The sequence below is a fragment of the Rutidosis leptorrhynchoides genome, chromosome 3, assembly GCF_046630445.1.
Source record: "Rutidosis leptorrhynchoides isolate AG116_Rl617_1_P2 chromosome 3, CSIRO_AGI_Rlap_v1, whole genome shotgun sequence".
Classification (NCBI taxonomy): Eukaryota; Viridiplantae; Streptophyta; class Magnoliopsida; order Asterales; family Asteraceae; genus Rutidosis; species Rutidosis leptorrhynchoides.
The window spans coordinates 43,405,265-43,477,353 of NC_092335.1; the positions used below are offsets into that span (position 1 = coordinate 43,405,265).

Sequence of the window (72,089 nt, forward strand, 5' to 3'; positions counted from 1 at the left end):
TTATCGTCTCCGTTGCGTCTACGTACCTTTCCTGCAATATTGAATCTCAATATTGATACGTAAGTACTCGTAAATAAAATTTTACATATTTATAGTGTATCCCTGGCTAGTGCTCGAGTATATAGGATTATGCATGCTTGCACTTTTGATATTGCCCTTAGATAAAATATGTTGAAACTTGAGTTAGTTACACCTGCGGTTGAGATAAGGTATAAGATATGCATGTCGTTGGAAAGCTAGTGAAAAATTAAGAACTTTTCATTTAGATGTCGAATGGTTTCGACGAACGGATTAGAAGTTATAGTCAATTGAATTTTTGTAAAAATGATTATTATTATCGTCGTTATTATCGTCGTTCTAGTTTTTATCAAATTATTATTATTATTATTATTATTATTATTATTATTATTATTATTATCAATAAAAAGTATTATCATTAAAAATTGTTATTTTTATATTTATTACTATCGTTATTATCGTTAAAGCTATAATTAGTATTATTATTATTATTATCATTAAATTAGTTATTAGTATTATCCTTATCATAATATTTATTATTGTTAGTATTATTATAATTAAAATTCATATTAGTAACATTTAATTATTATGATTATTATTATTAAAATGAACGCGATATAAAAGACGATTTAAAAGCTACTAACAAATTGATTATGAAATAATGAGTATGGGTATCATGATGAAATTTAAAATATTGTAAGATGTTAATTTAGATAAAATTATCATTTTTCATTATTCTTATCACTATTATTATTAAAAGTATTATTAATATTAAAAATATCATTTTTACAAAAATTATTATTTTTAAGAGGAATATCATTGTTAATATAAAATTTCATTATTATTATGAATTAGAACTATCATTTTATCATAATATCATTTTTAATAATTATAAAAATTAATATTTTTATTAATAGAATAATAAAAATTATTATTACAAAATAATACAACTTTTACTTATTATTATTACCAATATTATTTTATCAAATAAATATGTAACACAAATAATATAATTTCCTTAATAAAAACTATGATAATATTTTATGATATTAAATGAACTTTATAAATTTTATTACTTAAGATATATAAAAGTATATTTTTATAAAACTTTATTTATTAATAAATAAATTATATTATTTACTTTAATAAATCTTTTAAAAATATTCAAAAATATAAAACGATGATATTTAAAATATATAATAATCATGTATAAATTTTAAAAATTAATTTTTGAGTCCAATTGATTTATGTTGACTTTTACATATTAGTCTCGAGCATTAGGATTGTGGCACACTATGACCTGACCTAATTGTTAGACAAATATTGACCAACATATAAATATATATATATACTTAATTTAGGTTCGTGAATCCGAGGCCAACCTTGCACTTGTTCAATGACGTTATATGTATTTTTACTACGAAATACAATAGGTGAGTTTCATTTGCCTTTTTTACCCTTTATATTTTTGGGCTGAGAATACATGCGAAATTTTTATAAATGTTTTATGAAATAGACACAAATAATCGAAACTACATTATATGGTTGAATGATCGAAGCCGAATATGCCCCTTTTTGCTTGGTAACCTAAGAATTAGTAAACCGATCTACTAATTGACGTGAATCCTAAAGATAGATCTATTGGGCCTTACGAACCCCATCCAAAGTACCGGATGCTTTAGTACTTCGATGTTGTTTTATCATGTCCGAAGGATTTCCCATAATGATAGGGGATATTCTTATATACATCTTGTTAATGTCGGTTACCAGGTTTTCACCATATGAATGATTTTTTGTCTCTATGCATGGGACGTATATTTATGAGAACTGGAAATGAAATTCTTGTGGTCTATTAAAATAATGGAAATGAATGTTTATGTTAAACTAATGAACTCACCAACCTTTTGGTTGACACTTTAAAGCATGTTTATTCTCAGGTGTTAAAGAAATCTTCCGCTGTGCATTTGCTCATTTTAAAGATATTACTTGGATTCATTCATGGCATATTTCAAAAGACGTTGCATTCAAGTCGTTAAGTTCAATAGAGATTATTATTAAGTAAATGACAGATTAGGTCATTTATAGTTGAATCTTATGAAATGGTATGCATGCCTGTCAATTTTTGATGTAAAGAAAGTTTGTCTTTTAAAGACGAATGCAATGTTTGTAAAATGTATCATATAGAGGTCAAATACCTCGCGATGTAATCAACTATTGTGAATCGTTTATAATGTATATGAACGGGTCCTTTCAAGTGTTTATGAGTATATGTGTACTAACAGAAAAAAATAATAGAAATAATAAACAAAGTTCAACATCCCCTTCGAGACTTTAGGTGTGGAAATTCGGTGGGGTGCAAAGGAACTTCGGTTTTGAAGGTTCCAATGTGGAACTTTCAAAGTTTCCAATGTGGAACTTTGATAGAATTTTCGTTTTCAGGAGTAAAGTGTTAGTAAATTTTAAAATTCATGTCAGTAAATCATTTTTTCTTCTCGCTTACAAATTTAAAGACATCACTAAATAACACTTTGTTTGTAGTGTTATGATTAACGAGGGAGGATGGGCCCGAACGATGTTTTGAAGAAGTTGTGCGCTTGTTAGGATCGTCTTTTGTTCCAATTTTTATAGTAGAACAGCTTGTTATTGAATATAATGGTTGTTGATACATATTTGTGTGAGCGTCGCTAGGCATATAGATTAGGAATGTTTATCATTATGTTATACATCTAGAAAGTAATAATGCGTGAAACTGATAAGTTATAGGAACATATGTGACTTTTGGGCCATTTTATGAGGCTCATTCGTGTGAATCACTGGTGCAATCAATAAATAAAGATCATGTGTTTCATTAGGGTTACGAGTTGTATATGTAAACCCTGACTTGGGAGATCTATTTTTGGTGATTCCATGTCTAAGAGGAGATCATGACTGATACCCCTTGGTCAACCGATGTTTCATTGATTAAAGCGATTATAATCTTAACATTTATTTATATAATAATATCGACTAATTTTGATTCATCATGTAAAACGATTTGTATATTAGGTCCTACAAATGGATATCAGAGTCGGAACAACCAAGCTCTTAATTCGGATCGAAGACGTTAAAATAAAGAATGGTTAAAATGATCAGAGGTTTTGGAGATGCTGCGGAATAAAATTCGTAATGGGTTTGTTAACCATTGAATCACCTTGATATTTAGACTATCGATGCCACACACAGATTTAATAGGGGTCAAACATTGATAGTGATCGGACCGTTCAATCTGAAGATATGATTTGTTAGCCATTCTGGAAGGCTTTTGTAATGAGAATTTTTCGACCAAATTATACTTATGAGATTAATATTTACATAAATTAAACCATACCAACATAATAAGCAATCCAAATTGTTGAGACTTGTGTTTTTGAAAAGAGTTTTACACAACGTTTGACCGTCCAATATGACCGATGATATCACGAACTATATAACATACGATAATTATACGTTTGTGTATATATATGTATTTATATATATTTAACATGATCTAAGGATGGTTTAACATCTCATTGTGTACTAATGACAATGAGTTATAAGTATATTTTGAAACTACTAACTCAAGTTTTCAAAACGATAACTATACGTAACATTCTTTGATATATATACTTATAATCTATAATGCTTATACATGTATCGTATATATAATGTATTTAATCACTTTTTAAGGACTTAAATACATAAAACAATATAAGTATATTCACAAAAGATAGCTATATTTGAATTCTCGTTCCGTTTCCTCAAGATTTCTATACGTATATCTAGGGTATATGTACCTGTATCATACCCAGCTTCTATACGTATTTACTATTGGTATATACACATTAAATCAACATCCTAATCAACATTATTACTGCCCTAGATATGAGGTAACTAGAATTTGTCAAGTAGTATGAATTATTAGTAAGAAAACAAAATTAGGAATCCTTTTCTTTCTTTATAAACTAAAAACGTTTTTATAAATGAACACCATTTCTTCACTCCATTTTCTCATACCTACACCCTCATTTCTCTCTCAAAATACTCGTAACTTCATACTTGATCATCTCCAAGCATTTTCCCCATCATTTAGCTTCAATTACAAGCCTTAAACACCATAAGAAAACTCTTTCAAGAACATATCAAAATAACCACCCATTTGAAGAAGTTTACTTCCAACCTTTTGATCTAACTCCACCATTCTTTGATTCTAAGATTATTTCTTATTTTTTGCAGTAACTTTGTCCAAGTAACTTGAGGTAGTAACCTTGTTCATAATCTTATTCAATTCATATTCATATAGCTATCTTATTTTGTGGTATAAAATTTTAACAACAAGAACATAGTTGGAATGATTTCAAACTTGTTCGCAAACTAAATAGATCGTTCTATCTTGACTTTTAAAACACTTCAAGACCTGTAATATATCATAATGATATGCTAACCTAACAAGATATAACTTGGTTTTATAAAGAACATCTTAAAAACTGAATCTACGTAGTCGGAGTGCAACCGGGGGCTGTTTTGGGTTGGAGAATTAAAAACCATCTTGAACTTTGAATTGGAAGTTCATGTTCTGGAAAAATGATATTTCTTATGAATATGTTAACACATAAAAATTTCATAGTTTAACTCAAAGTGTAAGTATTTTTAGAAAAATGATCATTAAATGTTGTTTTTATGATGGAAAATGATCACTTTCATAAGTTTCACCAAAGTTTGAACTATAACCTATGATTTAGAATACAAACTAAGGTATTTTCAGTTCATATTCTTAAATTTTGACTCGATCCAAGGAAGTGGCAAGTTGAACCAACAAAAACGGAGTTGTAATGAAGAAACTATGACTAAAACAAGATTGGGTATCCGAAGCTAGTTTAGCTACGAAAATATTTGGAGAAAAAGTAAATTAATCATATCTTTTCTAATTAATATGATATTTTATATATAATTACTTATGATTTGATTTTATATATTTCAGGACTACCCGTAAACAACACGAGAAGATTAATCATAAGACCTCATGATTGTACGCAACACGTCATTTGACAACACGGTACTTTATGTACGCAACACGTCATTTGACAACATGGTACCATGGGTCGAGATTAATCCTGATCAATACGAATACGATGGGGTCTTTATTTATTTTATTTAAGCAACTAATTGTGGACTACTAACATCGGACTGCTAACTACGGACTAAGAAAATATTAAAAGTATATATATATATGTAACGATTACTTAAAAAGAAAATATGTTGATATATTATATATATATGATTAGGTTCGTGATATCTATCGGAGACCAAGTCAAATTAAATACCTTCAAGGAAAAAGTGAGTTTCATTTGCTCCCTTTTTAATTGCTTTTGCAATATATATTTTTGGGCTGAGAATACATGCGCTGCTTTTATACATGTTTACAAAATAGACACAAGTACTTAAAAATATATTCTACGTTGAGTTGTACCACTGGCATATTTCCCTGTAGCTTGGTAACTACTATTTACATGGGTATTGTAAGCGCGAGTCCTGTTGATAGATCTATCGGGCCTGACAACCCAAAACGGACTGGACGACCAGTATTCAACGGTTGCACAGTACTTCGTTTTGGTGACTACACTTGGTACGGTGTAGTAAGATTTCATAATAAAGGGAATATGCGACGTTGATTAAATGTTAAGTATGGTTACCAAGTGCTCAACCACTTAGAATGCTTTACATACACTTGCGAGTGTATTATGTTTATGATTAAGAAATCTTGTGGTCAATTAACATATTAAAATGATTGTTATGATAAACCTATGAACTCACCAACCTTTTGGTTGACACTTTAAAGCATGTTTATTCTCAGGTACGAATTAAGTCTTCCGCTGTGCATTTGCTCAATATAAGGACATTACTTGGAGCCGATCATCGCAATGGGACCAAATGTTGATGACTTCGTCCAGGTGGATTAGGACGGGTCCTTTCAGTTGGTATCAGAGCGATGGTCGTAGCGAACCAGGTCTTGCATTAGTGTGTCTAACTAGTAGTTGTTAGGATGCATTAATGAGTCTGGGCTTCGACCGTGTCTACATGTCAAAAGTTTTACCTATCATTTCTAGTCGGAAATCATCTGCTTATCATCCTTAGGAAATTACCTGCTTATCATTCATAAGTCTAGACACGTTTTACTGCATTTACTGCATTGATAGTGTATAGACGAATTCTTATCTTAGCATATATGTTATTGCGAACTTTGACTGATATCTTTTCAAAGATTCTCTGTAATTTACGGGATTTTGGTATTATATATACATATGTAAATTATGTATTGAAGAGTACCAAATCTAACTCCTATAATCTATTCCATACCAAAAATTCATTTTCCCCATTATACAAGATGGATTCTGTAGTGACCCGAACTTTTCCATGTTTATATATATTAATTGAGATTGATATTTACATGATTAAATGTTTCCAACATGTTAAGCAATCAAACTTGTTAAGACTTGATTAATTGAAATATGTTTCATATAGACAATTGACCACCCAAGTTGACCGACGATTCACGAACGTTAAAACTTGTAAAAATGACATGACGATATATATAGGGATATACATATGGTTAACATGAGATTATGATAAGTAAGTATCTCCATAAGTATATTAACAATGAGTTATATACATATAAACAAGACTACTAACTTAAGGATTTCGAAACGAGACATATATGTAACGATTATCGTTGTAACGACATTTAAATGTATATATATCATATTAAGATATATTAATATATCATAATATCATGATAATATAATAATTTAACATCTCATTAGATATAATAAACAATGGGTTAACAACATTAATTGAGATCGTTAACTTAAAGGTTTCAAAACAACACTTACATGTAACGACTAACGATGACTTAACGACTCAGTTAAAATGTATATACATGTAGTGTATTTAGATGTATTAAAATACTTTTGGAAGATTTCAAGACATATATCAAAACACTCATACTTAACGAAAATGGTTACAGTTACTTTCCCATTCTTTTCTTTCATCAAGAATTCTAGTCGTATTCTTACCCGTATTATACACAGCTTCAAAACGTACTTACTATGGGTATATACCAATAGGAACTAGTATGGGATTCCACTCTTGATTATGTCATGTATGACTAATCAATTTTAACTTCTACCATGAGCTAGTCAACTAACTAGAACTCCTTTTAACCCCACTCACCACTCACCAATTACCACTCATCATTCACTCCATTTCACTTCCAATTCTCTTTCTAATTCTCTCTCAACACACACACACACTATTATGAACGTATTTTTCCAGTAGTTAATCATCATCTTCATCAAAAATCACTTCAAGAATCAAGCTATAATCATCATAGGAAGAACACTTCAAGAACACTTCAAAAATCCCTTCAAGTTTACTAATTTACTTCCAAGCTTTCTAATCCATTCCAAGTAATCGTCTAGGATCAAGAAACCTTTGTTATATATAGTAGGTTATCTTTCTTATTCAAGGTAATATTCATATTCAAACTTTGATTCAATTTCTATAACTATAAACTATCTTAATTCGAGCAAAAATCTTACTTAAACTTGTTTTTGTGTCATGATCCTACTTCAAGAACTTTAAAGCCATCCAAGATCCTTTGAAGCTAGACCATTTCTTGTCACTTCCAGTAGGTTTACCTACTAAACTTGAGGTAGTAATGATGTTCATAACATCATTCGATTCATATATATAAAACTATCTTATTCGAAGGTTTAAACTTGTAATCACTAGAACATAGTTTAGTTAATTCTAAACTTGTTCGCAAACAAAAGTTAATCCTTCTAACTTGACTTTTAAAATCAACTAAACACATTTTCTATATCTATATGATATTCTAACTTAATGATTTAAAACCTGGAGACACGAAAAACACCGTAAAATCGGATTTACGCCGTCGTAGTAACACCGCGGGCTGTTTTGGGTTAGTTAATTAAAAACTATGATAAACTTTGATTTAAAAGTTGTTATTCTGAGAAAATGATTTTTATTATGAACATGAAACTATATCCAAAAATTATGGTTAAACTCAAAGTGGAAGTATGTTTTCTAAAATGGTCATCTAGACGTCGTTCTTTCTACTGAAATGACTACCTTTACAAAAACGACTTGTAACTTATTTTTCCGACTATAAACCTATACTTTTTCTGTTTAGATTCATAAAATAGAGTTCAATATGAAACCATAGCAATTTGATTCACTCAAAACGGATTTAAAATGAAGAAGTTATGGGTAAAACAAGATTGGATAATTTTTCTCATTTTAGCTACGTGAAAATTGGTAACAAATCTATTCCAACCATAACTTACTCAACTTGTATTGTATATTATGTAATCTTGAGATACCATAGACACGTATACAATGTTTTGACCTATCATGTCGACACATCTATATATATTTCGGAACAACCATAGACACTCTATATGTGAATGTTGGAGTTAGCTATACAGGGTTGAGGTTGATTCCAAAATATATATAGTTTGAGTTGTGATCAATACTGAGATACGTATACACTGGGTCGTGGATTGATTCAAGATAATATTTATCGATTTATTTCTGTATATCTAACTGTGGACAACTAGTTGTAGGTTACTAACGAGGACAGCTGACTTAATAAACTTAAAACATCAAAATATATTAAAAGTGTTGTAAATATATTTTGAACATACTTTGATATATATGTATATATTGTTATAGGTTCGTGAATCAACCAGTGGCCAAGTCTTACTTCCCGACGAAGTAAAAATCTGTGAAAGTGAGTTATAGTCCCACTTTTAAAATCTAATATTTTTGGGATGAGAATACATGCAGGTTTTATAAATGATTTACAAAATAGACACAAGTACGTGAAACTACATTCTATGGTTGAATTATCGAAATCGAATATGCCCCTTTTTATTAAGTCTGGTAATCTAAGAATTAGGGAACAGACACCCTAATTGACGCGAATCCTAAAGATAGATCTATTGGGCCTAACAAACCCCATCCAAAGTACCGGATGCTTTAGTACTTCGAAATTTATATCATATCCGAAGGGTGTCCCGGAATGATGGGGATATTCTTATATATGCATCTTGTTAATGTCGGTTACCAGGTGTTCACCATATGAATGATTTTTATCTCTATGTATGGGATGTGTATTGAAATATAAAATCTTATGGTCTATTGTTACGTTTTGATATATATAGGTTAAACCTATAACTCACCAACATTTTTGTTGACGTTTAAAGCATGTTTATTCTCAGGTGAATACTAAGAGCTTCCGCTGTTGCATACTAAAATAAGGACAAGATTTGGAGTCCATGTTTGTATGATACTGTGTAAAAACTGCATTCAAGAAACTGATTTCGATGTAACATATTTGTATTGTAAACCATTATGTAATGGTCGTGTGTAAACAGGATATTTTAGATTATCATTATTTGATAATCTACGTAAAGCTTTTTAAACCTTTATTTATGAAATAAAGGTTATGGTTTGTTTTAAAAATGAATGCAGTCTTTGAAAAACGTCTCATATAGAGGTCAAAACCTCGCAACGAAATCAATTAATATGGAACGTTTTTAATCAATAAGAACGGGACATTTCAGATTCCGCATCTAGTTCGAATTCTTCAGATTCCGACAGTTATACCGATATGGATTTCCATTCGGGCTCCGAAAGCAGCGTCACCGGAATGATCAACCAATTTCTCATCATCGATTCTGGATGAATTGGGGATGGGTTCGTAATATACTAAATCACTGGAGACAAGAAGAAGGTGATCCATTCCATCCACCAAATTGCCCTCTTGGCAATGAACCTGAAGCACTTACCGGTGAACCTATTCGAAACACCATTTTCTCTCTCATTTCTAGAGTATCTCGTCACGATTATATACTATCCCTTATTACAAATCTTGTTCATTCGCTCGCTCCAACCGCCAATCATCCCGGTGTACTAGCAGAAGTTAACGAACTCCGCGCTCGCGTGACGACTTTGGAGAACATGGTGCGAAGGTTGCAAACACCAGCAGTAGCACCAGCAGCATAATCAGCACTACCATCAATAACATCAACAATACCATCATCACCACTAACAAACAACATCCGCATCACACGTCTCGACATCATAATCTGTCCCACAAACATCAACATCATACGCACCATAGATACTAAGGAGTACCAACAATAATGAACGATGAAGTATTGATCCATAACTTCATTGATATTCTGCGAAGAATATGTGATTTCAAAAAGTTTTAGAGATTTCTTATTCTAACTCAAACCGAAAAGCAAATTAGATTAATATCATATTAACTCATTAAATTCATGATTTCATCTGAAGAAAATATATATGTTTTCATAAAGATTGTAATTAAAAGTTCTTTTGTACAAAATATTAATGGTGAAATTTTTTTTTAACGGGTAGGTAATACCTGAGGAATAATTAGATTTCATCTTAATAAGTTACATTGTACATTCGTCGAAGCTGATTCAATAGTCATTTACTATCCTACTTACAACCACCGATATACGTATCTGTTCACCGCAGAATAACCATTTTCATTCAATTTCATATTTGGATTTTGACTTCCCAGAATCCAACAAGTGGCATATGAAGAAAACATATGACAAAATAAAATCTGTTAGAAACAAACAAATTAACTATGAAAAATTTTGTTAAGAATCCACGCTAACTGTTCCAGCTAACTGTTCCTAGCTAACTGATTACATTTTATTTATCGTAGTTTATTTATCGCAATTTAATTATCGCACTTTTATTTATCGTCATTTAATTTCTGTAATTATTTTACGCACTTTAAATATCGAGACACGTATACAATGTTTTGACATATCATATCGACGCATCTATATATATTATTTGGAATCACCATAGACACTCTATATGCAGTAATGATCGAGTTCTCTATACAGGGTTGAGGTTGATTCTACAATAATATATATAGTTTGAGTTGTGATCGAGTCTGAGAGGTATACGGGTCACGACACGTATTAATTAATTCGTATATTATATATTAAACTATATATAAATTATTGGACTGTTACTGTAGACTATCGACTGTGGACTAATGACATTGGACAATTAAAATGAATTAAAATATTGATTATAACATATGAAACTAAACATTTCTTCAAGATTGCCACTTGATTTCATCTTAAACCTCATTGTATCTCGACGATTACAATCAGCGTTCAAATCTATCATGATTCTTAAAAACACCTCAATCGAGAGGATAAACCAACCGCACTTCATCTATGGAAGAAAAGATTGATGTATATAGTTATGCACCTGAAAAACCCTCAGAAACTGAGTAAACATTGACACGTATCTGTTCTAGTTCCTTTGACATTATTATTACCGAAGATCGTTTTGCAATCCCTTTCCAAAGTAGCTAATTTTGTCACAGCTCCAGCAAGTCAACTCCGACTTTTCATCCGAAACAACTTTATTATAACCGCGATATATATGCGTACTCTTTATTGTTACTGGGGAACCTTTTATATTCCACAATATTACCATCAGCGATTAATCATTCTAAAAACACAATTCTCCTGAAACTACCTCGGTTTGATAACCGATGACCCAGATCAGTTAACTTTGAAAATGCTGACGAAGCAGCATGTTGTAGATGATCTTAATGGCCAAAAGTTTGATGATAAAGAAAGGAGTGTTAGGAACGATCGATAGAAAATTTAGTACCGAAAAGCGGATTATGTGAAACTATGAAGAAAGCCGTGGACAAATCACAAAGAATAAGTTTGCCTTCAAAGAATCCAAATGATTCTGTGCCTGCTGAAATCGTTATCAAACATCTTATTTCTCATTCTAAACCTTCACAGACAAATCTTCTTCATCATCCATTGATATGAGAAATTCTAAGATATTCTCGTATGTTCTATTATAAATATCCTCCATATTTCTGGCGATATTTTCACAACTATTCTTATCTGAGATCATTTATCTCTCCGTAATATCTGTAACATAAAAGAAACTGTGTTAGTTTCTAAATTCTGAAACCTTCGATTTTAAAATATGAATGTTTTGAAGTAGTGTTGGGAACTGAAGCATGGATTAGCATAATATAATGACACTTGATCAACGTCATTATATTACAGTAAGTCATGTTGAGTTTCTAATGAAGCATGATGATTCACAGTACTGTCATCATGTGCCATTTACACGACTCTTACATTCTATCTAATCTCTAAACATATCAAGAGAATAATTTTCTGGATGACTCGGTCTTCTCCAGGGTATTCTGGTAAATTAACAAATCAAAATCGTTCTATTACCATTTTCTTCTTAGAGCATTAGCTATGTTCATTCTGAATTTCATATCTACGAATTTCGAACCATTACTCGCTTGACTCGAAGTCGGGAAGAGAAAACGAAAGCATGAAGCTCCGAAAAATAATGAAGAATATAAACTTCGATAATAACCCCGAAATTATAAAATCGTGTATATCGATGCAGATAGCCATATAGAGACACGGGAGAATTAGAAACACTATAAACACAAGAGTATAGTAGAAGTAAATAAATTCTTCTGGTGGTAGATGAAAAAGAAGAATGACAGATATAAAAGTTAGGAGTATATCAAGAATCAGGACTGGATGGAGCATATTGATGAATGCTTTAAAGTAAGAATCAAGAGAGAAAGAATAGAAGGTGTGAGTCGTGGAAAATAAGGAAACGAAGGGGTGAATTTATAGTGAAATATCCGACAGAGCAATCGAAACAGATTATTGCATATAATCAAAGAAGATCCTGATTTCCTTAATCACCAAAGAACCAAATCTTATTACGTAAGATTCTCTTTAAATCCCTTAAATCCCAGAAATCAATCATAACTACGTCATCGGTTAAGACGAATATATTTTACTCATCTCACTCTTTTACGATAGTCTCATTTATATTCTTCGCATAATCGAATCGTTTTATCTACATTACTCAATAATGATAAAACTCCATTATCACCTTATATTTGTCATAAAAACCTTCTTATTGTTATCCATAACAACCTCTATCAAATTTCGGGGACGAAATTTCTTTAACGGGTAGGTACTGTAATGACCCAGAATTTTCGACCAAATTATACTTATGAGATTAATATTTACATAAATTAAACCATACCAACATGATAAATAATCCAAATTGTTGAGACTTGTGTTTTTGAAAAGAGTTTTACACAACGTTTGACCGTCCAATATGACCGATGATATCACGAACTATATAACATACGATAATTATACATTTGTGTATATATATATGTATTTATATATATTTAACATGATCTAAGGATGGTTTAACATCTCATTTTGTACTAATGACAATGAGTTATAAGTATATTTTGAAACTACTAACTCAAGTTTTCAAAACGATAACTATACGTAACATTCTTTGATATATATACTTATAATCTATAATGCTTATACATGTATCGTATATATAATGTATTTAATCACTTTTTAAGGATTTAAATACATAAAACAATATAAGTATATTCACAAAAGATAGCTATATTTGAATTCTCGTCCTGTTTCCTCAAGATTTCTATACGTATATCTAGGGTATATGTACCTGTATCATACCCAGCTTCTATACGTATTTACTATTGGTATATACACATCAAATCAACATCCTAATCAATATTATTACTGCCCTAGATATGAGGTAACTAGAATTTGTCAAGTAGTATGAATTATTAGTAAGAAAATAAAATTAGGAATCCTTTTCTTTCTTTATAAACTAAAAACGTTTTTATAAATGAACACCATTTCTTCACTCCATTTTCTCATACCTACACCCTCATTTCTCTCTCAAAATACTCGTAACTTCATACTTGATCATCTCCAAGCATTTTCCTCATCATTTAGCTTCAATTACAAGCCTTACACACCATAAGAAAACTCTTTCAAGAACATATTAAAATAACCACCCATTTGAAGAAGTTTACTTCCAACCTTTTGATCTAACTCCACCACTCTTTGATTCCAAGATTATTTCTTATCTTTTGCAGTAACTTTGTCTAAGTAACTTGAGGTAGTAACCTTGTTCATAATCTTATTCAATTCATATTCATATAGCTATCTTATTTTGTGGTATAAAATTTTAACAACAAGAACATAGTATGAATGATTTCAAACTTGTTCGCAAATTAAATAGATCCTACTAACTTGACTTTTAAAACACTTCAAGACCTGTAATATATCATAATGATATGCTAACCTAACAAGATATAACTTGGTTTTACAAAGAACATCTTAAAAACTGAATCTACGTCGTCGGAGTGCAACCGGGGGCTGTTTTGGGTTGGAGAATTAAAAACCATCTTGAACTTTGAATTGGAAGTTCATGTTCTGGAAAAATGATATTTCTTATGAATATGTTAACACATAAAAATTTCATGGTTTAACTCAAAGTGTAAGTATTTTTAGAAAAATGATCATTAAATGTTGTTTTTATGATGGAAAATGATCACTTTCATAAGTTTCACCAAAGTTTGACCTATAACCTATGATTTCGAATACAAACTAAGGTATTTTCAGTTCATATTCTTAAATTTTGACTCGATCCAAGGAAGTGGCAAGTTGAACCAACAAAAATGGAGTTGTAATGAAGAAACTACGACTAAACAAGATTGGGTATCCGAAGCTAGTTTAGCTACGAAAATATTTGGAGAAAAAGTAAATTAATCATATCTTTTCTAATTAATATGATATTTTATATATAATTACTTATGATTTGATTTTATATATTTCAGGACCACCCGTAAACAACACGAGAAGATTAATCATAAGACCTCATGATTGTACGCAACACGTCATTTGACAACACGGTACTTTATGTACGCAACACGTCATTTGACAACATGGTACCATGGGTCGAGATTAATTCTGATCAATACGAATACGATGGGGTCTTTATTTATTTTATTTAAGCAACTAATTGTGGACCACTAACATCGGACTGCTAACTACGGACTAAGAAAATATTAAAAGTATTAAAAGTATATATATATATATATATATATATATATATATATATATATATATATATATATATATATATATATATATATATATATATATATATATATATATATATATATATATATATATATGTAACGATTACTTAAAAAGAAAATATGTTGATATATTATATATATATGGTTAGGTTCGTGATATCTATCGGAGACCAAGTCGAATTAAATACCTTCAACGCAAAAGTGAGTTTCATTTGCTCCCTTTTTAATTGCTTTTGCAATATATATTTTTGGGCCGAGAATACATGCGCTGCTTTTATACATGTTTACAAAATAGACACAAGTACTTAAAAATATATTCTACGTTGAGTTGTACCACTGGCATATTTCCCTGTAGCTTGGTAACTACTATTTACATGGGTATTGTAAACGCGAATCCTGTTGATAGATCTATCGGGCCTGACAACCCCAACCGGACTGGACGACCAGTATTCAACGGTTGCACAGTACTTTGTTTTGGTGACTACACTTGGTACGGTGTAGTGAGATTTCATAATAAAGGGAATATGCGACGTTGATTAAATGTTAAGTATGGTTACCAAGTGCTCAACCACTTAGAATGCTTTACATACACTTGCGAGTGTATTATGTTTATGATTAAGAAATCTTGTGGTCTATTAACATATTGAAATGATTGTTATGATAAACCTATGAACTCACCAACCTTTTGGTTGACACTTTAAAGCATGTTTATTCTCAGGTACGAATTAAGTCTTCCGCTGTGCATTTGCTCAATATAAGGACATTACTTGGAGCCGATCATTGCAATGGGACCAAATGTTGATGACTTCGTCCAGGTGGATTAGGACGGGTCCTTTCAGCTTTGATTGCGCCTTTTGTGAGAGAGAAATCGTCGTGGCTTCGTCTACCGTTGGATTGACTTGAAATTTGGATTAGAGATACTTGACATACTGATCTAGGTGTGGTATTTGGTGGTGATCGGACCATTAGATTTTTTGATACTCCCTCCGTCCAAAATCTAGTGTCCTGTTTTGACTTTAAATGTCTTTTTTTTCAACTTTGACTTTAAATTAGTTTTGTATGTGTTACATAAGACTTGATAAACGTTATATTGTTATAAATATATATATTCAAAAACCAATCCAATGATATAAATTTCATCGAATAATATATAATACAAACATTTAAAGTTGAAATTGGAAGAAAAAGACCTTCCAAGTCAAAACAGGACAATAGATTTGGGACGTAAAGAGTATGTATTTTCGCATTTTGTGCAGATTTTAGAAGAACTTTTCGGAAATAAAGGTATTGCTCTTCATATTTAAGTTCAAGAATCTTCAAGATGTTTAGTGAACATATATGAAGAATATGAGTGTGAGATTGATATGTTATTGTGAGATAATCATGAACATCTGATTATTTATGGGTGATAACAAACTTCTCTGGTGATAACAAACTTCTCTAGTGGATATTATTTTCTGCGAAGATTCCGGTTAAATTCTGACGAATAATTGATTTCGATTAATTCTGAACTGAAAACTTAATCGAAATCCTTTCTGCACCTTCGTTGAACAATTCTAGATGAGTTTCAACAATTTTAACACACTTTAATTGCATAGTTAGATCAAAAGCAAAAGATAGCGCCAAAAGTAAACTTTAAAAATGAAGACGAAGATTTAGGAGATTTTAGGTATTGATTATTGAATGAAATGTGTTTGAATGTACTAATTAAGACTCGTTTATCACTTTCAAGTCCTGAAAAACTCTGAATCCATCTAATTGAAAAATAACTCGAAAAACACCAAAACTTTGATCACGAAATTGGTTGATCAAACGGGTGAATTAGAGGCTCAAAATTAGCAGATACGTTCACTAGATGATTTCAAAGAGTTCTACAACTTTACCTTTTCTCATATGTACTTGGATCGACCTGAAGGCTAAAACTGTTTTACTTTTTTGATAAAGTTAAACTGTGATGAACATCTTCTTTGATTCGAATTTGTAGTTGTAAAACACGGATTATGAACTCGGATCGATGTAGACTAGCTACTTAAGCTTCAAAACCAAATGAAAAGCTTAAATTCGTTTGATTCATGTGTATGTATATGTTTGTGAATTTACTACAAGTTTAAAGGTGATGATGATCCTGTTTGATTGATGATGATACTATATAGATCACGATAAGGATGATAATGATGAGGATGAAATGAATCTGAATGTTAACAATCAAGTGCTATAATTTATTCGAGTGTAGGTTGTTACAAGTTTGTTACAAAGGAGAGTGATTTGGTGATGTGTGTTAGTTAAGGTGTAAGTGTTGGTGTAAAAGTGAGGAGAATGTTAATGAATCTAGGTGTGATGATAATATTTATACTTCATCTCATCACCACTTACATCACTAATATAAGCTACAACATATAAGCTACAACATACATCATATTTTTTTGACATAATAATAATAATAATAATAATAATAATAATAATAATAATAATAATAATAATAATAATAATAATAATAATAATAATAATAATAATAATAATATCTAAAAGATGAGGGACAAATTTTTTTATGATTTTTATTAATTTTTTATAATTAATTATTTATTTAAAGAGTAATGAAAATTAAATTTGTCTATTTTCAATATAATAAAATTTGTTATACATATTTATCATTTTTGTAAATTATAGTGTCGATACACGGATACAAAATATAGATTAATTACATTCGATTCAAATTATCACCACCATGTAACCTTTATAACGTACATATCAAGTTATAAGATGCAATTATGTGCTTTTAAACACAAATGTTGTCAAGATCAAAGGTATACAAGATACATTATCATGACAAAGAATTGGAGGACCCGTGGTAATGCGCAACGGGTCGTTCACATAGTTTATACTGTTAAAAATGTAAAATATAAGGATCATATCTTCACCGACTCACAATCCCATTTTTTAAGGCGAAATACTTAGAAGGATTGGATAACGGGGAACCAGCCGAACCACTGACCTTGACAAATAATTTCACAAAATTAGCGTATATTAAAACAATGATCAATTGAAATCACCTATTTACCCCTTATTATCAACAATAGAAAATGGCATATTAGTGTACTTTTTTGTTTTGGCAATAGATGAGATAATTATATCATTAATGGAGAAACTTAACCTTTCATAAAAAATAAAAAGGACTTACAACAGTTACAAAAGAAACAGAAACACTAAACTCAACCTAACAAGACAAAGCGAGAGGATCACATCCAACCTTAACGATTCAAACAGGAGCAAGCTAGACTATCTAAGAAAACACAAACATAACTAAATACTACCACAACAAGCATAGAAACTGGCTAGAAAGCAAGAAGCAAAATTGAGTTACAAAGTACCGGATCGGAGGAGATGGAAACTTCTTTGGTGCTATCAATAAACATCTCAGTCTTCCTCGCAACTCCACTAATCTTCTTTTGCTTAGACGAATGTCTAATTTACCTTCAACTTTATCAAACTTAATAACTTTGATGAGTGTACTTATAAAACTGTCATTCAACTTTCCATCAATAGTATATTTATTACGAGTAATCAACAATTTATAGCCATTAGATGTTATTTAAGGTTAGTTAATTTATATTTTTTGTTTTTAGAACTTGGTTCATGCACCACGTTTGCAAAAGATGAATTATTTTTGGACCGGAAATATTAATTAAAAATTTTAAATAATAGACAACTCATTGCATTCATAAATGAATGTTGGGTTATTGACAAATTTGACATGTATATACTTGCAAGTTGAGGGAAGCCTTGGAGTATTCACTATCACAATATCGATCAAGTACTGGAATTCTAAATTGCCAATTAAACTTAAAAACTGAAACTGGTTGAGGACCAATTACAGGAATAATTAATTCAATTAATTTTTTAACTTTTTTAACTAAATTTTTTTTAGTCACATTAAAAAACATATATGCATTTACATTTATTAATAAAAAAAAGTTTACATCAAAAATACAAAATAAACTTAAAAGATATAGTAGTAAAGATTAAATTACGAATTAAAACATTTTTTTGAATTACAAATATGTTCGGTGAGGTTATTTCGAAGTAAATGAATATCCACATATGTGCAATTTTACACAACACGACATCCGAATTAGTTGGATAATTACTAGCTAGCGATAGTAATTAGCTGTGATTCTAGTTGCAAAATTAAGCTGCAAACACAATATTAGTCTAATTATTTATATACGGAGTATATGGTCAAGCTAGTTAGCATTTCAAAAGTCAAAAAACCAAATACAAGAAATTTCAAAGTCATCATTATTGTGTATTAATTCATCGGTCTTAATCATGAACAATTTTAAAAACCAAGTTGGCCTATTTGATCTCGTACACAACCACACTCCACATTACCGAAAGTGAAAACACCCACACATACAAACATATTATACTATTTACAAATAAGATAGACTACATATTACCGACATAATTTAATTATTGAATCCACAGATAATAGATAATACAGTATAAAACTACAAAATAGTTGAAAAGTAGTACATGGGTGGTGGATGATGAATAACTAATAAATAAATATAAATATAAATATAATACAAACTCAGAATAATGGATTTAATACGTAGTCAAAGATCTTTTGATTATAATAAAATAATAAAATGTTGAAAAATACTGAATCAATAAAAAAAGGGAATATCCTGATAAAAAGGTAGAACTTGGACTTACTTATATCTGACTCGGGAAGCATTGAAGTTCTTTACTGTATATACTTTTACAAAATATATCTCTATTATTGATCTTTTTAACGGCGGTCAGGGGTTGAATATTTTCTACAAATGCTTATATATTATGACGTCACCTTTAGTCTGATCTTAATTTGTTGACCAGCCGCCACTAAAAACAAAAAATGTTTAACCCTCCCTTTGTTGGGCCCACAACGTATAACGACCCGTACATGCCTCATTTTATTAATTTTTCTCTTTATATACCAACACCTTTAAACGTCATATCCAATATCCAAATATTACAATAACAAACACATAATTTAAAAAAAAAAAAAAAAAACATATTCAACTCCTAAAAACATGGATCCCTCTTTTTTCCACCACTTCTCACCTGAAACATCATCTTCTGATTTCTTGTATAACAATCCATTCTTATATAATCAACACTTACCATTTAACGACAACGATTCGCAAGAGATGCTTCTTCTCGGTATCATTTCTGACACGGTGGGCCACCACCAGTCTCCGCGTCAAACACACCATGTTGTAAAAGATGATCAAGAAGTTTGTTTTGGGACCGAAAATGAATGCAGTTACAGAGGGGTTAGAAGACGACCATGGGGTAAGTACGCAGCCGAAATACGAGACTCCACACGAAACGGAGTTAGGGTTTGGTTAGGAACATTTGATACTGCTAAAGAGGCAGCTTTAGCGTACGATCAAGCCGCGTTTGCTGTCCGTGGTTCGAGTGCGGTCCTTAATTTCTCGGCAAATGTTGCGTATGAGTCATTAAAGGAGATGGATTATAAGTATGAGGAAGGTAGTTCGCCAATTTTGGCATTAAAGAATAAATACAAGATCAAGAGGAAATTGTCGATGAAGAAGAATAATAAAAAAGAGATGAAGGTTGAAAACGTTGTCGTATTGGAGGATTTAGGAAGAGACTACTTGGAAGAATTATTAGGGTTCTCAGATCAGAGCTGTAGCAGCAGTAGTTCAAGTGGTTGAAAATGAACGGATCATGCAATATATACGTGGCCTACAACTTTAATTATATGTTTTTGATCACTCACACGCGTACACACATATATATACCTTTTATTCATATATATCTATTTAGAAAGTATTTAAGTTTGGAAAATATAAGAGAAAGAGGAAAGTTGTGACAACTGAAGATAGTAGCATGCTAAACGATGTAATTATATTGTTTAATGAAGACAATAGCAAGGATTAGCTTAAACAATGTAAACATTGTATGCGTTACGAGAGTTGGAAGGGTTGTCGTTAATAAATTCTTTTATAATAATATATAAATAATATAATATAATTAATGCATGTGACTTAACGGTGTCGATCAACGATGTATATATAATTTTTTAACTTTAAGCTTAAGGATGAAATACTTGAAATTATACCGTGTATACTTACAATTTGATGAAACTGAAATCACTAAAGAGGACAAATATGATAGACAGTGGAGAAATGGTGGCTGTCCGAGTTGTTATTTTCATCATATACCGAGGCGGCTGGGTACCAAGGAAAAAGGTGAATGCGTTGAATCCGGATGATAAGATTTTGCTACAAATGGCGGATTATAGGGATCTTAATGAGGCGCTCAACAATATTACTTACCTTTAAAACTAAAGTAATTGATTGAAGTTGATGAGTTATTTTAAGATCTTGCATCATATATATGTGTATCATGAATATCTAACGATATAACCAGCAAAGTCAATGCTCGAGCAAGCTGTTAGGGTTGTTATAAACCAAGTTGTTTGGGTTGTTACAGATAAAGTTAGTTAGATAATTTGTCTTATCATGTTTATATGTAACAAGTTGTTTTATTGACCGAGGACATGACTTCTGATAGGAATGTGTGACGACCCGAAAATTTTCGATCAAATTTAAACTTAATCTTTATATGTTTCCGACACGATAAGCAAAGTCTGTAATATCGATTCTCAAAATTTTTGAACTAATGTTATATATTCAGTTAACATTTGACTATTGACCGACATTTCACGAACATCTATTTTTAAACAGATATATATATATATATATATATATATATATATATATATATATATATATATATATATATATATATATATATACATACAATAAGTTGGAATATTAAGTATTCATAAATAACTTGCAATGCGTATTTAAAAACTGATTTATGTATATTAAATAAAGATATATACATATATATAATTTCAATTTATTTAGTAAACGATAGTACATTCGTTTATTGATTCGATTGATATTTAGATAAGTTAACTAAAACGTTTAAGATGAACAAGTAAAACACTATTTGATACAGTAAAACGCTATTTGTTACAGTAAAATACTATTTGCTACAGTAAAAATGACTTTGCTACAGTAAAACACTATTGGCTACAGTAACAACAACTTTGCTACAGTAAAACACTATTTGCTACAGTAAAAACGGATTGCTACATTAAATACTATTTGCTACAGTAACACACTATTGCTACAGTAAACACTATTTGTTACAGTACACTATTTGCTGCATAGAATAATATGTCGACAAACAAGAAAACAAAACATATTGGGTGCGTACCAGCTGGCCATGCGATCGCATGGCAAATGAGCATGAAACCCATGCGATCGCATGGGGATCAATCTCAGCAAACATCTATAAAGCTCGCACATTTCTGCTTCGACACACACACACACACCTAAATTACTCTGTATTATATTTATATTTAAATTATTATTATTATTATTATTATTATTATTATTATTAAGATTAATATTATTATTAATCTTATTATTATTATCAGTAGTATTAATATTATTATTATTAGTATTATACATAAAATACTACGACGAAGTACTGCTCAAATGATTTCAAACCGAGTTTTCAAATGAGTCAAAGCTAAGGAAACTATGAGTTATAGCTATAGAGGTTATGGGTAATGTTCATGGGTATTGTTCGCAAGTCAAACCTAGTGTTTATCATCTCCGTTGCGTCTACGTACTTTCCTACAATATTGAATCACAATATTGATACGTGAGCATTCATATCTTAACTTTTATACATTAATAGTGTATCCAGGTCTAGTGCTCGAGTATATATGTTTATACATGCTTGTATGCTTTAATTTTATCGTTAGATAGTTTATGATGAATCACGAATTTGATACATATGCTACTGATATAAAGTATATGATATGCATGTCGTTGGAAAGCTATCGAAAAATCAATAACTTTTCACTTAGAAATCGCGTGATTTCGATGAACGGATTAAAAGATATGGTCAACTGAATTATGTTTGACGTTAATTGAAATTGTGTTTGAAACTGTAAACTAATATTTAAACAACTTGTCTATGAGATTGATAAATTGGATTTTTAGATATTACTAATCGAATAAATGAATTTCTATATAAGGCACGTCTCGTTTTGTTGAACAATTGTCAAAATTGACCGTTTTATCATGTTTTAAAGCTTTATAAACACTATAATCTGATTCTACAAGTATTGGAAAAACTATGTGAAATAATAAAATATTTTCGATTGCCATGATAATTCAAATATAATATAACTCCTGAAATAAGTAATATTTTGAGTTTGATAAACTATAAATTCATTCAATTATCAAGACTTATACTATGTTAATAAACATGTATAGATTTAAAGATCATATTGGGTCAGGTTGACTTTTGAAATGACTTTTGTTAACTTTTGCATGTCGGTCTCGAGCATTAGGATTGTGATACACTATGACCTGACCTAGCTTGTTAGACATGTATTGACCAACATATGTTCTCTAGGTTGAGATCTACGGTTATTTTGCATTCCAAGTTTCGGTCATATTTCGGTGAATGACCTTATGTGCTGCTAAGGTGAGTTTCATTTGTTCCCTTTTTAATTGCTTTTGCAATCTATATTTTTAGGCTGAGAATACATGCACTTTATTTTAAACGCAATGGATACAAGTACATACTAAATTCTACACCGAGTTTGAACCGAAAATCCCTTAGCTTTGGTAACTAGTAACTGCCGGTTATAAGAACTGGTAGACGCGAATAGTTGTATATAGATCCATAGGGCTTGACATCCCCGTCTGTTCTAGGTATAGAAACCCTAGCCTAAACTATAAAATAGACGTATGCTATTTGAGTTTAGTACACGTTGGTTTGCGTGTATTGTACATGTTGGTTGCATGTATGTTAAAACAGGGGTACTTATTATATATATGTTAAGTTTGGTTACCAAGGTGCTCAATTTCGTAGAATATTTTGATAAACGTTTCTGGATGAAACAACTAAAATCTTGTGATCCACCTTTATATACAGATTATGCGCAACATTAAAACTATGAACTCACCAACCTTTGTGTTGACACTTTTAAGCATGTTTATTCTCAGGTTCCTAGAAGTCTTCCGCTATTTGCTTATACATTATACAAGCTATGTGCATGGAGTCATACATGCTTTATTCGAGAAAACTTTGCATTCACAAAATCATCACCATGTATCTTATTTTGACTGCATTGTCAACAGATGTAGTATTGTAAACTATTATTTACGGTGATTGTCTATATGTAGAAATCATCAGATGTCAAATACCTTGGAATTAGATATTCATTTATGGTGTGCCTTTTCAAAAGAATGCAATGTTTATAAAACGTATCATATAGAGGTCAAAACCTCACTATGAAATCAATTAATGATGTATTCGTCCAAATGGATTTGGACGGGTCATCACAGAATGCGTGGAGAGCAAGAATTAGAAAATATGAGTAGGCTTTGATATGTATGTGTGCTTGTGGGTATGTGGGTATGGGTGAATGTGTGTATGTGTCTTCTTTTATAATGATCTACGTATGCATGTTTATGTATGTATGTATCTGCATGTATGGTGTATATTCGCACTTTGCTTTTAACAGGACCCCATCTTGGTATTGGGTATATTGTGTGTGCATGTTTGTTTGTGTATGTATGGAGGTTTGTGGATGTATGTACGCATGTTTCGGGATTAGGGTATGGTTGCATGCATGCTTAGGTATTATAGTTCTTGGGTATGTATGTTTATGGTTGTTTTTATGTGTGCATATATGTATGCATTGTGTTTATGGATGTTTGTAACTATCTTTTGTATGTATGTATGTATGTATGTATGTATGTATGTATGTATGTATGTATGTATGTATGTATGTATGTATGTATGTATGTATGTATGTATGTATGTATGTATGTATGTATGTATGTATGTATGTATGTATGTATGTATGTATGTATGTATGTATGTATGTATGTATGCGTATGGAAGTATGCTTATGTTTGTTTCTATGTTTTTTTTGTAGGTTTATGAATGTAGGTATGTTAGTGTGTATGTATGTATGTATGCGTGAATGTGTGTATGTATGTATGTATGTATCTTTTATGTATTGTATAAGTACGGATTTATGCATGCATGTATGTATGTATGTACGTACGTATGTACGTATGTAGGTTTATGTTTGTAGATATGTATGTCTAGGTGTGTTTCTGGTTGTTGGTATGTGGCCATATATGTTTATTGTTCTTTTAGTGTAGCATTTCTTGATGTCCTAAGCTCCGCATGGTAGTCCAAGGTAAGTTTCCATATATATATATATATATATATATATATATATATATATATATATATATATATATATATATATATATATATATATATATATATATATATAGGGTGAGGATCCATGAAGAACTTAGGTAGGGAGAGAACCTAAAAAACTCACATATTAATGCATGTTCACCTATGATATGCATCTACTCTTTAAAAAAAAAAATTTAAAAAAAATTGGGAAAAAAAAATTTCGAAAACTTTCTATGAAATTTTTTTTTTTTTTGAAATTTTTTTTTTTAAAATCCGCATCAGCACAAACTGACTACCACGTCAGCGCAGACTGACTGCCATGTAAGCGCAGACTGACTGCCACGTCATCGCAGACTAACATATGACTCAGTCTGTGCCACGCAGACTGAAACGTGACAGTCTATGCTGACGTGGCAGCCAGTCTGTGCTGCGTGGCAGTCAGTTGGTGATGACGTGGATTTTTTTAAAAAAATTAAAAAAAAATTTAATCTATTTTTTTCCGAAAATTTGAAAATTTTTTTTTTAATTTTTTTAAAGAATAGGTGCATATGGTAGGTGAATGTACATTAGTATGTAAGTTCTTTAGGTTTTCTCTCATCCTTAGTTCTCTCTGGATCATTTCACTATATATATATATATATATATATATATATATATATATATATATATATATATATATATAATTTATTTTTATTTTATTCATTTATTTATTATATATATTTATATATATTTTTTAAGTTTTCTAGTATTTATTTATTTAATTATTTTTATTTTTTTTATAGATGTATACGACCCTATTAAATGAGGCAACAGCAAACGTCGATTTATTGGCGACTTGACTGCCGCTTAGAGGCTAAATTGAACTCCAGACTTGATTTAAAACTCATGGAAATTTGATTCTACCATTTTCATGGCGTCTCTTTTTTATTACTTTTTATCATGTATGTATTTATTATATTCTTTGTATTTATTTATTTATTTTATTTTATTTAAATTATTTACTTCATTTATTTCTATTCTTATTTTTATTTGTTTTATTTTATTTTCTCCTACTTTTTGGGTCGGAGGTCCTCTTGAAAGGAATCTCTTTATTCGTCGAATACAGAGAGGAGGGGGGGGGGAGGGGGGGGGGGGGGCTTTCCCTACTCTTGTTGTTGTTGTGTAGTGTTAGCATGTATCAATTTCAGTTAAATGTTAATGATAATTTGAATAACTTATATTATGTCTTTGTTTATGTTAACAAAGGCTTAAATACAATTGGTTTAACTATTTTCTTCGATAATAGGGATGTAAAATAGGCGAATCAGATGGCAGCCAATTTCGATCATTCAACCAGAATCAAATCACCTTCTGAATTCTATATCACAAACTTCTCACATCATTTTTCCACGTCCGATTTACGAGATTTGTATTCAAAGTTACGGTATTATTTCAGATGTATACATTCCAAGGAAACTTTCAAAGTTGCAAAATAGGTTTGCTTTCATTCGTTTGCTTTAGATCGTAATTTGGGAGAGGAGTCCAATTCGATTTGGGTAGGTAATTTTCGTGTCTTTGTTTCTCTTGCTCATTTTGTCAAACCTAATTTTTTTATATTAATATATAAATAATATAGTTAATGCATGTGACTTAACGGTTGTCATACCCCGTCCTAATCCATCTGGACGAAGTCATCAACATTTGGTCCCATTGCGAGGTATTGTCCTAAATATGCCATGAACGACTCCACGTAATATCCTTAAAATGAGCAAATGCACAGCGAAAGATTTCTTTCATACCTGAGAATAAACATGCTTTAAAGTGTCAACCAAAAGGTTGGTGAGTTCATAGGTTTATCATAACAATCATTTCAATATTTAAATAGACCACAAGATTTCCAGATATTTAATTGTACACGTAACCCGAGTACAAAATAATACGCGTAACCCGCGAATTAAAAATTCATTCATATGGTGAACACCTGGTAATCGACATTAACAAAAATGCATCTAGAATATCCCCATCATTCCGGGACTCTCATCGGACATGATAAAATCAAAGTACTAAAGCATCCGTAACCCGGATGGGGTTTGTTAGGCCCAATAGATCTATCTTTTGAATTCACGTCAATTAGGAACTCGGTTCCCTAATTCTTACATTACCAGGCTAAAAGGGGCATATTCGACTTCGATCCATTCAACCATATAATATAGTTTCGATTACTTGTGTCTATTTCGTAAAACATTTATAAAAGCAGCGCATGTATTCTCAGTCCCAAAAATATATATTGCAAAAGCATTTAAAAAGGGAGTAATGAAACTCACAATACGATATTTTGTAGTAAAAATATGCATACGACGACACTGAACAAGTGCAGGATTGGCCTCAGATTCACGAACCTATATCAAGTATATATATTAACACAAAATAGTAATCGAACAAGTTTATATATATTATTATTATTATTAATAATATACTTGTTGTATTATATGTTATATAGATAAATTTATACTTAATCTATATATTTTATATAACTAATACTTATCACATTAAGTTTTAATATATTAATTACTCATTAAAATATTATTTAATATGTAATATTGATATTAATGTAGTTAAGTCTTATGTCATTAATATATCTTTATATAGAAAATCTTTATTTAATATATTAATAATACTAATAATAATAATGATAAAAATAATACAAATTTTAATAAAAATGATAAATTTAAAAATAATAATACTTTTAGTAATAATGATAATAATAATAATAATAATACTGATAATAATAATAACTACAATAATAATTTTACTACTAATGATAATAATGATAATAATTTTAATAATAATAATAATAATACTACTACTAGTAGTAGTAGTAGTAGTAGTAGTAATAATAATAATAATAATAATAATAATAATAATAATAATAATAATAATAATAATAATAATAATAATAATAATAATAATAATAATAATAATAATAAGAAAAACTACCTCAAAGAGCTTTCCCAAAAAAAAAATGGCAGAGACCGGGCTCGAACCCGTGACCTCCCGCTCACTCATAACACCCCATAACCATGGCTCCAGTTATGTTTTTCTGATTAATACTTGACTTTGATTTATTTAACCCATTACTATCGTAGCCCACTTAAAACCCAAGGAACAAAACACCAAGCCCAATCATCATAACAATGATCACGGCCCAATTTCAAACATGATACATGGCCCAACTATCAAATGGAATCTCAGCCCATATTCAATTAAATACTCGGCCAACATTTTGAAATCTAAAAAACTAGTCCACTAACATGTGTAAATAATTTGTTAGAAGGTTAATTGGGTGAGGGTTTCGTGTGGTAACAGAAATACAAATATCATCATCTCAGTTGCCATATCATCATCATCTACATAACATACGGCATCATCATCATCATTATCTTAATCCGTAATTATCATCTTAAACATAATCATAATCGTCCTTTCCATATCACGATCAACATCATCTTTATCACCTTCATTAATCATCACTATCACCATAATCATCATTAACCTATTCGTTATTATCTTCATCATCTTTACTTGTATCATCACCTCATCATCATCTGGATCATATCATCGCTGTTATACATCATCTTCGTTATTTAAACAGCAGCGGGCGGCTGGAAGGTAGTTTGGTTAGGTTGAATTAGAAAAAAAAACAACATAACAGTAACGAGTTACAGATGAGAGAGAAAAGATAGAAAAGAGTGAGAGAGGTGGTGATGACTCCGGTGATGGTTTCAAACAGAAAGGTAGTTGCAGCAATTTAGCTTCGATGGTTGTAGTGGTGGCGATGATGAACAGCTGCAAACAGAAAGGAAACAGTGGCAACAGCCTGGTTCAATGGTAGTAACCGATGATGTTTTGGGTTGTTCTTTGTTGATGTACAAGTAACAGAAGGTAGTCGATGATGTTCTTGGTGGTGGGTGCAGTTTGAAAATTGAAACAAAAATGGTAAAACATCACGATGGTGGGTGTTTAAATGAAGGTGGTTTAAGGTGGAGGTGGTGGACGAAGGTGGTCGAGTGGTTGTTTGGGATTTCGTTTGAAAAAGGAGAAGTAATAGCAGTCGTAAAAGTATTGTGAGGTCTTCGGTTATAGACAGAAAAACGTTTGCAATCAAGAATGGTGAGAGTGGTGGTTCTTCCCGATCAAGCTTAAGAGAGAGAGAGGAGATGGTTATGGTGGTTCGATTCAAGGGTGAAGATGGTGGTGATAGGGTGGCGGTGGATGGTTGTGGTGGTAACTGATGATGGGTGGGTGATGGGTTTCATCACATAACAGTAAGTTAGCTAGGTTTAATGGTTATGGTGATTTGTTGTGGGATAGCAATCGAAGTAGCAATAAGTGGTGCCATATTTGATGATGAAATTAAGCAAGATGATAGATATATGATGGTGTGGACTTCGTTGATATAGCATATATATATATATATATATATATATATATATATATATATATATATATATATATATATATATATATATATATATATATATATATATATATATATATATATAATGGAGTTTAGTTGGTTAAGTATGAGCAGTAAAGTAGAAGTCGAATAACAAGGCAACAATTCACGTGGGTTTTGTTTGTTTGTTGATCTTCAAATAGTATCAAGCAATCAAATGACATAAAGGTTATAGTAGGACACAGAGAAAATAATAGTTGGGGTCTTGAAAATAACTGAAACTTATATGTGTTTATGTGAGTGGTTGTTTTGAAGTCAACAAAAACAAAAGTAGGATAGTGAGAGGTTGAAAGTGGATAATGATTTGAGTGGTTTTTGAAGAAGTTAATCATGCGTATAGTAAATAGAGAAGTAGATATGTTCATGTGCTAGTGTTGGGAATTCAGGATTATACAACCAATTCCTATACCCCACTTACAATATAATAAAAATAGAATAAAATATATATAGTAGTCATGTTTTTAAATTGAAATAGAAATAAAAAACAATCACACAACTAGTTGTATTGGTGATCGATTGATCTAGAAAACAGTAAAGGTTCAATGGTTTTGAGCAAGAAGTTGATGGGTTTTATTGTGGGGCACGTCAGAAAGCAAGTAGGAGTAATAATATTCATACTTATATCACCTATATATAAATATTTATAATTGACACATGAGGAAGATAAATTACAAGTTGTCACCCATTTGTATTCATTCAACTGACGATTTTCCTCCTTAATCAGTTACGGATAGGAATTCTTTATAAAAATCCCATCTATTTACATTGTATTCTTTTTGGTCTTTAACTATGTAAAACTAGTCATAAAAAGTTGATCTGTTTTTAGCGCTCAATTCCAAGTAAGATGTACAGAGTATTAAAACTCAACTTGAAATATTTAAATATATATTTAGCAAGCTTAAAATTTACATAACTTAATTATGGACCAATGTAAATTTTAAAATCCTTATATTAATTTAAAATTATTATATATACATATCTATTTATAAACAGACGTTCGTGAATGGTCAAAAATGGTCAAAGGTCAAACGAATACATTGAAACGGTTCAAAAATTTTGAGATTCAAATTTACAGACTTTGATTATCGTGTCGAAATCATATTAAGATTAAGTTTAAATTTAGTTAGAAATTTTTGGGTCGTCACAGTACCTACCCGTTAAAGAAATTTCGTCCCGAAATTTGATTGGGATGGTCATGGCTGACAATAAGTATGTTTTCATGACTCATATGAGCTGATAAATAGAGTTTTATTACCATTGAGTAATAAGGAAAAAAAATTCGATTATTCGAAGAGTACGAATGAAGCTATCACAAAAGAGTGAAATGAGTAAATGTAAATTCGTCTTAACCGGTGACGTAGTCACGGTTAATTTCTGGAATTCAAGGAATTTAGAGGAAATCTTTGTAATAAGATGTGTTTCTCCAGTAATTAAGGAAATTAGGATCCTCTTTAATTAAATGCGGAAATCTGCCTTGATTTCTTTATCAGATATTTTACTATAAATTTAACTTCTTCCGTTCCATTACTTTTACCACTCCTATACTCAATTCCTCAAATTCAAAGGATTGTGAAAATGCTTAATCCAGTTCTGATCCTTGTCCTTATCCTGGCTATCGCGATAATCATTCTCCTTTTTCAACTTCCACCGGAAGAATCTGTTTACTTCTACTTCGCCCTTGGGGTTATAGTGTTTTTAATTCTCCCGTGTCTTTATGTTGCGATAAACATTGATATATATGGTTTGTAATCTATGTGTTGTTATCGGGCTTTATATTATCCCTTATATTTCAGAACTCCATGCTTTTGTTTTCTCTCCCCGACTTTAAATAAAGTAAGTAATGGTCCAGAATTTGTAAGTATGAATTTCGAAATGAACATAGTTAATGTTCTAAGAAAGAAATTGTAATATTACGGTCTTGATTTGTCAAATTACCAGAATATCCGAAAAAGACCGAATCATCAAGTTCCATTAGATACTCAGCATGACTTATTGTAACATGGCACCTGATGATCTTATGGTCTGTGAATCATCAAGTTCCATTAGATACTCAGCATGACTTATGATCTTATGGTCTATGAATTTCGAAATGAACATAGTAGTGTAACATGGCACCTGATGATCTTATGGTCTGTGAATCATCAAGTTCCATTAGATACTCAGCATGACTTATTGTAATATAATCATGTTGATCAAGTGTCATTATATTATACTAACTCATGCTTCAGTTCCCAACACTACTTCAATAACATTCATATTTTAAGTTCGAATTTTTTAGAATTTAGAAACTAAAATAGTTTCCTTTCTGATGTAATACAGATAGCGCGAAGAGATAATTGATTTCAGATGAGAATAGTTATGAAGATATCTTCAGAAATATCGAGGATATTTATAATGAAAGATACGATGATATCTTGAAATTTCTAACATCGATGGATGATGATGAAGATTTGTTTGTAAAGATTTAGAGTCATGAGCAAGGTATTCGATAATAACTTCAGCAGATATTGAATCATTTCGATTCTTTGAAGGCAGGTTTAGTCTTTGTGATTTATCCACAGCCTCCTTCATGGTTTGCTCAATCCGTTTTCCAGTTCCAAACCTTCTCTTTTTTTGAGCTTTGCTAACACACTATCCTTTATCATCAAACTTTTGACTGTTAAGGTCGTTTATAGTTTTTGCTGCTTCATCAGCATTTTTCAAAATTTCGAGAACTAGTTCGCAGTTTAGGGTGTTTTTCAAAAACTTCACATTCGAAGTATGTGAGTCTTGGAGATAGACGTTATATGTATATGTATAACTGTTGACGTAGAATTGCTGCGAGCTTCAAAATACTGATTGCTGATTCCCAGTAATTGGTATAGCAATTCTCGTTACAAGATGCGGATGAGTATATACTAGGGTTTTTAATGAATAAATATAGATATTTTTCGGAGAGACTTCAGTCAAAGAGTAATGAAGTTGCTGGTACATCTGCTGATAACGTGGTGGAATATAAAAGGTTCTCCGGTAACAAAAAGATAATCGTATATATATGGGTTATAATAAGGCTATTCCGGAAGAAAAATCGAAGTTGACTTGCTGAAGCTGTGGCAGAATTTGCTACTTTGAAAAGGGATCGCAAAGTTATTTTTGCTAATAAATGCCAAAGGATCTGACGCGGATACGCATTAAATTTTGACTTTGGTTTCGAGAGTTTTTCAGGTGCAAGACTGTGGGAAACATGTGGTTGGATCATCATCTCTATTGTTCATTATTTAAAGTGTCTTCAGGCATTTCGAAGGGTTTGAACACATTTTGTAATCGTTAATATACCTATGATGTTCTAGAATTTTGAATGATATGAGTATTTTTTTTTTTTGGGGTTCTATGAATAGAAACGATGTTTTAGCACAGTTTTGAAGTCAAAGTATAGATTTGAAAGATGTAAGAATCTAAGAGTGATGTCTTCTGTTAAATCTTGACTTGGATTTTGATTTGTCAAAAATCAGAATACGAAATCAAATTTGGATGAGGATAGTTGTTTTGATTTCTATAAAAGAATGTATATTGTTGTGAAAGTAGTGAGTATAGTTGGTGATTGTTGAATCAGATTCGAAGAATGTAACATATTAATTGTGAATTTATATATCTCTCGGGTATTACTTACCTGTTAAAAAAAAAAATTTCACAATTAATATTTTGTACAAAAGAATTTTATTACAGTCTTTATGAAAATATATATATGTGTATATTTTCTTCAGATGTAACATAGATTTAATGAGTTAATATTAAATTAAACTCATTTGATTTACGGTTGAAACTAGAATTGAATAATCCCTAAAACTTTAGAAATTACGTAACTTTTACGGAGTATTTCTTCAATGTAATTGAACTTATGAATCAATACTTCGTTATTTGTTGATGCATGATGTTGGTGTCGATATCTGAGGTGGTTATAGAGTTTACGGAATTTGGGGTGTTGTAGGCATTGCTGGTTCCGGTAATACTGTTCATGATGCCGGTGGTACTGCTAGTGCTGCTTGTGTAACAAGTATCGTTTGTAAATCACGCACTATTCTTTTCATGACCCATCCTAATCCATCTGGACGAATACATTACATTTGGTTACATCGCGAGGTACTTGACCTCTATATGATACATTTTACAAACATTGCATTCGTTTTTAAAAGACAAACTTTCATTTCATCGACAGTTGACAGGCATGCATACCATTTCATAATATATCCAACTATAATTGACTTAACAATATTCTTGATGAACTCAACGACTCGAATGCAACGTCTTTTGAAATATGTCATGAATGACTCCAAGTAATATCTCTAAAATGAGCAAATGCACAGCGGAAGATTTCATTCATACCTGAGAATAAACATGCTTTAAAGTGTCAACCAAAAGGTTGGTGAGTTCATTAGTTTATCATAATCATTCATTTTCATCATTTTAATAGACCACAAGAATTTCATTTTCAGTTCTCATAAATATACGTCCCTTGCATAGAGACAAAAATCATTCATATGGATTGAACACCTGGTAACCGACATTAACAAGATGCATATAAGAATATCCCCTATCATTCCGGGAAATCCATCGGACATGATAAAACAACAACGAAGTACTAAAGCATCCGCTACAACGGATGGGGTTCGTTAGGCCCAATAGATCTATCTTTAGGATTCGCGTCAATTAGTAGATCGGTTTACCAATTCTTAGGTTACCAAGCAAAAGGGACATATTCAGCTTCGATCATTCAACCATATAATGAGTTTCGATTACTTGTGTCTATTTCGTAAAACATTTATAAAAGCATCACATGTATTCTCAGTCCCAAAAATATATATTTCAAAAGCATTTAAAAAGGGAGTAAATGAAACTCACCTAATGTATTTTGTAGTAAAAATACATATGACAATATTGAACAATGCAGGGTTGGCCTCGGATTCACGAACCTATATCATTTGTATATATATATTAAAACATATCATCGTAACTGAACAAATTTATTTATTATATCTTTAATTTATATATTATGTATGTTTAATTTGTGTGTATATTCATAATGGTTAATATTTATACAGTTATATATTTCGTTATTAATATATATTCATTTTTATATATAAAAAAATAAATTTTGCTGCGTTATATGTATTAAGTATTTTATATATTTTTCATTTGTTTATTAATTTAGTAATTATAATAATACCAAAATAATATTAGTAGTGAATAAAATACTAATAGTGATAATAATATTAATGATTCTATTAATAATAATATTAATGTTAGTTTTAATCATACATCTTATAATACTGATAATAACAGTAATTTTTATAAAATGAAAAGTTTATTACAAATGATAGTGAAATTAGTAATTTTTATAGTAACACAATACATAATAATAATAATTATTATAGCAATTTCATAACTCATGATAAAATTAATAACAATACTTATGTTAATCATAACTAAAATCTTCATATTAAATTTCTAAACTAATAACTAAAGCTTCTATAACATTAACTTGTAATCCTAGTCATAATAATAATAGTAATACTTATATTAATAAAAATCATGAAAATATTCATTTTACTGCTAATGAGAATAATGATAATAAGTTTAATAACAATAATACTAGTAATAATACCAATAATAATGAAAATAATAATTTTGGTAATACTACTTAATACTTAATAATAATAATAATAATAATAATAATAATAATAATAATAATAATAATAAAAATCTTATTACTAATGATGATATTAATAATAATACTAATTAATAATAATACTATTAATGATACAATATTTGTAATAACAATAATAATCATAAAAATCATAATTGTAATGATAATAATAATAATTGATAACTAAATCTTATGTTAGTAATTATAATAAAATGATAGTTATAATACAAGTAATACTATCAATAATTAATAATAACAATAATAATAATAATAATAATAATAATAATAATAATAATAATAATAATAATAATAATAATAATAATAATAATAATAATAATAATAATAATAATAATAATAATAATAATAATAATGGAAATGAGAAGAAAAGGTATACCTTAAAAAGAAATACACCAAACAGGACTCGAACCCAAGACCTCTCGAACACGACACACTCATCAAACTATCTGGGCTGTTGCCCTTTATCCGAAATATTACAGAACCCATTTATATTTAACCTGAATACCTCTGTTCTATGTTCTTCCTCTTCAACACTTTGAACGACCAGATACAACAATCAATTTAATTAATTTCATTTGAGTTAATATTGAACTTGAAACATAATTAATGTGTAATTGTAATTTTAATTTAACAGATGCAAAACAACAAAAAATAAATAAAGAAAAAGAACAGAATTAGCTGTTCGTGAAGAACACAAAAAAAAATATATAACTCAAATATCAAACTCGAATTTTTTTTGAACGTTTTAGACAAAAGTTACAATACGAATTATGTTTAAAATCACACCTAGAAACTTTCTCAACCATCAATTTAACATAAAATACCAAAACAAGTTCGAATTACCTCAAGAACAATTCGGTTAACTTTTATTTCAAACACTTTGACTTCATAAATTTGGATTCGTTACTAGAAATTGAAAGCTGTAAATTTACAGAAAGTTTAAATTGAAGATTCATAACAACACTACATTTAAGGATTTTCAAATGGAATTCGAATTTGAAGTATTTGAGAAAGTGACAACGAACAGAGGTCGACTTCTTTATATTCTAAATTTTTTGTTTTCGTTTTCCAACTTGCAGAGGTGGATATCGTTACATATAAATGGCAATCAAATAATTGGAGTTAGTACATGTGATGTGATCAATTTTTGTTTGAATTGAGAATTGATTTGGACGTAAAACAAATTAAAGTCAGAAAATTCCATCAGAGAATAAAATTATCAAGCAAATCTCTTATTTTCAATTGATTGTACGATTGTAAAACGAATCTTGAAGACAAAAACAAAATCAAAAATAGTTGGATTGGAACGTGAAACAGATTCAGATCCCAATTCGTACGTATGATCTTCTTTTTTTATAATTATTGTTAATTATTAATATTTAATAAATATAATTATATTAATAGTAATCTAATAATAATAATAATAATAAGATTAATAATAAAAGTAATAAATATAAGTCATAATAATAAGAATTTTAATGAAATTGATAATAATAATATTATAAATGATGATTATAATAATAATACTAATAATAATTATTTTTATAGTATTTATAATATTAATATATGATATTAATTATAAAACTGATAATATTAATTTTATTCATGATAATAATAATACTATTTGTATTATTTATGATAATAATGATAATTATAAAATAACAATCATAATACTAATTAAAAATTTTCTATTAATTATAATAATAGTGATATTATTAATGATAACAATAATATTAGTAATATTATAATAATTTAAATGTATCAACTTTATATCTATATGTTATTTAGTAATATTAATAATACTGATATTAGTATTAATATTTATTTTTAATCATGATGAAATTAATAATAATATTTTTAATAACTATATCTTAACTTGTAATTACTTTTAATATATTAATGTTACAATTTATATATATATTTTATATAAAATTTTTAATAATACAAATATTAATATGAACATTTATAATGAATATAATGTGAATAACATTAATATAACAATTATACTCAAACTTGTAATTTATTTAATATAACACAATTTATAAATTTTATCATATTTACTAATTAATATATATTGAATCTTATAATATATAATATTATTTATGTATAGAATTCATATACATTCATATATATATATTTACATATTTATTTACAAATAACTTTTCGTGAATCGTCGGAGATGGTCAAAGGGTAACTGTATCCATGTAAACAGTTCAAAATTTTTGAGACTCAACATTACGGAATTTGCTTATCGTGTATAAATCATATAAAGATTAAGTTTAAATTTGGTCGGAAATTTCCGGGTCGTCACAGTACCTACCCGTTAAAGAAATTTCGTCCCGAAATTTGATCGTGGTCGTCATAGCTAATCATTAAGAATGTTTTCATGACGAATTTGAGCTGATAAATAGAGTTTTATTACTTTTGAGTAATATGGATAAGATAATTCGATTACTCGAAGAGTACGAGTGAAGCTATTACTAAATAGTGAAATGAGAAAGACATGTTTCATCATAACTTTTGACTTGTCATGGTTGAATTCCGGAATTCAAGGAATTTAATGAAAATCTTCGAAATCTAAAAGATTTGATTCTTCAGCGAGTAAGGAAATTAAGATCTCTATAATTAAATACGGTGATCTGCCTCGATTACTCTGTCTGATATTTCCATTATAAATTAAACTCTTATGTTCCATTATTCTCACCATTCCTATACTTTCTTTCTTAGTTCATACATCCCAAAAGATTGTGAAAATGCTTAATCCCGTTCTAATCCTTGATATTTTTCTAATTATCATTTCTGTCATCCTTCTTTTCAATCTTCCACCAGAAAAATATGTTTACTTCTACTATTACCTTGTGGTGATACTATTCTTAATTCTACCGTGTCTTTATATTGCTATTCGTATTAACATTCACGGTTTGTAACCTCCGTATTGTTATTGGGATTTATACTTTCTCTTATATTTTGGAGCTCTTTGCCTTTTTATTCTCTTCTTGACCTTTAGTAAAGCGAGTAATGGTCCAGAATTCGTAAGTATGAAACCTCGAATGAACTTAATGTTCTAAACAAGAAAGAACGTAATCGCACGATTTGATTTGTCAAATTACCTGGATCACTGATAATAGAACTATCAAGAATATGCTTTCTTGATATGTTCAGAAGTTAAGCAGAATGAAAGAGTTATGTAACATGGCATGTGATGACGTTATGGTCTGTGAATCATCACGTCCCATAAGAAACTCAGCATGACTTACTGTAATATAATCACGTTGATCAAGTGTCATTATATTATACTAACTCATGCATCAATTTCCAACACTACTCCAGAAATCATTCATAATTTAAACTCGAATTTTAAAGAAATTTAGAAACTAAAATGGTTTCCTTTATGATGTAATACGGATAGCACAAAGAGATAACTAATTTTGGACAAGAAGAGTTATGAAAATATCCTCAGAAATATCGAAGATATTTATGATGATATTTTGGGATTTCTAAGTTCGATGGTTGATGAAGAAAGATTTTTCGCAAGATTTTAACATGAGTACGGAGCAAGATATTCGCTGAAGGTTTCATCAGATCCAGAATTACCTAGATTCTTTGAATATATGATATGGTCCTGATATTTAGCCTTGGTCTTCTTCATGGTTTGCTCAATCTGTTTTTCAGTACCAAATTTTCTATCGAGCGTTCCTAACACTCCCTTCTTTATCATCAAACTTTTGTCCGTTTAGACCATCTACAATTTTTCTGTTTCCTTTGCATTTAATGCTACGATATCTGAATCTTGGGTTATCAATCCGAGGTGGTTTTAGGAGAATTGTGTTTTTAGATGATTAAACGCTGATGGTATATGGTGGAATATAAAAGGTTCCCCAGTAACAATAAAGAGTACGCATATATATGAAGGTTTTAATGAGGTTGTTTCGGACGAAGAGTCAGAGTTGACTTGTTGGAGCTGTGACAAAATTGGCTAATTTGAAAAGAGATTGTAAAGTTATTTTCGGTAATAATAACGCTAAAGGAATTAGCACAACTACGCGTTAAACGTTTACTCAGTTTTCGAGAGTTTTTAGGTGCATAACTATATGCATAGATCTTTCCCTCCGTAAATGAAGTGTGGTTGGTTCATCCTCTCGATTGAGGTGTTTTCAAGAATCATGAAAGGTTTGAACGCAAATTGTAATCGTCAGGATACAAATGAGGTTTAAGATGAGATCAAGTGGCAAACTTGAAGATTTTTTTAGTTTCATATGTTATAATCAGTATTTTAATTCATTTTAATTGTCCAATTTATTAGTCCTCAGTCGATAGTCCACAGTTAACAGTCCAATAATTCATATATAGTTTAATATATAATATTCGAATTAATTAATACATATCGTGACCCGTGTACATGTCTCAGACTCGATCACAACTCAAATTATATATATTATTTGAGAATCAACCTCAACCCTGTATAGCTAACTCGATCATTACTGCATATAGAGTGTCTATGGTTATTCCAAATAATATATATAGATGCGTCGATATGATATGTCAAAACATTGTATACGTGTCCCGATATTTAAAATGCGTAAATAACAGTATTTAAATCACGATAAATAAAGTGCGTAAAATAAATAACAGAAATTAAATGACGATAAATAAAATTGCGAGAATATAAATTGCGATAAATAAACTGCGATAAATAAATTGCGATAATAAAATGTAATAAGGAATTAATAGTTAGCTAGGAGCAGTTAGCTAGGATTTTGTTAGCGTGGATTCTTAACAAAATTCCTCATAGTTAATTTGTTTGTTTCTAACAAATTTTATTTTGTCAAATGTTTTCTTCATTATGCCACTCGTTGGATTCTGATGGGTCAAAATCCAAATATGAAATTGAAGGAAAATGGTTATTCTGCGGTAAACGGATACGTATATCTGTGGATATAAGTAGGATAGTAAATGACCGTTGAATCAGATTCGAAGAATGTACATTGTAATTTGTTAATGTGAAATCTAAATATTCCTCGGGTATTACCTACCCGTTAAAATATTTTCACCATTAACAGTTTGTACGAAAGAATTTTTAATTACAATCTTTATGAAAATATACTTACATATATATTTTCTTCAGATGTAATCATAGATTTAATGAGTTAATATGATATTAAACTCATTTGATTTACCGTTAGAACAAGAATATATATTCTCTAAAATATTAGAGATTGCATAATCATCATGAAGAACGAAGATAACTGATGTAGAACAAGATGTAGAACAAAGATTATGCTCGAGGTATAGATTGCGATGTTGAGACATGTGATGTTGAAACTTGGGTTGTTGGTGGTACTGGTGTTGATGTTGTTGCTGAAGCTGGTAAGTTTTGCACCATATTCTCCAAATTAATTACTCGAGCGCGAAGCTTGTGGACTTCTTCCATTATTCCGGAATGATTGTCAGTCGGAACGAGCGGTTGAATAAGGTTTAGAATTGTGGATCGAATATAATCGTGACGAGCTACCCTGGAAATGAGGCTGAAAATGGTGTTTCGGATAGGTTCACCAGTAAGTGCTTCAGGTTCTTCACCAAGAGGGAAATTCGGTGGGTGGAAGGGATCACCTTCTTCTTGTCTCCAATGATTAAGTAGATCACGAACCCATTAGATGAATTGGGTATGGATGATTGGTTAATTCATTCTGGTGACGCTGCTTTCGGAGCTTAGGTGAAACACCATATCGGAATAGCTGTTGGAATCCAAGAAATTCGAACTGGTTGAGGGATTCATCTCGTACGATCAGAAGAAGGAATTTCGATAAGAAATAGATTATAGGATGTAGATTAGAACCCTGCAATACATAATTTACATATGCATATATAATACTAAAATCTCATAAGTTACGGAGGAATCTACAGAAGCTGTCAGACAAAGGTAATAATAACAAATACGCTAAGATATAAATTTATCTATACACTGTCTATGCAATAGAGGCAGTAAGACATGTCTAGACTAAGAATGATAAGCAGATAATTTCCTAAGGATGATAAGCAGATGATTTCTGACTAGAAATGATAAGCAAAACTTTTGACATGCAGACATGGTCGAAGTCCAGACTCACTAATGCATCTAAATAACTATCAGTTAGACACACTAATGCAAGACCCTGGTTCGCTAAGACCACCACTCTGATACCAACTTTCATGACCCTTCCTAATCCATCTGGACGAATACATTACATTTGGTTACATCGCGAGGTACTTGACCTCTATATGATACATTTTATAAATATTGCATTCGTTTTTAAAAGACAAACTTTCATGTCATCGACAGTTGACAGACATGCATACCATTTCATAATATATCTAACTATAATTGACTTAAAAATATTCTTGATGAACTCAACGACTCGAATGCAACGTCTTTTGAAATATGTCATGAATGACTCCAAGTAATATCTCTAAAATGAGCAAATGCACAGCGGAAGATTTCTTTCATACCTGAGAATAAACATGCTTTAAAGTATCAACTAAAAGGTTGGTGAGTTCTTTAGTTTATCATAATCATTCATTTTCATCATTTTAATAGACCACAAGAATTTCATTTCCAGTTCTCATAAATATACATCCCATGCATAGAGACAAAAATCATTCATATGGATTGAACACCTGGTAAACGACATTAACAAGATGCATATAAGAATATTCCCTATCATTCCTGGAAATCCATCGGACATGATAAAACAACAATGAAGTACTAAAGCATCCGCTACAACGGATGGGGTTCGTTAGGCCCAGTAGATCTATCTTTAGGATTCGCGTCAATTAGTAGATAGGTTTACTAATTCTTAGGTTACCAAGCAAAAGGGGCATATTAGGCTTCGATCATTCAACCATATAATGAGTTTCGATTACTTGTGTCTATTTCGTAAAACATTTATAAAAGCATCGCATGTATTCTCAGTCCCAAAAATATATATTGCAAAAGCATTTAAAAAGGGAGTAAATGAAACTCACCTAATGTATTTTGTAGTAAAAATACATATGACAATATTGAACAATGCAGGGTTGGCCTCGGATTCACGAATCTATATCATTTGTATATATGTATTAAAACATATCATCGTAACTGAACAAATTCATTTATTATATCTTTAATTTATATATTATGTATGTTTAATTTGTGTGTATATTCATAATGGTTAATATTTATATAGTTATATATTTCGTTATTAATATATATTCATTTTTATATATAAGAAAATAAATTTTGCTGCGTTATATGTATTAAGTATTTTATATATTTTTCATTTGTTTGTTAATTTAGTAATTATAATAATACCAAAATAATATTAGTAGTGAATAAAATACTAATAGTGATAATAATATTAATGATTCTATTAATAATAATATTAATGTTAGTTTTAATCATACATCTTATAATACTGATAATAACAGTAATTTTTATAAAATGAAAAGTTTATTACAAATGATAGTGAAATTAATAATTTTTATAGTAACACAATACATAATAATAATAATTATTATAGCAATTTCATAACTCGTGATAAAATTAATAACAATACTTATGTTAATCATAATTAAAATCTTCATGTTAAATTTCTAAACTAATAACTAAAGCTTCTATAAAATTAACTTGTAATCCTAGTCATAATAATAATAGTAATACTTATATTAATAAAAATCATGAAAATATTCATTTTACTGCTAATGAGAATAATGATAATAAGTTTAATAACAATAATACTAGTAATAATAAAAATAATAATGAAAATAATAATTTTGGTAATACTACTTAATACTTAATAATAATAATAATAATAATAATAATAATAATAATAATAATAATAATAATAATAATAATAATAATAATAATAATAATAATAATAAAAATCTTATTACTAATGATGATATTAATAAAAATACTAATTAATAATAATAATATTAATGATACAATATTTGTAATAACAATAATAATAATAAAAATCATAATTGTAATGATAATAATAATAATTGATAACTAAATCTTATGTTAGTAATTATAATAAAATGATCGTTATAATACAAGTAATACTATCAATAATTAATAATAATAACAATAATAATAATAATAATAATAATAATAATAATAATAATAATAATAATAATAATAATAATAATAATAATGGAAATGAGAAGAAAAGGTATACCCTAAAAAGAAATACACCAAACGGGACTCGAACCCAAGACCTCTCGAACACGACACACTCATCAAACCATCTGGGCTGTTGCCCTTTATCCGAAATATTACAGAACCCATTTATATTTAACCTGAATACCTCTGTTCTATGTTCTTCCTCTTCAACACTTTGAACGACCAGATACAACAATCAATTTAATTAATTTCATTTGAGTTAATATTGAACTTGAAACATAATTAATGTGTAATTGTAATTTTAATTTAACAGATGCAAAACAACAAAAAATAAATAAAGAAAAAGAACAGAATTAGCTGTTCGTGAAGAACACAAATATATATATATATATATATATATATATATATATATATATATATATATATATAACTCAAATATCAAACTCGAATTTTTTTTGAACGTTTTAGACAAAAGTTACAATACGAATTATGTTTAAAATCACACCTAGAAACTTTCTCAACCATCAATTTAACATAAAATACCAAAACAAGTTCGAATTACCTCAAGAACAATTCAGTTGACTTTTATTTCAAACAATTTAACTTCATAAATTTGGATTCGTTACTGGAAATTGAAAGCTGTAAATTTACAGAAAGTTTTAATAGAAGATTCATAACAACACTACATTTAAGGATTTTCAAATGGAATTCGAATTTGAAGTATTTGAGAAAGTGACAACGAACAGAGGTCGACTTCTTTATATTCTAAATTTTCTGTTTTCGTTTTCCAACTTGCAGAGGTGGATATCATTACATATAAATGGCAATCAAATAATTGGAGTTAGTACATGTGATGTGATCGATTTTTGTTTGAATTGAGAATTGATTTGGACGTAAAACAAATTAAAGTCAGAAAATTCCATCAGAGAATAAAATTATCAAGCAAATCTCTTATTTTCAATTGATTGTACGATTGTAAAACGAATCTTGAAGACAAAAACAAAATCAAAAATAGTTGGATTGGAACGTGAAACAGATTCAGATCCCAATTCGTACGTATGATCTTCTTTTTTTATAATTATTGTTAATTGTTAATATTTAATAAATATAATTATATTAATAGTAATCTAATAATAATAATAATAAGATTAATAATAAAAGTAATAAATATAAGTCATAATAATAAGAATTTTAATGAAATTGATAATAATAATATTATAAATGATGATTATAATAATAATACTAATAATAATTATTTTTATAGTATTTATAATATTAATATATGATATTAATTATAAAACTGATAATATTAATTTTATTCATGATAATAATAATACTATTTGTATTATTTATGATAATAATGATAATTATAAAATAACAATCATAATACTAATTAAAATTTTTCTATTAATTATAATAATAGTGATATTATTAATGATAACAATAATATTAGTAATATTATAATAATTTAAATGTATCAACTTTATATTTATATGTTATTTAGTAATATTAATAATACTGATATTAGTATTAATATTTATTTTTAATCATAATGAAATTAATAATAATATTATTAATAACTATATCTTAACTTGTAATTACTTTTAATATATTAATGTTACAATTTATATATATATTTTTTATAAAAATTTTAATAATACAAATATTAATATGAACATTTATAATGAATATAATGTGAATAACATTAATATAACAATTATACTCAAACTTGTAATTTATTTAATATAATACAATTTATAAATTTTATCATATTTACTAATTAATATATATTGAATCTTATAATATATAATATTATCTATGTATAGAATTCATATACATTCATATATATATATATATATATATATATATATATATATATATATATATATATATATATATATATATATATATATATATATATATATATTTACATATTTATTTACAAATAACTTTTCGTGAATCGTCGGAGATGGTCAAAGGGTAACTGTATCCATGTAAACAGTTCAAAATTTTTGAGACTCAACATTACGGAATTTGCTTATCGTGTATAAATCATATAAAGATTAAGTTTAAATTTGGTCGGAAATTTCCGGGTCGTCACAATTCTGGTCAAGGTTTCTACTCTTCCTTCTATTATTTAGGTTCACTCATCAGATTTATGGCTAAGGCTAGCATAGATAATCTCTAAGACTTTAGAGATTACATAATCACTGCAGAATGTTTCTCCAATGGAGTTATGAATCCATACTTCATTGGTTATTGTTGTTGATACTCCTTGGTATCTAGGTGTGTATGACGTTGATGTTTACGGGGCAGTTTGTGATGTTGAAGCATGAGATGTGGATGTTGTCATTGGTGGTGGTAATGGTACTATTGGCATTGATGATGGTGGTATTGTTGATGCCAGTGATGCTGCTGGTACTTGTGGTATTGAGGCTTGTAATGTGGATGTTATTGGCGGTACTTGCATTGTTGTTGTAAGTCTATCTTCCAAATTGCGTACTGTGCTCTCCAGAAACTCCACTCTTTCTTCAAACCTAGCACGAAGCTCTCTAACTTCTTCCACTAATCCTACTTGATTAGTAGTATGAAGTAGAGGCTGAATCACCAACATAATTATATGAATGCGTTCTTCGAGGCAGAATATTCGAGCAAAGAGTGTGACAACGATATTGCGAATTGGTTGACCGGTGAGCGCGTCAAGTTCTCCGATATTGGAAGGTAAATTTGGTTCGCGGTAGGGTTCTCCCTCTTCATTTCTCAAGTGAGTGAGTATGTCTCGAACCCATCTCCATCTCCTCCAGAAAGAAGTGTAGTCAACCAGTTGGGGCACTTCGGTCACACTACCTTCGGAGTCTTCAGAATCGCCTTCAGAATTATATGAATTCGAATTTGGAACAGGATCCATCTTGCACGATCAGCTAAAGGATTTTTGATATGAAATGATTTTCGGCTATCGGATGGTATTCTAATTATATAGAATATCTATATATATAGGACAAAAGATTTCGTAGATTACGGAGGAATTTACAGAATATGACAGACAAAGTTTACAGTAACAGATACGCTAAGATGTGAATTAGCAGATACGCTAAGATATGAATTTTGTCTATACACTATTCATGTAATCAATGCAGTAAGATGTGTCTAGACTAAAAATGATAAGCAAGTAATTTCTGACAAGAAATGATAAGCAAACCTTTTTGACATGCAGCTAAGGTCGAAGTCCAGACTCACTAATACATCTTATTAACTATCAGTTAGACACACTAATGCAAGACCTGGTTCGCTAAGACCACCGATCTGATACCACATGTCATACCCCGTCCTAATCCATCTAGACGAAGTCATCAACATTTGGTCTCATTGCGAGGTACTGTCCTAAATATGCCATGAATGACTCCACGTAATATCCTTAAAATGAGAAAATGCACAGCGGAAGATTTCTTTCATACCTGAGAATAAACATGCTTTAAAGTGTCAACCAAAAGGTTGGTGAGTTCATAGGTTTATCATAACAATCATTTCAATATTTAAATAGACCACAAGATTTCCAGATATTCAATTGTACACGTAACCCGAGTACAAAATAATACGCGTAACCCGCGAATTAAAAATTCATTCATATGGTGAACACCTAGTAATCGACATTAACAAAAATGCATCTAGAATATCCCCATCATTCCGGGACTCTCATCGGACATGATAAAATCGAAGTACTAAAGCATCCGTAACCCGGATGGGGTTTGTTAGGCCCAATAGATCTATCTTTAGGATTCGCGTCAATTAGGGGCTCGGTTCCCTAATTCTTAGATTACCAGGCTAAAAGGGGCATATTCAGCTTCGATCCATTCAACCATATAATGTAGTTTCGATTACTTGTGTCTATTTCGTAAAACATTTATAAAAGCAGCGCACGTATTCTCAGTCCCAAAAATATATATTGCAAAAGCATTTAAAAAGGGAGTAATGAAACTCACAATACGATATTTTGTAGTAAAAATATGCATACGACGACACTGAACAAGTGCAGGATTGGTCTCAGATTCATGAACCTATATCAAGTATATATATATTAACACAAAATAGTAATCGAACAAGTTTATATATATTATTAATAATAATATACTTGTTGTATTATATGTTATATAGATAAATTTATACTTAATCTATATATTTTATATAACTAATACTTATCACATTAAGTTTTAATATATTAATTACTCATTAAAATATTATTTAATATGAAATATTGATATTAATGTAGTTAAGTCTTATGTCATAAATATATTTTTATATAGAAAATATTTATTTAATATATTAATAATACTAATAATAATAATGATAAAAATAATACAAATTTTAATAAAAATGATAAATTTAAAAATAATAATACTTTTAGTAATAATGATAATAATAATAATAATAATAATAATAATACTGATAATAATAATAACTACAATAATAATTTTACTACTAATGATAATAATGATAATAATTTTAATAATAATAATAATAATAATAATACTAGTAATAGTGATAATACTAATGATAATAATAATAATAATAATAATAATAATAATAATAATAATAATAATAATTATAATAATAATAGTACTAGTACTAGTAGTAATAATAATAGTAATAATAATAAGAAAAACTACCTCAAAGAGCTTTCCCAAAAAAAAAATGGCAGAGACCGGGCTCGAACCCGTGACCTCCCGCTCACTCATAACACCCCTTAACCATGGCTCCAGTTATGTTTTTCTGATTAATATTTGACTTTGATTTATTTAACCCCTTACTATCGTAGTCCACTTAAAACCTAAGGAACAAATCACCAAGCCCAATCATCATAACAATGATCACGGCCCAATTTCAAACATGATACACGGTCCAACTATCAAATGGAATCCCAGCCATATTCAATTAAATACTCGGCCTACATTTTGAAATCTATAAAACTAGTCCACTAACATGTCTAAATAATTTGTTAGAAGGTTAATTGGGTGAGGGTTTCGTGTGGTAACAGAAATACAAATATCATCATCTCAGTCGCCATATCATCATCATCTACATAACATACGGCATCATCATCATTATCTTAATCCGTAATTATCATCTTAAACATAATCATAATCGTCCTTTCCATATCACGATCAACATCATCTTTGTCACCTTCATTAATCATCACTATCACCATAATTATCATTAACCTATTCGTTAGTATCTTCATCATCTTTACTCGTATCATCACCTCATCATCATCTGGATCGTATCATCGCTGTTATACATCGTCTTCTTTATTTAAACAGCAGTAGGCGGCTGGAAGGTAGTTTGGTTTGGTTGAATTAGAAAGAAAAAAAACAACATAACAGTAACGAGTTGCAGATGAGAGAGAAGAGATAGAAAAGATTGAGAGAGGTGGTGATGACTCCGGTGATGGTTTCAAACAGAAAGGTAGCTGCAGCAATTTAGCTTCGATGGTTGTAGTGGCGGCGATGATGAAAAGCTGCAAACAGAAAGGAAACAGTAGCAACAGCCTAGTTCAATGGTAGTAACCGATGATGTTTTGGGTTGTTCTTTGTTGATGTACAAGTAACAGAAGGCAGTCGATGATGTTCTTGGTGGTGGGTGTAGTTTGAAAATTGAAACAAAAATTGCAAAACATCGCGATGGTGGGTGCTTAAATGAAGGTGGTTTAAGGTGGAGGTGGTGGACGAAGGTGGTCGAGTGGTTGTTTGGGATTTCGTTTGAAAAAGGAGAAGTAATAGCAGTCGTAAAAGTATTGTGAAGTCTTCGGTTATAGACAGAAAAATGTTTACAATCAAGAATGGTGAGAGTGGTGGTTCTTCCCGATCAAGCTTAAGAGAGAGAGAAAGAGAGAGAGCGAGAGAGAGAGAAAGGAGATGGTTATGGTGGTTCAGTTCAAGGGTGAAGATGGTGGTGATAGGGTGGCTGTGGAGGTTGTGGTGGTAACCGATAATGGGTGGGTGATGGGTTTCATCACATAACAGCAAGTTAGCTAGGTTTAATGGTTATGGTGATTTGTTGTGGGATAGCAATCGAAGTAGCAATAAGTGGTGCCATATTTGATGATGAAGTTAAGCAAGATGATAGATATATGATGGTGTGGACTTCGTTGATATATATATATATATATATATGTATATATATATATATATATATATATATATATATATATATATATATATATATATATATATATATATATATATATATATATATATATAAATGGAGTTTAGTTGGTTAAGTATGAGCAGTAAAGTAGAAGTCGAATAACAAGGCAACAATTCACGTGGGTTTTGTTTGTTTGTTGATCTTCAAATAGTATCAAGCAATCAAATGACATAAAGGTTATAGTAGGACACAGAGAAAATAATAGTTGGGGTCTTGAAAATAACTGAAAGTTATATGTGTTTATGTGAGTGGTTGTTTTAAAGTCAACAAAAACAAAAGTAGGATAGTGAGAGGTTGAAAGTGGATAATGATTTGAGTGGTTTTTGAAGAAGTTAATCATGCGTACAGTAAATAGAGAAGTAGATATGTTCATGTGCTAGTGTTGGGAATTCAGGATTATACAACCAATTCCTATACCCCACTTACAATATAATAAAAATAGAATAAAATATATATAGTAGTCATGTTTTTAAATTGAAATAGAAACCAAAAACAATCAGACAACTAGTTGTATTGGTGATTGATTGATCTAGAATACAGTAAAGATTCAATGGTTTTGAGCAAGAAGTTGATGGGTTTTGTTGTGGGACACGTCAGAAAGCAAGTAGGAGTAATAATATTCATACTTATATCACCTATATATAAATATTTATAATTGACACATGAGGAAGATAAATTACAAGTTGTCACCCATTTGTATTCATTCAACTGACGATTTTCCTCCTTAATCAGTTATGGATAGGAAGTCTTTATAAAAATCCCATCTATTTATATTATATTCTTTTTGGTCTTTAACTATGTAAAACTAGTCATAAAAAGTTGATCTGTTTTTAGCGCTCAATTCCAAGTAAGATGTACAGAGTATTAAAACTCAACTTGAAATATTTAAATATATATTTAGCAAGCCTAAAATTTACATAACTTAATTATGGACCAATGTAAATTTTAAAATCCTTATATTAATTTAAAATTATTATATATAATTAGTTATATATACATATCTATTTATAAACAGACGTTCGTGAATCGTCGGAAATGGTCAAAGGTCAAACGAATACATTGAAACGGTTCAAAAATTTTGAGATTCAACTTTACAGACTTTGCTTATCGTGTAGAAATCGTATTAAGATTAAGTTTAAATTTGGTTAGAAATTTTTCGGGTCGTCACAACGGTAGCGACCAACAATGTATATTTATATTTTTTTAGTTTAAGTTTAAGGATGAAATACTTGAAATTATCCAGTGTACACTTATAATTTGATGAAACTAGAATCACTAAAGAGGACAAATAAGATAGACAAGTGGAGAAATGGTGGTTGTCCATATTGTTATTTATATCATATACCGAGGTGGTTGGGGTACCAAGAAAAAAGGTGAATGTGTTGAGTCCGGATGAAAAGATTTTCCAACAAATGGTGGATCATCGTGATTTAAAAGAAGCGTTTAACAAGATCACATTCCCCTTAAAACTAAACTAGTTGATTGAAGTTGATGAGTTATTTAAGATCTTGCAACATACATACGTGTATCATGAAGTTCTATGGTATAACTTGCATAGTCAATGCTCCATCAAGATGTTGGTTTTTATAAATCAATTTGTTAGAGTTATTACAGATAAAGTTTGTTGTTTTACCATTGTATATATGTAACAGTGATAGTGTGTATCAATTTCAGTTAAATATTAATGATAATCTGAATAACTTCTATTATGTTTGTGTTTGTGTTTATGTTAACAAAGACTTCTATATGTATGTATGTTTATGTTAAGAAATGTGAAAGAAGTAGTTGCAGCTTCAGTCGCAAGTTGTACGGTCGCAACTTTAGGACCTTGTGACTTGCAAATAATAATCTGACAGAAGTAGTTGCAGCTACCAAACTAGTTAGAGTTCAATGAACTTTAATGACTCCAGCAACCAAACCCTCCAAATACCCACTTTCTGATGCATTTAAAGACACTCACCCATGATCAATTTTCATTCATCGACATCCTTCTTCTTCACTAACAAAATTCAAGTAAAACCTAGCAACGATGAACTCTCGAAGGATATTCGATGGAAGAGAGGTGAATATCCCTGAGTTTCCCGGCCTCATAGAGAAATTCATTGGGATAGGATGTTTTTCCTTCCTAATGATTTATGGAAAGATTTACCTCTCACTCATACGACAACTTTATGCCAATTTTAAGCTCAATGATGACAACAATGTAACCTTTAGTTATTCAAAAACACCTACAATTAGACACTAGAGGTATTGGGCATAGCCCTTAGTGTTCCATCTTCAGTTACCACCTTTCACTACTCAACGAGTAATCGATGCACTTTCCAACGAATTTCATTGTCAAGAAGTGATAACCAAGATCTTTGGTCCTCAACTCACATTTAGTTCCCTTGGTTAAACAACTCTTATTGACCAAATTATAGATCCAACACTTTGGCCTATCAATTCAATCATTCGAGGCAACATACTTGGACAATTGCTTGACAATGACAACATGACTACTACTGAAGTCGCAGTGTTGTGTTGCTTACTAAAGCACAAAAACATCAATATAGCCCAGCTTTATCATGGCTAAGTGCATTAATTAAGCTCATCAAGACAATAAGCCTCTCCTATTTTCGAGAAATCGCGAGTCACAAGGTACGCCTTTTGGAAATAACTTATTTTCGAAGACGAATACATATAGTTAGTTGGTAAATTGAATATTTTGGTCAATAACCACATTAGAAATGGATGAATTAATCACTAATTATATGTTTGTGATGGACTAATCACTACTATGTATATGTATATATTTATGATATGACGTATGAAAATCTGAATTTATGCAAGTATAAAAAATAAGATAAAATAAATAAACATAATTGAGTTGAATATCTTGTTAACTTTCTGGATATTGGAAGCTAGGAAATTGAAGCATATGAATATGAATTATGGACTTAGATATATAGCCTAGAAAGATATGTTGCAAAATTTCAAAACATATTAATTTATCCGTCTCAAATCTATTGTCCTTAAACAAAAAACATGCATTTTAAGAAAAAGTAACTCACACATGTACTAGTCTCTTAACTTTCCACTCTTTTTTTTACCAGTAAAAGTTAACTTTTCAGTCTTACCTCTAACTTTTTACTCATCTTTTTGTCTTACATGTATAAAGTATACGCATAAACGAAATTTATCACATTATTCTTTTCAATTTATAGAAGTGAATAATTAATTTAGGACATTTCAAAAAGGAATACTGGACTATAGAATTGAGACGGAGTGAGTATTATTATTATATTAGTTTCTCAACCTTTACTCCATGTTAGGTAATATTATGCATCTCTTTTAGAGCAAGTCGAAACCAATTTATGGATTATATTAATGCAAATAATTTTTATTAAGAATGTTTTAACTATTCAAAATCACTATAGCATGTTTCAATCCACTTATAGAAACTTCTAAAACGATATTTCCCAAAACACAAAAATGTTCAGCCTTAATAGTCAAATATGCATTTAAATTCAAGAAAAGAAGTCATGATATATGCCATGAATGAAATGAAATGGGTAATGGTGGTTGGTTAATTATTTATACTTCGACATTTTTATTTGCTAATTTTGCTAAGCTTTGTAGTAGTCTCGTTAAATTAAAGGAATGTAATCCTTGAGTTCTTTTATTGATCTTGGCTCTGCTTATATACCCGCAGGCATATTTGATATAAAACAGATTTTACAGGGATCTTGCTAATAACATAGGCTATAATACAGGGCATTCCTATTGACTAGCAATATCTATTCTGTTACATAACCATCGACTAATACTAGGTACATGTACACTGACTTATAACTTATACTAGGATATTACAACAGTACATTATATTTATACATAATGTTTAAATTAAGTCTTATACTCCCCCGCAGTCGAAGCGTTCGAATCCCGAAGGCAAAGACTGTATCTAAATTCCTCAAATAGCACGCGTGGTAGTCCCTTCGTGAAAATATCGGCGATTTGAAAACGTGTAGGACATGTAATACTCTAACTTGTCCACGTGCCACCTTTTCGCGTACAAAGTGAATGTCTAGCTCAATATATTTTGTGCGTTGGTTTTGAACCGGGTTACCCGACAAGTAGATTGCACTTACATTATCACAAAAAACAAGGGTAGCTTTGGCTAGAGGATGATGTAGTTCTAGTAGTAGATTACGTAGCCAACAAGTTTCGGATACAACATTTGCCACACCCCGATATTCGGCTTCGGCGCTCGAACGAGAAACAATTGCTTGTCTTTTTTATGACCATGAAATCAAGTTATCACCTAAATAAACACAATAGCCGGAAGTAGAACGGCGAGTGTCGGGACATCCCGCCCAATCGGCATCCGTGTAGTATATGAGAGACGAGATTGTACTTTTCAAAAATTGAAGTCCAAATGAAATGGTGCCTTTGATGTACCTGACGATGCGTTTTAAAGCCTGCATATGAGTATCAAATGGAGAATGCATATGGAGACAAACTTGTTGCACCGCATAAGATATGTCGGGGCGAGTAAATGTTAAGTATTGTAACGCCCCGGCCAAACTGCGATATAGTGTCGGCTTAGAGTAAGGTGTGCCGGCTTTGGAGCTTTGTTTACCAAGGGTATCAACTGGTGTACTAACCGAATTGCAATGTACTAAATCAGCCCGTTGAATAATGTCACGTGCATATGCACTTTGGTCAAGAAACAGACCTTTATCATTGCGTGTAACCGAGATGCCAAGAAACGAGCTCAATTGACCTAAGTCTTTCATAGCAAATTCGTTTGCTAATGACTGAATAATAGAATCACGCAAGTTAGACGATGAGGTGGCTAAGATTATGTCGTCCACATAAAGTAGTGAATAAGCAATGTCTTTTCTGTTACGGTAAACAAAAAGGGAGTGATCACATTTGCTATGTATAAAGCCAATGGTAGCGACAAAATCGGCAAATCGTTGGTACCATGCACGCGGAGCTTGTTTTAAGCCATAAAGTGACCGTTTGAGAAGATAAACAAAGTCGGGATGTTTGGCATCGCAAAATCCCATAGGTTGGTGCATATATACCGTTTCATTTAGTGAACCATGCAAAAACACGTTCTTCACATCCAGTTGGTGTGTAGGCCATGATTTTGAAACCGCTATACTTAGAAACGTACGTATGGTAGCGGGTTTTATAACTGGACTAAAAGTGTCATAACAATCTATACCAACTTGTTGAGAACGACCATCACCTACTAAATGTGCCTTATACCTTTCGAATGTACCATCAGATTTCGTTTTATGTCGAAAAATCCACATTGACCGAATAACATTCATGTCAGGTTTGTGTGGTACAAGAATCCATGTGTTGTTATCAACAAGGGCTTTGTATTCGTCGGCCATAGCACAGTGCCAATTAGGGTCGGTCAAGGCTTGCTTGGGGTTAGAAGGTATAGGTGAAATGGAGGTCGACAGATAGATTAAAGGGGACCCGAGGCTTAAAAATGTCATCCATACTTCGCGTAGTTATGGTTCGAGTGGGAGGAGCGTGAGATTGAGTTTGAGATTGTTGTGAGGATGAGTTATCTGTAGATGAGGAAGAGATATTAGGAGTAGGATCAATAGAAAGTTGGTTGTTTGAAGTTATAGAATTAGGGAGTAGGGTGGTCTGTGAATGCGTAGAAGAAGTAGGTTGATGGGAGGAATGTGGGCCAGGTGAGGTTGGGCCAGTAGAGGGAGATGAGCATTGTTGTTGGGCTGGTAATGAGGTGGGCTCAGAGGTTAGGCCAGGTGAATGGTTGCTATCGATCTACAGAAAGGGATGATAGTCATCAGTAAGAAATTTGTATTCATTTTGTTTTTGCATGAGATTTTTATTGAAGGGAAAAGAAGTTTCATGAAAAATAGCGTGATGTGATATGATAATTTTGTTTGTGGATAGATCATAACATTTGTAACCGCGATGATTGGCGGGAAAGCCAAGGAAAACACACGGGGTGGAACGAGGTAGGAGTTTATTTATTTTTGTAGATGGATGAGTGGGTAGCAATGACAACCAAAAACGCGTAAGTGGTCATAGGTAGGGGTATGGAAATAGAGTAGTTGAATAGGAGATAGATTTTGAATTAATTTGCTTGGTAGAATGTTTAGAAGATAGGTTGCATGAGCGAGTGCGTGTGGCCAAAATTTAGGTGGTACGCTAGAATGGGATAGTAGAGTACGAATTATGTTATTTATGGCTCGAATTTTTCGTTCGTGTGATGACCCGTCTAAATCCACCTGGACGAATACATCATTCATTGATTTCATAGTGAGGTTTTGACCTCTATATGATACGTTTTGTAAACATTGCATTCTTTTGAAAAGGCATACCATAAATGAATATATAAATCCAAGGTTTTCGATGTCTAATGATTTCTACGTATAGACAATCACCGTATATAATAGTTTACAATACTACATCCGTTGACAATGCAGTAAAAATAAGATACATGGTGATGATTTTGTGAATGCAAAGTTTTCTTGAATAAAGCATGTATGACTCCATGCACATAGCTTGTATAACGTATAAGCAAACAGCGGAAGACTTTTAGGAACCTGAGAATAAACATGCTTAAAAGTGTCAACACAGAGATTGGTGAGTTCATAGTTTTAATGTTGCGCATAATCTGTATATAAAGGTGAATCATAAGTTTTCAGTTGTTTCATCTAGAAATGTTTATCAAAATACTCTACGAAATTGAGCACTCTGGTAACTAAACTTAACGTATATATAATTTATACCCTTTGTATAATCATCTTAATAATACACGCAAACCAACGTGTACGCTTCTCAAATAGCATACGTCCGTTAAAAGGCTAGTGCTCTAGTTCGAACGGGGATATCAAGCCATACGGATCCATATACTACTACTCGCACCCACCAGTTCTTATAACTGGCAGTTACTAATTACCAAAGCCAAGGGATTTTCGGTTCAAACTCGGTGTAGAATTTAGTATGTACTTGTATCCATTACGTTTAAAATAAAGTGCATGTATTCTCAGCCCAAAATATAGATTGCAAAAGCAATTAAAAAGGGAGCAAATGAAACTCACCTTAGCAGCACATAAGGTTATTCACTGAAATGTGACCGAAACTCGGAATGCAAAATTAATTGTAGATCTCAACCTAGAGAACATATGTTGGTCAATACATGTCTAATAAGCTAGGTTGGGTCATAGTGTATCACAATCCTAATGCTCGGGACCAACATGCAAAAGTTAACAAAAGTCATCTCAAAAGTCAAACTGACCCACTATGATCTTTAAATCTATACATGTTTATTAACATAGTATAAGTCATGATAATTGAACGAAATTATAGTTTATCAAACTCAAAATATTATTCATTTCAAGAGCTATATTATATTTGAATTATCATGGCAATCAAACATGTTTTATTATTTCATATAGTTTTCTAATACTTGTAAAATCAGATTATAGTGTTTATAAAGCTTTAAAACATGATAAGACAGTCAACTTTGACAATTGATCAACAAAACGTGCCTTATATAGAAATTCATTTACTCAATTAGTAATATTTGAAAATCCAATATATCAATCTTATAAACAAGTTGTTTAAATATCAATTGCAGATTCAAAAGCAATTTCAATTAATGTTAATCATAATTCAGTTGACCATATCTTTTAATCCGTTCATCGAAATCACGCGATTTCTAAATGAAAAGTTAATAATTTTTCGCCAGCTTTCTAAAAACATGCATATCATATACTTTATATCAGTAGCATATGTATCAAATTCGTGATTCATCATAAACTATCTAACGACAAAATTAAAGCATACAAACATGCATAAACATATATACTCGAGCACTAGACATTGATACACTATTAATATATAAAAGATAAGATATGAATGCTCACGTATTAATATTGTGATTCAATATTGTAGGAAAGTACGTAGACGCAATGGAGATGATAAACACTAGGTTTGACTTGCGAACAATACTCATGAACATTACCCATAACCTCCATAGCTACAACCCATAGCTTCCTTAGCTCTATCCTGCTCGCAAAACCCGTTTTGAAATAACTCGCTCATGACCTCGTCGTAGTATTTTATGTATACTACTAAGAATAATACTCATACTACTAAATAATAATAATACAATTAATAATAATATTAATCTTAATAATAATAATAATAATAATATTAATTATAAATATATACAGAGAGTTGAGAGATTTAGAGATAGAGTGATCAGAGAAATGAGAAACGAGCGAGCTTTATAGATCTTTCCTGGATTCCATAGCCATGCGATCGCATGGGACTAGATTACAGCTCACAATTGATTTATCGTGTAGCTTGTCGACATATTATTTAATTATATATAATATATTTAATTTATATAATTAATTATATATTATATTATATTCACGTGCATAGTTGATTTGTAATTTTTGGTCCGTTGACTCGTACGTTGTCACTCGACTTATGTCCCGGTTCCAGTTTCTCGAATGCATTTTCGTACGCTTAGAAAACTAGTACTTTTCGTTACGCGACGTGTACCTTTATCAAAAATTAAGCTTAATCATTGATAAACTATGTCACTCGAAGTGTAGCTTTAATCAATTAAGTGTTTTGGTTATTTGCTTCTATAAATCATCATCTCGTAATATATACATATACATATATACATTTTCATTTTGAAATTGTGTTTTACTGTAGCAAAGTTACTGTAGCAAAGTTTTTTTTTGCTGTAGCAAATAGTGATTTTTGAAAACACTGTAGCTTTTCGGGTACTGCAGCAATTCGAAAATACTTTAGCAAATTAGTGTTTTACTGGTTCATCTTAAACGTTTTAGTTAACTTATCTAAATATTAATCAAATCAATAATCGAATGTTACTATCGTTTACTAAATAACTTGAAATCATATATATATATATATATATATATATATATATATATATATATATATATATATATATATATATATATATATATATATATATATATATATATATGCACATTAAGTTATATATATATTGTTCGTGAATCGTCGAGAACAGTCAAAGAATAATTGATTACATGAATATAGTTCCAAAACTTTCGTGACTCAACATTACAGACTTTGCTTATCGTGTCAAAAAATTAAATCATTTAAAGATAAAGTTTAAATTTGGTCAAAAATTTCCGGGTTGTCACAGTTCGGCTTTCCCGTTAAAGAAATTTCGTCCCGAAATTTGGTTGGGATGGTCATGGATGACAATAAGTATGTTTTCATGACTCATACGAGTTGAAAATTAGGGTTTTATCATCATTGAGTAATATGGATAAAACAATTTGTTTATGTGAAGTGTACGAGTGAAGTTATCACAAAAGAGTGAAATGAGAAAAGTAAGTTTCGTCATATCTTTTGACGTCGATGGGTTGATTTCCGGAGTTCAAGAGATTTGGAGAAAATCTTCGTAATAAGAATTGATTCTTCGGTAATTAAGAAAATTATGATTCTCTTCGATTTAATGCGATGATCTGTCTCGATTTTCCTGTCTGATATTATACTATAAATCTACCCCCTTCGTTTCCTTATTTTCCACAGCTTATACCTTTTATTCTTTCTCCCTCAATTCTTATTTTAAAGCATTCGTCAATATGCTCCATCCAGTTCTGATTCTTGATATACTTCTAACCTTCATATCCGTCATTCTTCTTTTCCATCTGCCGCCAGAAGAATCTATTCACTTCTACTATACTCTTGGTTCTATAGTGTTTTTAGTCCTCCCTTCTCTTTATATTGCTATATTCATCGATATATACGGTTTATAATTTTTGGGTGGTTGTTGGGTTTTATATCTTCCCTTATATTTCGATGTCTCTGCTTCTGTCTTTCCATAATCATTGACATCCACAGTTAATACTCTCTCTAATTTACTGTGATTTATATATACTCCCATTGATATTTTGAAGCTTCATGCTTTTGTTTTATCTTCCCGACTTTAAATCAAGTGAATAACGGTGCAGAATTCATAGTTATGAATTTCGAAATGAACATAATTAATGTTCTAAGAAAGAAATGGTAATAGCACAATCTGACTTGTCAAATTACCAGAATACCTCAAAAAAGACCGAATCATTAAGAAAATATTTTCTTGATAGTTTAGAGGTTAAATAGAATGAAAGAGTTATGTAACATGGTTCATAATGAGGGTATGATCTGTGAACCTTTATCACGTTCCATTAGAAACTCAGCATGACTTACTGTAATATAATCACGTTGATCAAGTATCATTATATTATACTAACTCATGCTTCAATTCCCAACATTACTTCAAAAACATTCAAATTTTAATTCGAATTTTTCAGAATCTTGAAACTAAAACAGTTTCCATTATGATGTAACACAGATAGCGTGAGGAGATAAATGATTTCAGATAAGGATAGTTATGAAAATTTCTTCAGAAATATCGAGAATATTTATAATGAAAGTTACGATGATATCTTAGAATTTCTAATATCGAAAGATGATAAAGAAGATTTGTCGTTTAGAGTCAGGAGCAAGGTATTTGTTTATGACTTCTGCAGATACTGAATCATTTGGATTCTTTGAAGGTAGGTTTAGTCTTTATGATTTATCCACAGCCTCCTTCATAGTTTGCTCAATCCGTTTTCCAGTTCCAAACCTTCTCTCTTTCTGAGTTTTGCCAACACATTATTCTTTATCATCAAACTTTTGGCTGTTAAGTCGTTTACAGTTTTTGCTGCTTCATCAGCATCCAAAGTTATCATAACCGAATCGTCGGTTATCAATCCGAGGTGTTTTCAAAAGTTTGAAGGGTTTGCATGAAGATTGTAACTGTCAAGATACATATGATGTTCTAGAATTTTGAATGATACAAATATTTTTCTGGGTTTTATGAATAAAAGTGATGTTCTAGCACAGTTTTGAAGTCAAAGTATAGCTTTGAAAGATGTAAGAATCTAAGAATGATGTTTTCTATTAAATCTTGGCTTGGATTCTGATTTTTCAAAATCAAAATATGTAATCAAATTTGAATGCGAATGGTTGTTTTGATTTCTAGGAAAGAATGTATATCGTTGTGAAAGTAGTGAGTATAGTTGATGATTTGCTGAATCAAAATCGAAGAATGTAACATATTAATTGTGAATTTATATATCTTTCGGGTATTACCTACCCGTTAAAAGTTTCACAAGTAATATTTTGTACCAGAGAATTTTATTACAGTCTTTATGAAAATATAAGTATGTATATTTTCTTCAGATGTAATACAGATTTAATGAGTTAATATCATATTAAGCTCATTTGATTTTCGGCTGGATTAGAAATGAATAATATCTAAAACATTAAAGATTTAATAATCTTCGCGGGGTATTTCACTAATGTAATCAATACTTCATTATTCAGTTTTATTGATATTTCCTCAGTGAATCATGTTGGTGCTTATGGAAGTCTTGCTAACTTCGCAAGGTACGAATGATATTTTATAGAAAGTTTCGAATACATCGAAAATGAAAGTGTAAAATCAAACGTGTAATTGAATAATATACTTAGTTTATTATGAAAAGGAATTCATTGAATTTGAAACAGGATTGTAGTTAACGATGGTTATGTCGTTAATGAAGGATGTACATCATTGCATATTAGTAATATGAACTAACCGAGTAGTACCTATCAATTATGATTCACACGTAATAGCTTGTTACAAAAGGATTTTTTTTATTTCAAAATTCATATATATATTAAATATACATATAATTTCTTCAGGGGAAATGAGTTAATACTTCGTAACTCGTTGATACAATATACGCGTTGTTGATTTGTGATGATGTTGGTGATTATGAAATTGGCGGAACTTGTAGTGCTACAGGTTTTGCCGGTGTTGGTGATACTGACGGTACTGTTGATGCTGCTGGTAAAACAAGTCTAGCTTGTAAATCGTGCACCATTCCGGTCAGGGTTTCTACTCTTCCTTCTATCATTTCGGTCCACTCATCTGATTTACGGTTACTGAAAGGACCCGTCCTAATCCATCCGGACGAAGTCCATATCGATTATAAACGATTCACAACAGTTGATTTCATCGCGAGGTACTTGACCTCTATATGATACATTTTACAAACATTGCATTCGTTTTTGAAAAGACAATCTTTCATCACATTGAAAGTTGACGGCATGCATACCATTTCGTAATATATCTTACTATAATTGACTTAATAATAATCTTGATGAACTCAACGACTCGAATGCAACGTCTTTTGAAATATGTCATGAATGACTCCAAGTAATATCCTTAAAATGAGCAAATGCATAGCGGAAGATTTCTTTCATACCTGAGAATAAACATGCTTTCAAGTGTCAACCAAAAGGTTGGTGAGTTCATTAGTTTATCATAAATAATCATTTCATAATTTTAATAGGCCACAAGATTTCATATTTCCATTTCTCATAAACATACGTCCCATGCATAGAGACAAAAATATCATTCATATGGATTGAACACCTGGTAATCGACATTCACAATATGCATAATAGAATATCCCCATCATTCCGGGATCCTCCTTCGGACATGATATAAATTTCGAAGTACTAAAGCATCCGGTACTTTGGATGGGGCTTGTTGGGCCCGATAGATCTATCTTTAGGATTCGCGTCAATTAGGGTGTCTGTTCCCTAATTTTTAGATTACCAGACTTAATAAAAAGGGGCATATTCGACTTCAATAATCCAACCATAGAATGTAGTTTCGATTACTTGTGTCTATATCGTAAAACATTTATAAAAGCAGCGCATGTATTCTCAGTCCCAAAAATATATATAAAAAAATGAGTAATGAAACTCACACATATAAATATTGTAAAATATTTAATAAAGCATTTGCGTGTATTCTCAGCCCAAAAAGGTAAAGAGTAAAAACGGCAAATGAAATTCACGCATATAATTATTGTAAAACATTAATAAAACATTTGCATGTATTCTCAGTCCCAAAAATGTAAAGAGTAAAAGGGGAGCAAATGAAACTCACACTACTGTATTTTGTAGTAAAAATACATATGTCGTCATTGAATAAGTGTAGGGTTGGTCTCGGATTCACGAACCTATATCAGTTATATACATATTAACACATATAATGGTAATTGAACAAGTTTATATATTCTTATTAATTATTATTTATTATGATTTAATAGTGTTATATATATTTATTAATGTTTTATCTTTATCTATTATGTAAGAAAATTGATACTTTCATACATAATTATATTGATCTCTATAATATATGTAAAAATGTTTATCTATTATGATAATAGTAATACTAATTAATAATAATAATAATAATAATAATAATAATAATAATAATAATAATAATAATAATAATAATAATAATAATAATAATAATAATAATAATAATAATAATAATAATAATAATAATAATAATAATAATAATAATAATGATAATAATAATAATAATAAAAATGATGAGTTTAAAAATAAAGATACTTTTAATAATAATGATAAAAATGATAACTTTAATAAATAATACTTTTAGTAAATATATTAATTTTTAACAATAATGAATATTTATAATCATAACTATAAAAATAATTATACTAATATTTATATGAATAATAATAATAATAATAATAATAATAATAATAATAATAATAATAATAATAATAATAATAATAATAATAATAATAATAATAATAATTACTACCTTAAAAAGATAACAAATGCGTCATAGCCAGGGCTCGAACCCAAGATCTCTGGTTCCAATATCACATGCCTAACCATCACTCCAATTGTGTTTTTCTGTTTAAATTCATAACTTAATTCTATTAAACCATTAACCCATCTAGCTTCTTCTTCTTATAACACCCACTGCATCTTCATCATCATCTATAATTACTTTCATCATCATCTCAACATCATTACTGATCTCCTTATCATTATTACAGACTCATAATCAACTATCATAATCGTATAATTATTATTGTTATCGCCATCATCGTTACCGAATATCTCTCTCAATTCAATCAACATAAAATCACGATTATTATTCACCAACTTCATTATTTGACGAGTATTATTATCATTACTTAACATCTCATCATCCATAATCACATTCGTTGTTCACAGAATCCATAAGTTCGATATGGTAGCAGGAGGAAATCGACAAACACCATGGTTAACCCAAGTGAATATCTGGGCCGATTTATAAGTGTTTTAAATTACATGGCCCAACTAATAACCAGAATTAGAGTGGTCTGTTTAGTAATTAAAAGTCTTCGACTGGTTTCACAGAATTTCGTTCAGCATCGAAAGAGGAATAAGAATTGGAGGTCCACCATGAAAAATTCCATGATAAAGCAGCCAAAAGTGTCGGCCATATCTTGTGTGTTGTCCCCCATGCGAATTATTAACAATCAAGTGGCAATAAAAAAATATGTAGTCTACTTTATTTAATCATACTCATGGGACTTATATTCAGCGAGTATTAGGAAGAGAAGTCAGAAAAAAAACAAAGAAAAGAAAGATGAGTAGTTTCAATTTGTTGATTAACATCGCTACTTATCAGGTTCGTCTTCATCATTTATTTTTATTACCAATTTCCTCGTCTTTACTCGTTTCATAAAACAGGAAAATAAGAGTGCAGTTGCAACAGTATCCAAGGGTTTTCATTGTGAAGGTGGTGTCCTTGGTGATGGTGAAGATCGATGGTGATGATGGAAGATTGATTGGCGATCGTGGGTGATGGTGAGGTGTTTGGTGTTGCTATGTAATAACCCATTTAGGACAGAAGACAGAAGATGGTAACCATAGGTGTTTGGGTTATCCATAAATGAACAAGAAGGAGAAAAAAAATGCAATGGGTCCTTCGGTTATGGTTCGATGGTGCTTAAATGAAGGTGGTGGTTTTTCGAATCCAAGCCAGAAACAATCGTAGCAGCGAAGATACGATGTAGGTGTCGATGTGTCTGGATTGCAACAGAAGAACATATGCAGCATCAAAAATGGTTGAAGGTGATTATTTGGTTCACGAATGAAAAGCAGGAAAACGACTTGAGTTTTGGAATTTGTTGGTTGCTTACAATGGTCGAAGAAACGGAAGAAAGTATGAGTATGTTAATGGTTGTGGTGGTAGTGGTTTGGTGTTGAAGTGTAAAGATGATAGAGGTGATTAATAGTTTGTAAGTGCTTTTTCATTTATGTATGTGTATAAGTCTAAACTCTATATATGAGTTAAAGAGAAAAGGAATCGTAATAAGAAAGTGGTTAAGTTACACTGTATTAAAATTAGATTGTTTGTTGTATGGATTGGTTGCAGTCGACAAGGAGAATCAATCAACTTTAATCACTTTAGACAATTCGACGTACAGAGAAGAAAATATAAAAGAATTTGGAAGCAGACAAGAATTCTTAACAGAATTTGTTTGATAGTTGATATGGAATTCGATATAGAACAATTGTAGTACAAATCATGAGCAGGGATTAAACTAAAGTGGTTGTGATTTATAAATATCACGCTTTATATCAATATTATTATATCTGTAATTTATAAAGTATATAATCAATATCAAATATAAATATATATACTTAGGTAATAATAATAATTCTAATTAATAAAAAAAATATATGGTAGTACTTATTATTAGTTATAGAAACAGAATTACTAATACTAATAATAATAATAGAAATATAGAAATACTTATAATAATAATAAAAGTAAATATAATAATGATTTTAATAATAACAATGGAAAAAAATGATAGTAATAACATTATTAATAACACCAACAATAATACTAATTTTAATAAAATAAATATTATTAAATGATAATAATAATATTAATAGTAATAATAATAATTTAATAATTTATACATATCTGCCTTCATATTTACATCATATTATTATATAAATATTGATATATTCATAATAATGCAGAAGGTAATTATAACAACTATATTTCAACTTGTACTTATTATTATACATTATTATCTATGTTATATTTATATTTATACACAATTATTTTCAACAAATGTTCGTGAATCGTCGGGCATAGCCAAAGGTTAACTGAATCCATGTAAATAGTTCAAAAATTTTTGAGACTCAATCATTACAAAATTTGCTTATCGTGTCGGAATAATATAAAGATTAAGTTTAAATTTGATCGAAAATTTCCGTGTCGTCACAGTACCTACCCGTTAAAGAAATTTCGTCCCGAAATTTGAGTAAGGTGGTCATGGCTATCAATAAAAATGTTTTCATGACGAATATGAGTTGATAAATAGTGTTTTATCATTTTCGATTAATATAGATAAAACGATTGGATCATGCGAAGCGTACGAGTGAAGCTATCACAAAAGAGTGAAAAGTTTCGTCTTAACTTTTGACGTAGTCATGGTGGATTTCCGGAATCCAAGGAATTTAAGAAAATCTTCGAAATCTAAAAGATTTGATTCTTCGGCGAATAAGGGAATTAAGATCTCTATAATTAAATACGGTGATCTGCCTTGATTACACTGTCTGATATTTCCATTATAAATTTACCTTTTCCGTTCCATTAGTTTCCACCACTTTTATACCTTCTTTCTCAGTTCATATATCCAAAAGATTATAATAATGCTTAATCTGATTCTAATCCTTGTTCTTATTCTGACTATCGCAATGGTCGTTCTTCTTTTCCAACTCCCACCGGAAGAATCTATTTATTTCTACTATGCTCTAGGGATTATTGTATTTATAATCCTCCCGTGTCTTTATATTGCTATACGCACTGATATCCACAGTTTGTAATTTCGGTGTTGTTGTTGGGCTTTATTTTTCCCTTTATATTTTGGAGTTCCATGCTCTCGTTTTCTCTTCCCGACTTCAAGTCAAGTGAATAATGGTCCAGAATTTGTAGATATAGAGTTTCGAATCATTATAATGTTCTAAGCAGGAAGGAACGTGATAGTACAATTTGATTTTTCAAATTTATCAACATCACGGAAGATAGAACCATCAAGAATATATTTTCTTAATATGTTTGGAGGTTAAGTAGAATAAAAGAGTTATGTAACATGGTACATGATGAGGGCATGATCTGTAAACCATCATCACCCATTAGAAACTCAGCATGACTTATTATAATATAATCACGTTGGCCGGGCGTCATTATATTATATTAAACCATGCTTCAATTCCCAACACTTCTCCACCATTCATTCATAATTTATACTTAGATTTTACAGAAGTTTCCAATATAATGGAATACAGAAAACACGAAGAGGTAGATAATTTCGGACAAGAATATTTATGAAAATATCCTCAGAAATATCGAAGATATTTATGATGATATTTTGGAATTTCTAAGTTCGAAGGTTGATGAAGAAAAATTCTCCGCAAGATTTTAACATGACTTCGGAGCAAGATACTCTCTAAAAATTTCATCGGATCTAAAATTAACTGGATTCTTTGAATATAGGGTATGGTCCTTGTATTTGTCATTGGTCTCCTTCGTGGTTAGCTCAATCCGTTTTCCAGTTCCAACTTTTCTAAACTTTTCCAACATACTATACTTTGTCATCAAACTTTTGATGATTAGGGTCGTTTACGGTTGTCTACGATTTCTGCTGCTTCATTCAGCTTTTTCAACATTCAGAGTATTGATTTGTAGACTGAGTGCTTTTTAGAATTTCATAATGAAAGATCATAATTCTAAGAGATAAATGTTATACATATAACTATTGATGTAGATATACTGTGAGTTTCCAAAGTACTGATTGCTGATTCCCTGTAATTGGTATGGCAGTTATCGTTACAAGATGCGGATGAGTATATGATAGGGTTTCAACGAATAATTATAATGATTTATCAGAGAGATTTAAGCCAAGAAGCAACGAGGTTGCTGGTACGTCTGCTGGTAATATGGTGGAATATAAAAGGTTCCCTTGTAACAATAAAAGAGCACGCATATATATCAAGGTTATAATAAGGTTGTTTTGAATGAAAAGTCGACGTTGACTTGTTGGAGCTGTGACAAAAATTGCTACTTTGAAATGGATTTCCAAGTTATTTTGGGTAATAATAACACTAAGGAATTTGCATAGCTACGTTTTAAACGTTTACTCAATTGCCGAGAGTTTCTCAGGTGCATAACTATATGCATCAATCTTTTCTTCCATAGGTAAAGTGCGGTAGGTTTATCATTTCGGTTGAGGTGTTTTCAAGAATCATGAAAGGTTTGAACACAGACTGGAATTGTCAAGATACAAATGAGGTTTAAGATGAAATCAAGTGGAAAACTTGAAGAATCATTTAGTTTCATATGTTATAATCAATATTTTAATTCATTTTAATTATTCACTGTTGGTAGTCCTCAATTGATTAGTCCACAGTTAGCTAGGAACAGTTAGCTAGGATTTTGTTAGCGTGGATTCTTAACAAAATTTCTCATAGTTAATTTGTTTGTTTCTAACAAATTTTATTTTGTCAAATGTTTTCTTCATTATGCCACTTGTTGGATTGTGATAAATCAAAATTCAAATATGAAATTGAATAATAATAAAATATAAAAAAATGGTTATTCTGCGGTGAACGGATTTGTATCTCTATAGATGTAAGTAGGATAGTAAATGGATGTTGAATCAGATTCGAAGAATGTACAGTATAACCTATTAAAATGAAATCTAAATATTCCTCGGGTATTACCTACCCGTTAAAAATATTTTCACCATTAACAGTTTATACGAAAGAATTTTTAATTACAATCTTTATGAAAATATACTTACAGATATATTTTTTTCAGATGTAATCATAGATTTAATGAGTTAATATAATATTAATCTCATTTGATTTACCGTTAGAACTAGAATATATAATCTCTAAAACATTGAAGATTACATAATCGTCATGTCGAACGAAGATAAATGATGTAGAACGATTCGCAGATTGATGATTATGCTCGAGGTACATAATTAGATGTTGAGGTGTATGATGTGAACTTGAGTTGTTGGTGGTACTGGTATTGATGTTGGTGCTGGTGATGTTGCTGAAGCTGGTACGTTTTGCACCATATTCTCCAAATTGATTACTAGAGCGCGAAGTTCATTAACTTCTTGTATTACTCCGGGATGATGGTCGGTCGGAACGAGCGGATGAATAAGGTTTAGAATCTGAGTTATGATATAGTCGTGGCGAGATATTCGAGAAGTGAGGGTGAAAATGGTGTTACGAACAGGTTCGCCGGTAAGTGCTTCAGGTTCTTCGCCAAAAGGTGAATTCGGTTAGTGGAAGGGATCGCCTTCTGCGCGTCTCCATTGATTAAGTCGACTACGAATCCATCAGATGAATTGGGGATGGATGATTGGTTGATTCATTCTACTGACGTTGCTTCCGGAGCTTAGATGACTATCCATTCGGAATAACTGTCGGAATAACTATCGGAATTCGAGGGACTCGAACTAGTTAAAGGATTCATCTCGTACGCTCACATAAAGGATTTTCGATAAGAAATAGATTATAGGATGTAGATTAGTATCCTGCAATACATAATTTACATATGCATATGTAATACTAAAATCTCATAAGTTACGGAGGAATCTACGGAAGCTGTCAGGTAAAGATAACAATAACAGATACGCTAAGATATGAATTAGCAGATACGCTAAGATATGAATTTTATCTATTCACTATTCATGTAGTCAATACAATAAGATGTGTCTAGACTAAGAATTGTAAGCAGGTAATTTACTAATGATGATAAACAAATGATTTCTGACAAAAATGATAAGCAAAACTTTTGACATGCAGACACGGTCGAAGTCCAGACTCACAAATGCATCCTAACGACTTATCAGTTAGACACACTAATGCAAGACCTGGTTCGCTAAGACCACCGCTCTGATACCAACTGAAAGGGCCCGTCCTAATCCATCCGGACGAAGTCCATATCGATTATAAACGATTCACAACAGTTGATTTCATCGCGAGGTACTTGACCTCTATATGATACATTTTACAAACATTGCATTCGTTTTTGAAAAGACAATCTTTCATCACATTGAAAGTTGACGGCATGCATACCATTTCGTAATATATCTTACTATAATTGACTTAATAATAATCTTGATGAACTCAACGACTCGAATGCAACGTCTTTTGAAATATGTCATGAATGACTCCAAGTAATATCCTTAAAATGAGCAAATGCATAGCGGAAGATTTCTTTCATACCTGAGAATAAACATGCTTTCAAGTGTCAACCAAAAGGTTGGTGAGTTCATTAGTTTATCATAAATAATCATTTCATAATTTTAATAGACCACAAGATTTCATATTTCCATTTCTCATAAACATACGTCCCATGCATAGAGACAAAAATATCATTCATATGGATTGAACACCTGGTAATCGACATTCACAATATGCATAATAGAATATCCCCATCATTCCGGGATCCTCCTTCGGACATGATATAAATTTCGAAGTACTAAAGCATCCGGTACTTTGGATGGGGCTTGTTGGGCCCGATAGATCTATCTTTAGGATTCGCGTCAATTAGGGTGTCTGTTCCCTAATTTTTAGATTACCAGACTTAATAAAAAGGGGCATATTCGACTTCAATAATCCAACCATAGAATGTAATTTCGATTACTTGTGTCTATATCGTAAAACATTTATAAAAGCAGCGCATGTATTCTCAGTCTCAAAAATATATATAAAAAAATGAGTAATGAAACTCACACATATAAATATTGTAAAATATTTAATAAAGCATTTGCGTGTATTCTCAGCCCAAAAAGGTAAAGAGTAAAAAGGGCAAATGAAACTCACGCATATAATTATTGTAAAACAGTTAATAAAACATTTGCATGTATTCTCAGTCTCAAAAATGTAAAGAGTAAAAGGGGAGCAAATGAAATTCACACTACTGTATTTTGTAGTAAAAATACATATGTCGTCATTGAATAAGTGTAGGGTTTGCCTCGGATTCACGAACCTATATCAGTTATATACATATTAACACATATAATGGTAATTGAACAAGTTTATATATTCTTATTAATTATTATTTATTATGATTTAATAGTGTTATATATATTTATTAATGTTTTATCTTTATCTATTATGTAAGAAAATTAATACTTTCATACATAATTATATTGATCTCTATAATATATGTAAAAATGTTTATCTATTATGATAATAGTAATACTAATTAATAATAATAATAATAATAATAATAATAATAATAATAATAATAATAATAATAAAAATGATGAGTTTAAAAATAAAGATACTTTTAATAATAATGATAAAAATGACAACTTTAATAAATAATACTTTTAGTAAATATATTAATTTTTAACAATAATGAATATTTATAATCATAACTATAAAAATAATTATACTAATATTTATATGAATAATAATAATAATAATAATAATAATAATAATAATAATAATAATAATAATAATAATAATAATAATAATTACTACCTTAAAAAGATAACAAATGCGTCATAGCCTGGGCTCGAACCCAAGATCTCTGGTTCCCATATCACACGCCTAACCATCACTCCAATTGTGTTTTTCTGTTTAAATTCATAACTTAATTCTATTAAACCATTAACCCGTCTAGCTTCTTCTAACACCCACTGCATCTTCATCATAATCTATAATTACTTTCATCATCATCATCTCAACATCATTACTGATCTCCTTATCATTATTACAGACTCATAATCAACTATCATAATCGTATAATTATTATTGTTATCGCCATCATCGTTACCGAATATCTCTCTCAATTCAATCAACATAAAATCACGATTATTATTCACCAACTTCATTATTTGACGAGTATTATTATCATTACTTAACATCTCATCATCCATAATCACATTCGTTGTTCACAGAATCCATAAGTTCGATATGGTAGCAGGAGGAAATCGACAAACACCATGGTTAACCCAAGTGAATATCTGGGCCGATTTATAAGTGTTTTAAATTACATGGCCCAACTAATAACCAGAATTAGAGTGGTCTGTTTAGTAATTAAAAGTCTTCGACTGGTTTCACAGAATTTCATTCAGCATCAAAAGAGGAATAAGAATTGGAG

The 72,089-nt window shown here is 30.3% G+C and overlaps 1 protein-coding gene across 1 annotated transcript; it reads left to right on the plus strand.

Annotated features, from left to right (window-relative positions):
* Positions 1 to 20,235: 20,235 nt before the first annotated feature.
* LOC139896022 (ethylene-responsive transcription factor 1B-like) lies at positions 20,236 to 20,925 on the plus strand. Its single transcript, XM_071878600.1, has one exon. The coding sequence runs from the start codon at positions 20,314 to 20,316 to the stop codon at positions 20,842 to 20,844; it is 531 nt and encodes a 176-aa protein (XP_071734701.1). The 5' UTR covers positions 20,236 to 20,313; the 3' UTR covers positions 20,845 to 20,925.
* The last annotated feature ends 51,164 nt before the right edge of the window (positions 20,926 to 72,089 follow it).

Coding starts and splice junctions, on each gene's coding strand:
- LOC139896022 (XM_071878600.1), top strand. CDS start 20,314: ATGCTTCTTCTCGGTATCATTTCTGACACGGTGGGCCACCACCAGTCT.